Here is a 72,089-nt window from a genome sequence, read left to right as displayed (position 1 = left end):
GTGCATCTCCACTACTGTGTAAAACCTTGAAAAGGAAGCTGAAGACCCACTTCTTGTGACAAGCGTACAATCTGCCGTAACCCTCGCTCCAGCATACTGCTGCACGACTAGCTGTACCCTGACTTACTGTATCCTCACCCATCCCTTGCAGATTGCTTGTGCACCCTCGCAGGCAGGGTCCGCTCTCCACTTGTACCAGTCAGTGACCCTTTTTGACATGTAAAGTGACACGGAATAAATGGCGCTGTCATTGTAATAATAATTATAGTATTTGTACTCTGGGTCAATTGATGGCACTTCCCTGCTGTCTACTCCTAATTTGATGTGTTTTGGCAGCTTTTGGGCTTGCTTGTAGGTGTATGCATTTTTTTGGTCCCCCATTGACTCCTATGGTATTGGAAATGTTCTTCGAATGTTCGACAAACAAATTTTGCAAATTTCTATTTCTTCGGCGAACTGAACATTGAAATGGTCGCTCATCTCTTGTTTCCATCTATTGGGTGGGCTGCAGTGGAAGAGGTTTCGGTCTCCATTACACTACTTCTACTCTAGTGACATTTATGCCACTTGAATGGTGTTAGGCCCTAATTTAGGGAAATGTGAACACTCCTGGTTAGTAGAGATGAGCGTTGTTCTACTCGAACTGTTCGCCAATCTCAAATTCGAGCTGTTTTGGGCGGTGTTCGAGCCGTTCGGCGAACACGAACGATTTGAGAAAAATTCGGCTGTTCAAGGTTATGTTCGATAACTGTTCGTGCACCAAAATCATAACTGGATTTTTTCTCAGTAATGATGAAAATTAATGTTAATACGCAGTTTGAGTGTACAGCGGGGTGGGGGGAGGGGCAGGGGATGGATATCTGCAGGAATAATGAAGATCTCCATTTTTTTTTCTCTTTCCCGCATTTGCAGTGGGGAGGTGCAGTCTGTCAGCCTATCAGCAGCGCACACACGGAGCGAACTGCTGTTTTTCACACAAGCAAGGGCATGTGTCATTGGCAGTGTATGTCACATGTCCTTGCCCTATAAGACCAAGCCATTTTCCCCGTCGCCACCATTTTCTCACTGCTGCAGCTGCGTGTTAGACGGCACCGCTGTTGCTGTGTGCGCTATACCTTGTTAATTTCAAGCCAATTTTCGCACAAATCTACAGATAGCTTGGGAGTAGGGAATAGTTGTGATTGCAGTCCTTTTAAGGACTAGGTTACAGCATTTCCTACGACTTTTATCAGGCAGGTCTGTGCTCTTAAATAGATAGATTGTGGGAGTAAAGACTAATTGTAATTGCAGTCCTTTTCAGGACTAGGTTACATCAGTTCCTATCAGTTTTTGCCAGGCAGGTCTGTGCCAGTGCTGTGCAAGTTTTTTTTCACAGCATTTGGCTGAATCAAGCAAAGCTAATCCTTTTTGGCCTATTGCAGAGTGTGTTAGTCAGTGGAGTAGCCTATCTGTGTTGCAAGATATACCACCTGTGTATAGAATACCAATTTTTTTACTGCACCTAGTGAAGTAAAATCTTTTGGGCATAGCATCATTCTATTAGTCCATCTATACTGACCTCCATCAGGTTGCAAATTGAATATAATTTTTTTCTGCATCTAGCTCTGAAAAAATATTTGGGCTTCTAGCAGTGTGTGGGACTTGTTCTATTAGTCCATCTATACTGACCTCCAACAGGTTGCAAACTGAATATAATTTTTTTCTGCATCTAACTCTGAAAAAATATTTGGCCTTCTAGCAGTGTGTGGGACTTTCTCTATTAGTCCATCTATACTGACCTCCATCAGGTTGCAAATTAAAAATAATTTTTATCTGCATCTACCTCTGAAAAAATATTTGGGCTTCTAGCTGTGTGTGGGACTTGTTCTATTAGTCCATCTATACTGACCTCCATCAGGTTGCAAACTGAATATAATTTTGTTCTGCATCTAGCTCTGAAAAAATATTTGGCCTTCTAGAAGTGTGTGGGACTTTCTCTAATAGTCCATCTATACTGACCTCCATCAGGTTGCAAACTGAATATATTTTATTTCTGCATCTACCTCTGAAAAAATATTGGGCTTCTAGCTGTGTGTGGGACTTGTTCTATTAATCCATCTATACAGACCTCCATCAGGTTGCAAGCTGAATATATTTTTTTTCTGCATCTACCTCTGAAAAAATATTGGGCTTCTAGCTGTGTGTGGGACTTGTTCTATTAATCCATCTATACAGACCTCCATCAGGTTGCAAACTGAATATATATTTTTTCTGCATCTACCTCTGAAAAAATATTGGGCTTCTAGCTGTGTGTGGGACTTGTTCTATTAATCCATCTATACTGACCTCCATCAGGTTGCAAACTGAATATATTTTTTTTCTGCATCTACCTCTGAAAAAATATTGGGCTTCTAGCTGTGTGTGGGACTTGTTCTATTAATCCATCTATACTGACCTCCATCAGGTTGCAAACTGAATAAATTTTTTTCTGCATCTACCTCTGAAAAAATATTGGGCTTCTAGCTGTGTGTGGGACTTGTTCTATTAATCCATCTATACAGACCTCCATCAGGTTGCAAACTGAATATAATTTTTTTCTGCATCTAGCTCTGAAAAAATATTTGGCCTTCTAGCAGTGTGTGGGACTTGTTCTATTAGTCCATCTATACTGACCTCCATCAGGTTGCAAATTAAAAATAATTTTTATCTGCATCTAGATCTGAAAAAATATTTGGCCTTCTAGCAGTGTGTGGGACTTTCTCTATTAGTCCATCTATACTGACCTCCATCAGGTTGCAAATTAAAAATAATTTTTATCTGCATCTACCTCTGAAAAAATATTTGGGCTTCTAGCTGTGTGTGGGACTTGTTCTGTTAGTACATCTATACTGACCTCCATCAGGTTGCAAACTGAATATAATTTTTTTCTGCATCTAGCTCTGAAAAAATATTTGGCCTTCTAGCAGTGTGTGGGACTTTCTCTATTAGTCCATCTATACTGACCTCCATCAGGTTGCAAACTGAATATATTTTTTTTCTGCATCTACCTCTGAAAAAATATTGGGCTTCTAGCTGTGTGTGGGACTTGTTCTATTAATCCATCTATACAGATCTCCATCAGGTTGCAAACTGAATATATTTTTTTTCTGCATCTACCTCTGAAAAAATATTGGGCTTCTAGCTGTGTGTGGGACTTTCTCTATTAGTCCATCTATACTGACCTCCATCAGGTTGCAAATTAAAAATAATTTTTATCTGCATCTAGCTCTGAAAAAATATTTGGCCTTCTAGCAGTGTGTGGGACTTTCTCTATTAGTCCATCTATACTGACCTCCATCAGGTTGCAAATTAAAAATAATTTTTATCTGCATCTACCTCTGAAAAAATATTTGGGCTTCTAGCTGTGTGTGGGACTTGTTCTATTAGTCCATCTATACTGACCTCCATCAGGTTGCAAACTGAATATAATTTTTTTCTGCATCTAGCTCTGAAAAAATATTTGGCCTTCTAGTAGTGTGTGGGACTTTCTCTATTAGTCCATCTATACTGACCTCCATCAGGTTGCAAATTAAAAATAATTTTTATCTGCATCTAGCTCTGAAAAATATTTGGCCTTCTAGCAGTGTGTGGGACTTTCTCTATTAGTCCATCTATACTGACCTCCATCAGGTTGCAAATTAAAAATAATTTTTATCTGCATCTACCTCTGAAAAAATATTTGGGCTTCTAGCTGTGTGTGGGACTTGTTCTATTAGTCCATCTATACTGACCTCCATCAGGTTGCAAACTGAATATAATTTTTATCTGCATCTAGCTCTGAAAAAATATTTGGCCTTCTAGAAGTGTGTGGGACTTTCTCTAATAGTCCATCTATACTGACCTCCATCAGGTTGCAAACTGAATATATTTTATTTCTGCATCTACCTCTGAAAAAATATTGGGCTTCTAGCTGTGTGTGGGACTTGTTCTATTAATCCATCTATACAGACCTCCATCAGGTTGCAAGCTGAATATATTTTTTTTCTGCATCTACCTCTGAAAAAATATTGGGCTTCTAGCTGTGTGTGGGACTTGTTCTATTAATCCATCTATACAGACCTCCATCAGGTTGCAAACTGAATATATATTTTTTCTGCATCTACCTCTGAAAAAATATTGGGCTTCTAGCTGTGTGTGGGACTTGTTCTATTAATCCATCTATACTGACCTCCATCAGGTTGCAAACTGAATATATTTTTTTTCTGCATCTACCTCTGAAAAAATATTGGGCTTCTAGCTGTGTGTGGGACTTGTTCTATTAATCCATCTATACTGACCTCCATCAGGTTGCAAACTGAATAAATTTTTTTCTGCATCTACCTCTGAAAAAATATTGGGCTTCTAGCTGTGTGTGGGACTTGTTCTATTAATCCATCTATACAGACCTCCATCAGGTTGTAAACTGAATATAATTTTTTTCTGCATCTAGCTCTGAAAAAATATTTGGCCTTCTAGCAGTGTGTGGGACTTGTTCTATTAGTCCATCTATACTGACCTCCATCAGGTTGCAAATTAAAAATAATTTTTATCTGCATCTAGATCTGAAAAAATATTTGGCCTTCTAGCAGTGTGTGGGACTTTCTCTATTAGTCCATCTATACTGACCTCCATCAGGTTGCAAATTAAAAATAATTTTTATCTGCATCTACCTCTGAAAAAATATTTGGGCTTCTAGCTGTGTGTGGGACTTGTTCTGTTAGTACATCTATACTGACCTCCATCAGGTTGCAAACTGAATATAATTTTTTTCTGCATCTAGCTCTGAAAAAATATTTGGCCTTCTAGCAGTGTGTGGGACTTTCTCTATTAGTCCATCTATACTGACCTCCATCAGGTTGCAAACTGAATATATTTTTTTTCTGCATCTACCTCTGAAAAAATATTGGGCTTCTAGCTGTGTGTGGGACTTGTTCTATTAATCCATCTATACAGATCTCCATCAGGTTGCAAACTGAATATATTTTTTTTCTGCATCTACCTCTGAAAAAATATTGGGCTTCTAGCTGTGTGTGGGACTTTCTCTATTAGTCCATCTATACTGACCTCCATCAGGTTGCAAATTAAAAATAATTTTTATCTGCATCTAGCTCTGAAAAAATATTTGGCCTTCTAGCAGTGTGTGGGACTTTCTCTATTAGTCCATCTATACTGACCTCCATCAGGTTGCAAATTAAAAATAATTTTTATCTGCATCTACCTCTGAAAAAATATTTGGGCTTCTAGCTGTGTGTGGGACTTGTTCTATTAGTCCATCTATACTGACCTCCATCAGGTTGCAAACTGAATATAATTTTTTTCTGCATCTAGCTCTGAAAAAATATTTGGCCTTCTAGTAGTGTGTGGGACTTTCTCTATTAGTCCATCTATACTGACCTCCATCAGGTTGCAAATTAAAAATAATTTTTATCTGCATCTAGCTCTGAAAAATATTTGGCCTTCTAGCAGTGTGTGGGACTTTCTCTATTAGTCCATCTATACTGACCTCCATCAGGTTGCAAATTAAAAATAATTTTTATCTGCATCTACCTCTGAAAAAATATTTGGGCTTCTAGCTGTGTGTGGGACTTGTTCTATTAGTCCATCTATACTGACCTCCATCAGGTTGCAAACTGAATATAATTTTTATCTGCATCTAGCTCTGAAAAAATATTTGGCCTTCTAGAAGTGTGTGGGACTTTCTCTAATAGTCCATCTATACTGACCTCCATCAGGTTGCAAACTGAATATATTTTATTTCTGCATCTACCTCTGAAAAAATATTGGGCTTCTAGCTGTGTGTGGGACTTGTTCTATTAATCCATCTATACAGACCTCCATCAGGTTGCAAGCTGAATATATTTTTTTTCTGCATCTACCTCTGAAAAAATATTGGGCTTCTAGCTGTGTGTGGGACTTGTTCTATTAATCCATCTATACAGACCTCCATCAGGTTGCAAACTGAATATATATTTTTTCTGCATCTACCTCTGAAAAAATATTGGGCTTCTAGCTGTGTGTGGGACTTGTTCTATTAATCCATCTATACTGACCTCCATCAGGTTGCAAACTGAATATATTTTTTTTCTGCATCTACCTCTGAAAAAATATTGGGCTTCTAGCTGTGTGTGGGACTTGTTCTATTAATACATCTATACTGACCTCCATCAGGTTGCAAACTGAATAAATTTTTTTCTGCATCTACCTCTGAAAAAATATTGGGCTTCTAGCTGTGTGTGGGACTTGTTCTATTAATCCATCTATACAGACCTCCATCAGGTTGCAAACTGAATATAATTTTTTTCTGCATCTAGCTCTGAAAAAATATTTGGCCTTCTAGCAGTGTGTGGGACTTGTTCTATTAGTCCATCTATACTGACCTCCATCAGGTTGCAAATTAAAAATAATTTTTATCTGCATCTAGATCTGAAAAAATATTTGGCCTTCTAGCAGTGTGTGGGACTTTCTCTATTAGTCCATCTATACTGACCTCCATCAGGTTGCAAATTAAAAATAATTTTTATCTGCATCTACCTCTGAAAAAATATTTGGGCTTCTAGCTGTGTGTGGGACTTGTTCTGTTAGTACATCTATACTGACCTCCATCAGGTTGCAAACTGAATATAATTTTTTTCTGCATCTAGCTCTGAAAAAATATTTGGCCTTCTAGCAGTGTGTGGGACTTTCTCTATTAGTCCATCTATACTGACCTCCATCAGGTTGCAAACTGAATATATTTTTTTTCTGCATCTACCTCTGAAAAAATATTGGGCTTCTAGCTGTGTGTGGGACTTGTTCTATTAATCCATCTATACAGATCTCCATCAGGTTGCAAACTGAATATATTTTTTTTCTGCATCTACCTCTGAAAAAATATTGGGCTTCTAGCTGTGTGTGGGACTTGTTCTATTAATCCATCTATACAGACCTCCATCAGGTTGCAAACTGAATATAATTTTTTTCTGCATCTAGCTCTGAAAAAATAGTTGGCCTTCTAGCAGTGTGTGGGACTTTCTCTATTAGTCCATCTATACTGACCTCCATCAGGTTGCAAATTAAAAATAATTTTTATCTGCATCTAGCTCTGAAAAAATATTTGGCCTTCTAGCAGTGTGTGGGACTTTCTCTATTAGTCCATCTATACTGACCTCCATCAGGTTGCAAATTAAAAATAATTTTTATCTGCATCTACCTCTGAAAAAATATTTGGGCTTCTAGCTGTGTGTGGGACTTGTTCTATTAGTCCATCTATACTGACCTCCATCAGGTTGCAAACTGAATATAATTTTTTTCTGCATCTAGCTCTGAAAAAATATTTGGCCTTCTAGTAGTGTGTGGGACTTTCTCTATTAGTCCATCTATACTGACCTCCATCAGGTTGCAAATTAAAAATAATTTTTATCTGCATCTAGCTCTGAAAAATATTTGGCCTTCTAGCAGTGTGTGGGACTTTCTCTATTAGTCCATCTATACTGACCTCCATCAGGTTGCAAATTAAAAATAATTTTTATCTGCATCTACCTCTGAAAAAATATTTGGGCTTCTAGCTGTGTGTGGGACTTGTTCTATTAGTCCATCTATACTGACCTCCATCAGGTTGCAAACTGAATATAATTTTTATCTGCATCTAGCTCTGAAAAAATATTTGGCCTTCTAGAAGTGTGTGGGACTTTCTCTAATAGTCCATCTATACTGACCTCCATCAGGTTGCAAACTGAATATATTTTATTTCTGCATCTACCTCTGAAAAAATATTGGGCTTCTAGCTGTGTGTGGGACTTGTTCTATTAATCCATCTATACAGACCTCCATCAGGTTGCAAACTGAATATATTTTTTTTCTGCATCTACCTCTGAAAAAATATTGGGCTTGTAGCTGTGTGTGGGACTTGTTCTATTAATCCATCTATACAGACCTCCATCAGGTTGCAAACTGAATATATTTTTTTTCTGCATCTACCTCTGAAAAAATATTGGGCTTCTAGCTGTGTGTGGGACTTGTTCTATTAATCCATCTATACTGACCTCCATCAGGTTGCAAACTGAATATATTTTTTTTCTGCATCTACCTCTGAAAAAATATTGGGCTTCTAGCTGTGTGTGGGACTTGTTCTATTAATCCATCTATACAGACCTCCATCAGGTTGCAAACTGAATATAATTTTTTTCTGCATCTAGCTCTGAAAAAATATTTGGCCTTCTAGCAGTGTGTGGGACTTTCTCTATTAGTCCATCTATACTGACCTCCATCAGGTTGCAAATTAAAAATAATTTTTATCTGCATCTAGATCTGAAAAAATATTTGGCCTTCTAGCAGTGTGTGGGACTTTCTCTATTAGTCCATCTATACTGACCTCCATTAGGTTGCAAATTAAAAATAATTTTTATCTGCATCTACCTCTGAAAAAATATTTGGGCTTCTAGCTGTGTGTGGGACTTGTTCTGTTAGTACATCTATACTGACCTCCATCAGGTTGCAAACTGAATATAATTTTTTTCTGCATCTAGCTCTGAAAAAATATTTGGCCTTCTAGCAGTGTGTGGGACTTTCTCTATTAGTCCATCTATACTGACCTCCATCAGGTTGCAAACTGAATATATTTTTTTTCTGCATCTACCTCTGAAAAAATATTGGGCTTCTAGCTGTGTGTGGGACTTGTTCTATTAATCCATCTATACAGACCTCCATCAGGTTGCAAACTGAATATAATTTTTTTCTGCATCTAGCTCTGAAAAAATAGTTGGCCTTCTAGCAGTGTGTGGGACTTTCTCTATTAGTCCATCTATACTGACCTCCATCAGGTTGCAAATTAAAAATAATTTTTATCTGCATCTAGCTCTGAAAAAATATTTGGCCTTCTAGCAGTGTGTGGGACTTTCTCTATTAGTCCATCTATACTGACCTCCATCAGGTTGCAAATTAAAAATAATTTTTATCTGCATCTGCCTCTGAAAAAATATTTGGGCTTCTAGCTGTGTGTGGGACTTGTTCTATTAGTCCATCTATACTGACCTCCATCAGGTTGCAAACTGAATATAATTTTTTTCTGAATCTAGCTCTGAAAAAAAATTTGGCCTTCTAGTAGTGTATGGGACTTTCTCTATTAGTCCATCTATACTGACCTCCATCAGGTTGCAAATTAAAAATAATTTTTATCTGCATCTAGCTCTGAAAAATATTTGGCCTTCTAGCAGTGTGTGGGACTTTCTCTATTAGTCCATCTATACTGACCTCCATCAGGTTGCAAATTAAAAATAATTTTTATCTGCATCTACCTCTGAAAAAATATTTGGGCTTCTAGCTGTGTGTGGGACTTGTTCTATTAGTCCATCTATACTGACCTCCATCAGGTTGCAAACTGAATATAATTTTTATCTGCATCTAGCTCTGAAAAAATATTTGGCCTTCTAGCAGTGTGTGGGACTTTCTCTATTAGTCCATCTATACTGACCTCCATCAGGTTGCAAATTAAAAATAATTTTTATCTGCATCTAGCTCTGAAAAAATATTTGGCCTTCTAGCAGTGTGTGGGACTTTCTCTATTAGTCCATCTATACTGACCTCCATCAAATTGCAAATTAAAAATAATTTTTATCTGCATCTAGCTCTGAAAAAATATTTAGCCTTCTAGCAGTGTGTGGGACTTTCTCTATTAGTCCATCTATACTGACCTCCATCAGGTTGCAAATTAAAAATAATTTTTATCTGCATCTACCTCTGAAAAAATATTTGGGCTTCTAGCTGTGTGTGGGACTTGTTCTATTAGTCCATCTATACTGACCTCCATCAGGTTGCAAACTGAATATAATTTTTTTCTGCATCTAGCTCTGAAAAAATATTTGGCCTTCTAGCAGTGTGTGGGACTTTCTCTATTAGTCCATCTATACTGACCTCCATCAGGTTGCAAATTAAAAATAATTTTTTTTCTGCATCTACCTCTGAAAAAATATTGGGCTTCTAGCTGTGTGTGGGACTGGTTCTATTAATCCATCTATACAGACCTCCATCAGGTTGCAAACTGAATATAATTTTTTTCTGCATCTACCTCTGAAAAAATATTTGGGCTTCTAGCTGTGTGTGGGACTTGTTATATTAGTCCATCTATACTGACCTCCATCAGGTTGCAAACTGAATATAATTTTTTTCTGCATCTAGCTCTGAAAAAATATTTGGCCTTCTAGCAGTGTGTGGGACTTGTTCTATTAGTCCACCTATACTGACCTCCATCAGGTTGCAAATTCAAAATAATTTTTTGTCTGGATCTAGCTCTGAAAAAATATTTGGCCTTCTAGCAGTGTGTGGGACTTTCTCTATTAGTCCATCTATACTGACCTCCATCAGGTTGCAAACTGAATATATTTTTTTTCTGCATCTATCTCTGAAAAAATATTTGGGCTTCTAGCTGTGTGTGGGACTTGTTCTATTAATCCATCTATACTGACCTCCATCAGGTTGCAAATCGAATGTAATTTTTTTTTCCATCTAACCCAGCCAATAGTTTTGGCCTAATACCACAGTTTGGCCACTCAGCTCTGCTCGGTTCCCATCCCTTGTTTTTTTGTGCAAACAACTCCAGAGTTGTGAATTAGTTAACCACCAAAATGAGTGGAAAAAGGCCTGCTGCTGGTGGAAAGGGGAATAGTCGTGTTGGGAAGGGGAAAAAAGGTTGTGTCCGTGGGGTAGGTGTTAAAGCAACAGTAACATCTGCAGAAGAAAGACCATCTTCCAGCCAAACTAAAATGTCTACTTCTTTTAGCGGACAATGTGATAAGATCCCTTTCTTACGGCCACGCCAATCGCTGCAAATTCCAGATGAGGCACAAAAACAGCAGGTGCTTCAACGGATATCAAGTGCTCCTTTAAGTGGGCTCTCCTCCACATCAACTTCAACATCACAAATACTCCAGTCCTCAAAGGTGTCACCCCAATCGCACTTGCTTCCTCACAGCTCCCAAATCTCCAGCTGCCCGTCTGAGTATGAGGTAGAACAGATGGTTGAGTCTGCAGAGCTGTTTACTCATACTATAGCCTGGGAATCAGAGGTCGACTCCAGCGCTTCTGTGAATCCAGACGAGGAAATGATCTGCACTGATGCCCAGAATCTTTATGAGTCGGATCCAGGACCAGACGCAGAAGGTTCTGACCATAATGTAGACCCTCATTCCCAAACTGTAACTCCTGTTGGTGGAGACAATGAGGAAGACGATGATGAGACTGAAATACCTGATTGGAGCGACAACTTTAGTTTTTTGTCAGGGCAGGAACAGGTTGGCTCTGAGGACGACGGGTGTGATAACGCACAGGGTGATGATGATGAGGTTGGAGATCCCACTTACTGTCAACCCACAGTCAGCCAAGAGATGAGGTCAGCAGAGGAGGTGGAGGAAGATGCTAGTGATGACGAGGTCAGGTTGCGCCTTCCTGGACAGAGACGTAGTACTGGAAGCACGTCAACAACTGCATCCTCAAACACAACTCTGCCTCTCACCACAAGTCGTGGTGGCTCTTCAGGTCGCATGGGTGCTAAGCCTTGCATAGCCTGGGCATTTTTTCAGATCGATAAAGATGACCCAACTCGTGTTATCTGTAACATTTGTCAGCAAAAGCTAAGTAGAGGCCAAAAAATACATAGTTTGAGTACTTCATGCATGAACCGGCACATGGACATGAAGCATAAGTTGCAGTGGGAAGCTCAGTGTGCTACAATGCGGCCTAGCCGGCCGGGCCAACCACCGTCTGCCATATCTTGTGCATCCGCGGCCTCTTCATCCTCTGTGACTGGGAGGACAGCAGTCACACCTGTTTAGGGGCGCAGACCTGCCACCTCTTTACCCGCAACAGCCAGCGTGATTGGCAGGTCATCACTTTCTTTGGAGGTGGTAACACCAGCTGGTGTTGAGCGCTGTCCGACATCGATAGCACCACCTTTGGATCAAGGAAACCTAACATGTCCGCCTGCATCTTCCTCACAGACCGGCAGTTTGCCGGGGACACCCTTATCAACCCCGTCTAAGCACAATAGCCAGCCCTCGGTCCCTCAGATGTGGACAAGTAAAAGACCATTTCCTCCTAGCCATGAGAAAGCTAAGAGGTTGAATTTCACCATCTGCAAGCTCTTGGCTACAGAAATGCTGCCTTTCCGCCTGGTGGAACACAGAGGATTTTCGAGACCTTATGTCTGTCGCAGTGCCCCAGTACCAGATGCCCAGTCGGCACTACTTCTCAAAGAAAGGTGTGCCTGCGCTCCACCAGCATGTCGCACACAACATCACCGCTTCTTTGAGAAACTCTGTGTGTGACAGGGTGCATTTCACCACAGACACTTGGACGAGTAGGCATGGACAGGGGCGTTACATGTCGCTGACTGGGCACTGGGTAACTATGGTGACAGCAGGACAAGGGGCTGCTGTCCAAGTCTTGCCGTCCCCACGAGTTGTGCGTCAATCCTCTTTATGTCAAAGTTCCTCCACTGCTTCTGCCTCCTCAACCTCCTCTTGGTATTCCACCTGCACCCAAAGCCTGTCTGGTCATGCTACAAGCTTTCTAACTGCGCAGAAGGGATCCTGCACACCTCCTTACTATGCTGGCAGTAGGGCTCAACGTCATCAGGCGGTTTTTACTTTGAAATGTCTGGGAAATGTGAGTCACACAGCTGAGGAGTTGTGGTCAGCTCTGGAGAACCAATTTCATGAATGGTTGTCTCCACTGGACCTGAAACCAGGGAAGGCCGTGTGCGACAATGCTGCAAACCTGGGTGCGGCCCTTCGCCGGGGCAATGTCACACACGTGCCTTGTATGGCTCACGTGTTGAACCTGGTTGTCCAGCAATTTTTAGCCCACTATCTCAGACTAGATGGCCTTCTGCAGAGGGCACGGTCGCTGTGTGCTCACTTCCGCCGTTCGCATCCCGCAGCTCAGCGACTTACATCTCTACAGAAGTCGTTGGGCCTGCCACTTCACCGGCTAAAATGCGATGTGCCTACCCGGTGGAATTCAACTCTGCACATGTTGCAGCGACTGTGGCAGCACCGACAAGCCCTGGTGCAATACGTTCTGATGTATAGCCTGGGCCAACGAGATCCAGAGGTGGGGCAAAACACGCTGGAGGAGTGGTCTCAGATCAGGGACCTATGCACCCTTCTGCACAGTTTTGAAATGGCGACGAAGATGTTTAGTGCTGACGATGCCATTATCAGCATGACTATTCCGGTGATTTACATGCTGGAGCACATGTTAAACAGAATTCGGAGTCAGGTGGTGGCACAAGAGGAGGTGGAGGAAGTAGAGGAGGAGGAGTTGTATGCGGAAGGGATAACATCTGCAAGGTCCAGACGGTCGGCAGCACCAAGGCGGCAGGTATGTGAGGGTGGGGGAGATGGTTTTACCAGGGCGCATGGTAGCAGCCAAACTAGTGAGGAAGGTGCAGGAGCCCAGGAAGAAGTGGAGGACGAACTGATGGAAGACTCATCAGATGAGGGAGACCTTGATCACATTTCTGTTGTGCGAGGTTGGGGGTAGAGGACAGAGGAAGGAAGCATGATTGTTACCTCGCCACCAACACAACAGGGACTTGGTGCTCCTGGATGCGCAACACACATGAGTGCCTTCTTGCTGCACTACCTGCAACATGACCCTCGAATTGTGAGAATTAGAAATAATCCTGACTACTGGGTTGCCACACTGTTAGATCCCCGGTACAAAATAAATTTGCCGAAATTATTCCTGCCATAGAAAGGGATGCATGCATGCAGGAGTATCAGCAGAGACTGTTGCAGAATCTTACATGTGCTTTTCCAAAAAACACCAGTGGTGCACGTAGTGAATCTCACAGTTCCAACTTGCCAACCGTGGGACCGTCAAGTGTTCAGCACTCAAACCGTAACAGAACCACAGTATCTGCTGGTAACATCAATTTTGCGGAATCATTTCACCACTTTTTTAGCCCATCCTTTGCAAGGCCACAGGAGACAAGAAGTCTGACACATAGTCAACGCCTAGAGACGATGGTACAGGAGTATCTCCAAGTAAACATTGAAGCCATGACTGTGTCACTGGACCCTTGCTCTTTTTGGGCTTCCAATCTGGATAAATGGCCGGAGCTAGCCACTTACGCCTTGGAGATCTTGTCATGCCCCGCAGCCAGCATTCTGTCTGAACGTGTGTTCAGCGCTGCTGGTGGTGTGCTGACAGATAAGCGCACACGGCTCTCCACTGATAATGTAGACAGACTCACGTTCATAAAGATGAACAAATCATGGATCCGAAACGACTTTTCTACCCCTGTGTCATCCTGGGGAGAGTAAAAGCTTGATGATTGGTTAAAATCACCCTACCAACCGTTTTAAGCTTTCAAATTACTAATCCTGTTTATCTGTATCTTGGCTGGAAAATAATTTGGGCTTTGTAGCAGTGTGCAGCACTGATCCTATTAGGCCATCTATACTAAGCTCCACCAGATTTAATATTAATAATAATTTTTAGCTGCATCTAGCCCGGAAAATAATTTTGGGGCTCCGAGATGCGCAAGACACATAAGTGCCTACTTGCTGCACTACCTGCAACATGACCCTCATATTGTCAGAATTCGAAGTAATCATGACTACTGAGTTGCCACACTCTTAGATCCCCCAAACTTTTCGATCAACCTTTTCATTTTAATAAAGACCAAAAAGATGGTCATTTTTGAAATTATAAGCATTAGCAGGTTATTAGAAACTGAAATCAAACAGTTTTCAACTCAAAACTTTATTCTAGGTGATGTTACATTTTCACATAGGACCCCTTGTTCGAAAGGAGCTTCTGAACTCTCTCGTCCATTGAATTTGTCAGGTTTTGGATGGTTTCTGCTTCAATTGTTTTGCATGAGGACAGAATACCCTCCCAGAGGTGTTGCTTAGATGTGAACTGCCTCCCGCCATCATAGACACTCCTTTTGATGATGCTCCAGAGGTTCTGAATGGGGTAGAGGTCAGGGGAGCATGGGGGTCACACCATAAGTTTGTCCCCTTTTATGCCCATATCAGCCAGAGATGCAGATGTTTTATGTGCAGCATCAGATGGTGCATTATCATGCAAAAAAATGATCTTGCTGTGAAATTCACGGTTCTTCTTCTTGAACCATGGCAGGAAGTGCTGTTTGAGAAAATCCACATACATTATGGAGTTCATCTTTAGCGCCTTCAGGGATCCTAAAGGGGCCGACAATCTCTCTCCCCATGATTCCAGCCCAAAACATTACTCCACCTCCTCCTTGTTGGCACTGTAGCCGTGTTTGCGTGGGGTGTCCATCAACCAGCCATCCTCCACTCCATCCATCTGGACCATCGAGCGCTGCACGGCACTCATCCGTGAACAAAACAGTTTTGAAATCAGTCTTCATGTAATGTTTAGCCCACTGGAGCCATTTCTGCTTGTGTGAAGTGGATAGAGGAGTTCGACAGGATGGCGTATGCACAGCTGCAAACCTCTGAAGGACCCTGCATCTTGTTGTTCGGGGGACGTTGGAGGCACCAGCAGCTTCAAAAACTTGTCTGCTGCTATGACAAGGCTTTTTTGCCGCTGCTCTTTTAACCTGATGTAATTGCCTGTAGGAAAGAGTCCTCAATTTGCCCTTATCAGCACGCACACGTGTGTACTGTGAGTCAGCTACATACTTCTTGATTGCCAAGACACTTCATCCTGATCATCGCACAATGTTGATTGTAGTCATGCCTTGACCTAAACACTCCACAATTTGTTGCTTCTCAGCAGCCGACACATCCTTTTTCTTTCCCATTTTGGCAGAAAATGTAGGCTGCTTAATAATGTGAGACAGCCTTCTTAAGTAGTCTTGCCTTTCATTGGACACACCTGCCAAACTAATTAGCACAGGTGTCTGCAATTGCTTACAGTGATATAAAGAGCCCTGACACACATCACCATCAATGAGTTTAACTGACAAACAAACAAATTCTTCCCTTATCACTCCTAAACACTTTTTGCATAATAATTTGGAACACAGTGTACATGTGCTTTTCCACAAAACACCAGTGGTTCACGTAGTGAATTTTACAGTTCTAACTTGCCAACCGTGGTCTGTATGGAGTTGTTCAATAAAGGGCCCAAAATTAAGATAACATAGATGGGAGAGGTCTCTATGAATAGGAATTCCTAAGTATTTGATACCCTGTGAGGGCCAGGCAAAGGGAAAGTTGGACTGGATGGAATCCTATATGGATTTGGGGAGGGAGACATCGAGGGCCTCAGACTTCGCTGCATTGATTTTAAAATTTGACCATGTAACAAAGTGATCTATTTCAGCCATAATAGCATGGATGGATATATGTGATTGAGTGATATATACTAGGACATCATCAGCAAATAGAGAGCACTTGTACTCGGTGCCTCCCACCTCAATCCACCTAATATTGGGGTTATGGCGAATTGATGAGAGCAGGTGCTCCGTCACTAGGATGTATAAGAGAGGGGACAGAGGACATCCCTGCCTTTTCCCATTGGTGATTGTGAAAGGTGATGAAAATGTTCTGATGCACCCCCTGGGCCTTGGGACACCCAGAGCCGGACCCTTTTTGGTGGATGCTGGTGGTTGTAGTCTTCGTGGCGGCGACCCGGTTCCGTGGCTCAGGGTGGTCAAACCAGTGGCGGAACTATTTATGTGGTTTTGATGTTTAAATGTCCGACTACGCCACCCGTGGATTGTGGATCGCTGAGGCTGGTGTTGTGGGTGCAGCAGAGCGTAGCATAACTCCCCACGGGAGGAGTATAGCCTCAGGGCAGTGTATGCGGAGGATGGGGGTGATGGTGCAGGGCAGCAGCAGTAACGACACGGAGTCAGTGATGCAGTCCAGGGCCTTTACTCACAGTTCTTATTATCCAGACCACGTCTGCAGGTAACGGCTGCCCACGTCGTACTGTGCTCACCAGGTGAGGGGCTCAGACAACTCCCAGATAACTTTGGAGCACTTCACAGGACCCCCTTTGTGTGTCCTTTGTCTGGCCTTTCTTACCAACCCTTCTGTCCGGCTGCCTCGGGCCTCCTCTTGGTAAACTTGGCGCCAGTTTCCCTGACCCTATGTGGTGCCTTCCTAGCGGGTGTAGCGAGGGGCTGCGCCACATAAAATGTCAGAGCCTCCGGTTTCTAGCTGAGGGTCGTTTCCTGCCTCCACTAGTTTCGGGGACCGGTCTCCCCCTTTGGCCTGACCCCTCCACGCAGGTGGATTCGGGCGTGCAGTGGCGACTCGCCCGTCCGCACCCCTGGGATCCCTTCATTCCTCGTTCCTGGAGCCTTCTCCACTCCTCTTCCTTCCTTCTCCCTCTTCCAGGCCTGGGCCTCTGTTACTAGGCCCGCCTCCGGAGCAGAGCTCATGCAGAGCCCCTGCTCCCTGCTACTTCTGCTCAGACTTCTTTGCACTGAACTAAGATGGTGCCCACCTTTTATACTCCCTTCTCAATGCACCCAGGAACTGCTTCCTCCCTGCTCCTGCACTACAGGGTTCCCCTTCCTCAGTGTTCCCTCCCCCCACTCCAGCCTGGGACAGGGACTGTCGTGCCCATCTCAGAGGCATATTGGTCGCCCTGCCCCACGGCAATGTGGTGTAATGCATGCAGGTGTCGGGTCCTGATCGACACTCCATCCTTACCTGAGAGTGAGATATCACACCTCTGGGTGAGGTGCAATACCTCTGTAGCAACCGAGCCCTCAGGGTGCTACAGTTCCATTTATCTTCAGCCTAGGTGACGTATTGTGATACAGGGCCGTGATTTTGGCTATAAAAGGGTCCCCTAGACCCCTACCCCAAGCTTTTTAAGAGAATCATATATGGCGTGCCAGGAGACTCTATGGAATGCTTTCTCAGCATCCAACGAGAGTATCTAATTACAAATTTTTAACTGCATCTAGCCCAGGAAATACTTTGTGCCTAGTAGCAGCGTCTGCTAGTCAGCGGAATATCCCGGCTGTTAAGCAAGCTACACCACCTGTAGTTTGGACACTTAATTTTTTCAAAGGAAATGCTTCGGGACCACGGGATACTCAGTGAAGAGCATCAGGAGGCACCCCAAGGCATAGGGGCTGGGACTGGCAGTAGGATGCCTTGCGGTGGACAGCCGAGCTCGATCCTTATAAAAGCTTTTTAACTGCAGCAGCTTTAGTGGACGCTACTGGAACTGGAATTACGCGGCTGCTGGCATGAGACTTGCCCTCCAATAGATCCTTGTAAATGGATTTAAAGTGTATTCATTCAAATTAGAGAGACAATTTAAATTAAAAAGCTTAGAGCTGCCTCCACCACAGGGGGGCTCGCTCGACCCACCAGCGGACAGGCACCAGTATTGGGAGAGGGGGGCTGGCCGTCAGGGTTCACCGCGGCTCTGGCACAAACCCGGCGACACGGAGGTGGCACGGGCAGGAGCGGACTGAACGTGTCGGCTTCTCACTTTTTGGATTTTAGAAGGGCATGACATGCCTATATTTGTGTCTCCCCCTCCTTTTACTCCTCCACCTCTTTTCTTTTCGCATGACTATATGTACTTGTCACTTTTCCATGTGTTAGTTGTGTCTTCTGAGCAGTTTGTCAGCTTTTGGACACCTTTGAAGGTGTTTTCTATGTGTTTCTATGTGTTTTTGTTTGCCTGCCATTGGTTTTAACGGTGTTCGAAGGTGTTCGACGAACAGTTCGACGAACAGTTCGGCGAACACACGGGTGTTCGACGAACCGAACCGAACTCGAACACTACGGGGGTGGCTCAACACTACTGGTTAGGTCTCCATCTCCTGGGTTGTCTGTACTGGAAGAGGTGTCGGTCCTAATTACACTATTTCTACTGTACTGAAATTGATGCCACTTTACTGGTGTCTGCCACTAATTTTTGGAAACGTGGAGAATCCTGATTGGGTCTCCATCTACTGCGATGGCTGTAGTGGAATAGATGTTGGTCTCCATTATAATAGTTATACTCTATTGAAATTAACTCTTTGGTGTACATATCGATCTCACAGGGTTACACATGATAAAATAGAAATTGGTTTTCTTTCTAGCATGGAATATAAAACAGGCTATATTTTATCTTTTAATTCTTTGGTACAGATATTGCTCTCCACACAGGGGTACACAGACATGATAAACTCAAAATTGGTATAGAAAACAGACTACATCTGAGCTTAAAATTCTTTGGGGCAAATATTGTTCTCTTACAGGGGAGAAAAAAAAAGAGTTGGGTCCGAGCAGCTTCCTGACCATCGTCCCCGGACATTAACCCCTGGGTTGGGGGTGGTGATCCTGAAGGGGCTCAGATACCCGAGGGTCATGTGGACTGTATTGTGCTGTCAGGGCAAGAAGAGGAGGAAAAGAAGTGGGAAAAAGTGCAATACATGGACTACTACATGCATGTGTGGCGCCCCTGAGGGTCCGACCGCCACAGGAATGCTGCAGTTCTCCAATGTAGTGTGGTGTTCCTCCTCTGAGGTAAGGCCAGTGTGATGGTTGTGACCTAGCCTTTTGCATTCAACACCACATTTCCACCAGAGGGAGCTAGTATGCACTAGGTGCTGCTCCCCTGGTTACAGGGAGACTGGGGAACACAAAGTGGTAGGAACCAGTTAGTGGGTGTGGGTGGAGGAACAGTTAGTTAGTTACACTTCTAATTTCATATTTAATAGAATGCCACCTTTGATCTTGGTCTCTGGCAGTCGGTCTGTCAAGCAGTCTGTTGGCTGTCACTGTGCTGTCAAAATACTGTGTGTAATGTGACTTCCCTCCGGGAGCGCAGATCCTGTGTGGGCCTGCACCGGCATGGGACACAGCCCTCGTACCCCGATCTTTGTGATGAGAGGTAGGTTGCAGACATGGAATGTCTCAACCCGGCTGAGGACCAGGATCAAGAAGGCACGGGAGCTTTAGAGTGTGGCTCCCTAGCAAATGGGTCCCGGGGAGGAAGCAGACGGAGCGGAGCACGCCACCTGTCCACGCCTACCTGATCTATTCAGAGGGATTCCGACCTTGTACTCTACGTCCAGGACGGGAAAGCCCGGTTAGGCCCTGAGGATCCCGCCGGGTGTCGGATGGAGAGAAATTGCCACCCGACCCCTATACCTGAGAGGAGCTCAGAGGGAGACCCGGCCTATCTACACACGCACAGGCGGGAAAGGGTGAAGTCTGTAGTGCAGGAACACTCTGGTGTAGGGTCGCTACCGAACACTGGACTTCCTCAGAGGTAGTCGGACCCCCTTCCCTGGTGGCCGCAGGACTCTGCGAGGAGCAGGGAGTCACCTTCCTGCTAACATCTCTGAGTGAGTAAAGCCTTGGAAGTTCACCCCTATGGCCTCCGGACTGTTCATTACGCGCCATACCACGCGAAGCGGTGCCCGTACTCCCCGCGCTAACACTACCCCCCTTCATCCTGTCTTGCCTGCCCTGAGGCCTTGCTCCACCTGTGGGGAGCAGTGAGAACTTTAGCCGCGATGACACCAGGCCTCAGCGGACTGTAGCGGCGCTGGTGGCCCTTCACCAGACACCACAGGTGGCGTAGTCGTTATTCAGCCACTCAACCCGGAATAGCCCACACCATCTCTTTCTAATGTGACGGCCCTGAGCACGGGTCGGGCCTGGGCCACGGCTGCATCCCATCTCTTCAACGCAGGGCCCGACACCGAGTCCCCCAACACCCAGGGTAAAACACGAGCTTTCTGAGTAGAGGCGTTACACATGACCCTTAACATGCGCAATCAACATGTGTTTTTCTGGCAATCTCACTGCGATAAAATGTGGACCTCAACAACCATCAGCCGCCTCATCAGCCACATTTGCTGCTTCTTCCTCCTCCTCTGTTACCGTGTCAAGTATTGTCACGCAGGTCTCCCACCACAGAACCTCTGGTTCCCTACCCGCTCCAGTTAGAATCATAGAATCATAGAATCATAGAATGGTAGAGTTGGAAGGGACCTCCTGGGTCATCTGGTCCAACCCCCTGCTCAAAGCAGGATTCACTAGATCATCTCAGACAGATGTCTGTCCAGCCTCTGTTTGAAGACGTCTATTGAAGGGGAACTCACCACCTCTCGTGGCAGCCTGTTCCACTCATTAATCACCCTAACTGTCAAAAAGTTTTTTCTAATATCTAATCTGTGTCTCCTCCCATTTAGTTTCATCCCATTGCTTCTAGTCTTTCCTTGTGCAAATGAGAATAAAGATGATCCTTCTACAATGTGACAGCCCTTGACATATTTGTAGACAGCTATTAAGTCTCCTCTCAGTCTTCTTTTTTGCAAGCTAAACATTCCCAAATCCTGCAACCGTTCCTCATAGGACATGGTTTGCAGACCAGTCACCATTCTGGTCGCTCTTCTCTGAACTTGCTCCAGTTTGTCTATGTCTTTTTTAAAATGTGGTGCCCAAAACTGTACACAGTATTCCAGATGAGGTCTGACCAAAGAGGAGTAAAGACCGATAATGACTTCACGTGATCTAGACTGTATGCTTCTGTTAATACATCCCAGAATTGTATTTGCCTTTTTTGCTGCTGCATCACACTGTTGACTCATGTTCAGTCTATGATCTATTAGTATACCTAAGTCTTTTTCACATGTACTGTTGCTTAGCTCTATTCCTCCCATTCTGTATATGCTTTTTTCATTTTTATTGCCCAGATGTAGTACTTTGCATTTTTCCCTGTTAAAAACCATTCTGTTGGTTGCTGCCCACTGCTCCAGTTTATTTAGGTCTTTTTGAATCCTCTCTCTCTCTTCTCTAGTATTAGCTATCCCTCCTAGCTTTGTGTCATCAGCAAATTTAATCAGCTTACCCTCAATTCCTTCATCTAAATCATTGATAAAGATGTTGAACAATACAGGTCCCAGGACGGAGCCCTGTGGTACCCCACTTGAGACATTCATCCAGCTGGATGTGAAGCCATTTACAACCACCCTTTGAGTCCGATCACTAAGCCAGTTATGAATCCACCTAACAGTTGCCTGGTCCATTGCATACTTGGTCATTTTTTCAATAAGGATGGTGTGAGATACTTTGTCAAATGCTTTGCTGAAGTCAAGATATACTATATCTACAGCATTTCCCTGATCCACCCAGTCAGTGATTCTGTCATAGAAGGAAATTAAGTTAGTCTGACATGACTTGTTAGTTACAAACCCATGCTGACTCTGGTTAATCACTTCATTCTTATCCATGTACTTACATACATGTTGTTTAATAATTTGTTCAAATATCTTTCCTGGTATAGAAGTCAGACTCACCGGCCTATAGTTCCCTGGGTCCACCTTCTTCCCCTTTTTGAAGATAGGAACAACATTTGCTCTTCTCCAGTCTTCTGGGACTTCTCCTGTTCTCCAAGAATTTTCAAAGATTATGGAGAGTGGTTCTAAAATTTCTTCTACGATCTCCTTCAGTACTCTGGGGTGTAATTCATCTGGACCTGGAGACTTGAACTCATTTATGTTAGCTAAATATTCCCTCACAATCTTTCTGTTTACAGATAACTTGGATTCCTCTATTCCTTTAAAAGGACAGTGAAGATCAGTTGATGTTACATTTTCTTTCTGAGAGAAAACAGATGCAAAATAGGAATTAAAAAGTTCGGCCTTCTCAACATCCTCTCTTACCATTTCTCCATTTTCATCCTGTAAAAATCCTATAGCATCTTTGACTTTTCTTTTACTTTTGACATACCCCCAAAATCCTTTTTTATTGCTTTTGACATCTCTTGCAAGCCTTAATTCATTGTCAGCTTTAGCTAACCTGATACGTGCCCTACAGGATCTGCAGACTGCATTATAATCTTCTTTAGATATGCCTCCCTCTTTCCATTTAATAAACATTTCTTTCTTTCTTTTTAGCATGTGTTTAAGTTCTGTGTTCATCCATCCTGGTTTCCTTAAATGCTTCCCATTCTTCCTACTTTTCGGGATTGTTAACGATTGTGCTTTGAGAATCTCATTTTTAAAAATTTCCCATCCTTCCTGGACATTTTTGTCCTTAAGGACATCCAGCCATTGGATCCCTCCTATTCTCTTTCTGAGTCTCTTAAAATCTGCCTTTCTAAAATCTAACCTTGAAGTTTGAGTCTTCACATGTCTTCCTCCTCTAGTTATCCAAAATTCTATAATAGCATGATCGCTGCCTCCTAGGGTCCCAGCCACCTTTACCTCCTCAACCATTTCCTCCCTGTTTATAAGGATTAGATCCAAAGTAGCAGATCCCCTTGTTTTCTCCCCTACCTTTTGGAAGATAAAGTTGTCAGCAAGAGAGGATAAGAATTTGCTTGACCTGTTAGTTTTACTTGAGAGAGATTCCCAACAAATGTCTGGATAGTTGAAATCTCCCATGACCACTACGTCATATTTTTTGGAGAACTTGGTCATTTGATACATAAAGAGTTCATCCATATCTTCAGCTTGCCCAGGTGGCCTGTAGTAAATGCCTACAATGGTGTCCTTTCCGTTGTTCTCTCCTTGTATTCTTACCCAAACAGTTTCCACAGTACTCCCAGTCTCTGAAGCTTCAATCTCTGTGCAGATATACACTTTTCTAACATACAATGCAACACCTCCTCCTCGTTTATCAAGTCTGTTTCTTGCAAATAAGTTGTATCCTTTTAGCCTTTTATTCCAATCATGTGTATCGTCCCACCAAGTTTCAGTGATTCCAATGACATCATATTCCTTTTCCTGCATTAGTAGTTCCAATTCTCCTTGTTTGTTGCCCATGCTTTGTGCATTTGTATAAAAACATGTTAGTTTGTGATCGGTTTCTCTTCCTCCCATATTTTTATTATTTAAATTGTTTTGTCTTTGTTCTTCCTTTCCACTTCCAGTAGCAGAGATCTCAATAGTATTTGTTTGCTGTATGGCTTTTTCTGGCCTTTTGCTTCCCTTCCCACATTGTTCTAGTTTAAAGCTCTTCTGATGAGTGTAGCAAGGCGACTTCCAAATACATGTTTTCCAGTCTTCGTAAGGTGCACCCCATCTCTAGCAAGTAGTCCATCGTATAGGTAATTCATTCCGTGATCCAGAAATCCAAATCCTTGTTGACGGCACCATCGACGTAGCCAGTTGTTCACCTGTAGAATCTTATTCCACCTCATTGTTCCATGGCCATCCACTGGGAGGATGGATGAGAAGACCACCTGCGCTCCCAATTCTTTCACTTTCTTGCCTAAGTCTTCAAAGTCACTGCAGATGGTTTCCAGGTCCTTTCTTGCGGTGTCATTTGTCCCCACATGTATTAGCAGGAATGGGTAGTGATCTGTAGGTCTGAAGAGTCTTGATATCCTGTCAGACACATCTTTAATTTTTGCTAATTTTTGCTAGTTAGGTTGAGTGAGAGCCCGTCAGCTGTAACGGAAGCGGACATTCCTGCTGTTTTTGACCCATCTCAGAAAAAGAGCACACCACAACTTTATCAATCCATTGCAACGTCTCTGCCTGCATCTCACTCACGGTCCAACAGTTTGTCTGGTTCACTGTACTCCACCCTCTCACAGCACAGCAGCCAGGCCTTGGTCCCATAGTTGTGGTCACGTAAAAGATTATTTCCTCCTACACATGACAAAGCTAAGAAGTTGAACTCCACCATCTCCAATCTGTTGGCCACGTAAATGGTGGTGTCAGGCCCTAATTCTTTGAACTGTGAACACTTCTGTATGACTGCTTTTTTACAGAGGAGGAAACTGGAGAACCTGAGGGAAACCCCTGCAAACACGGAGAGAACATACAAACTACTTACAGATGTTTTCCTTGGTGGGATTTGATCCAAGGACTCCAGAGCTGCAAGGCTGCAGTGCTAACCACTGAGCCACCGTGCTGCTCTCTCTATTCTCCAGGCTCTGATATCTAACATGCTGGAGAAACTTCCACCTACTGCCACTCTGTGTCTTCAGCTCCTTTGTGAGAAACTAATGTTTGGGCAGCCACTTAGTCTACCAAATAAAATTCCTGAGAAGGAAATTGTGGATGGCTTCACTTCTGTTACTGGGTGCACTGCTAATACCATGGCGTCGTGCCATAATTCATTGGAAATATTCCAAGCTGGTTGGAGACGAGCTCATTCCCACAGAAAAGTACCAGCAGCAAGGAGATGGTGGCCTCTATCATCATAAAGGAGTTAGCTTGTTGTCTAGGAGATTGACCACAGCTGCTGTCTACATTGTGAACATTGTGTTGAAGCTTTCAAGGTGCCACAGGTTTACGTGACAGAGAGGAGCCAGAAGACTGCAGCATCTGATTCCTCCCACTCCTGCAGTCATTAGAAGCCTTTCACCTTCATATTAATTGGCGCAGGGGTTAATCTGCTCAGTTGTGAGCTCCTGGAAGCTTACAGTGATTTAGGCTCTTGGTAGATTTGTCTTGTGCATCTCACCTACTGTGTAACACTGTACCTCAACACATCAGACTCTCGCCTACCGTGGAAATCTTGAAAAGGAAGCTGAAGACCCACTACTTCTGACAAGCGTACAATCTGCGGTAGCCCTCGCTCCAGCATACCACTGCACGACAAGCTGTACCCTGACCTACTGTATCCTCACCCATCCCTTGTAGATTGTTTATGTGCCCTCACAGGTAGGGTCCTCTCTCCTCTTGTACCAGTCAGTGAGTCACCGACGGTTGACCCCTTTTCACATGTAAAGCAACACGGAATAAATGTTGCTGTAATAATAATAATAATTATAGTACTTGTACTCTGGGTCAATTGAAGGCACTTTCCTTTTGATGTGTTTTGGCAGCTTTTGGGCCCATTTGAAGGTGTTGTATATGCGTTTTTTTGCCCCCTATTGAATCCTATGGCATTTGGTAATGTTTGACAAATGTTCGATGAATAAATCGGCGAATATTGCAGATTCGACGATCGCAATCCGAACCGAATATTGAAACATTCGCTCATCCCTAGCAGAGACGGCCTGTGGAAAATCATGGCAAGACTGAGAAAGAACATCTGAAAATGAAGGGGACTCAACCTTACCACTAAGCTGAAGGTTTATCAAGCGGTGGTGCTTACCACACTTCTCTATGCCAGCGAGACCTGGACTGTCTACAGCCGGCATGATAAACAGCTCACTTTCACCTGAGCTGTCTCCCCAGACTTCTCAACATCAGGTGGTAAGACAATGTTTCCGACACAGCAATCCTGGAACAATCTGGGCTCTGCAGCATTTACACTCTCCTGCTGAAAGCCCAAGCCAGGTGGGCTGGACATGTGGTCACGATGCCAGACAGCCAAACAACTAGTGTATGGAGAACTATGTTAGGGAAAAACATTATGAAAATTGCCATAAAGCGTCTCTCAAAAACCTTGGAGTCAACATCAATGAATGGGAGAAGCTTGCCATGGGCCGTCCAGCTTAGTAAGGCAAGATCATCTCAAGAGCATGTGCAGCTGAAGATAGGAGAATCTTTGAGGTAAAAAGAACGCGAACTGTGCACAAGGCACAAGCGGCATCTACTGTCCTGACCACATCTAGTTACTTATGTCATGTATGTGGGCGAGCCTTCAGGGTCAGGATTGGCCTCACCAGTCACCTCAGCCACTGATCCTCCTCTAAATCCTGAAGTCATGGGCCGATTCATTAAGACTGGTGTTTAAAGGTGTTTAAACATGGCTCACTGGAGTACGATACACTAAAATTTATTAAAAGGTGCATGCCACGGAATTTGGCTCATTTTCTCAGTGGAGTGCAACTTAATATGTTTCACCAAAATTGATATTCCAGTCAGCTTCCCGATTTTGGTGAAGATGAAGATGCTTTAAACTGGAGCAAAAATGCCCAAAATTGCAAACTTTTTGCGCAACTTCGTGTTGAACACTTGCAAAAGTATTTATACTTCATGAACTTTTCTCCATTTTTTTCAAATATTTTAAATGATAAATCTGAAAATTGTGATGTGCATTCAGCCCCTGCAAGTTAATATTTTGTAGGATCACCTTTCACAGCAATTACTGCTGAAAGTCTTTTGGGGTATGTCTCTGCCAGCTTTGCACATCTGAGGCTGAAATTTTTGCCCATTCTTCTTTCCAAACTAACTCTAGCTCAGCAAGATTGTATGCACGGCATCTGTGAACAGCAATTTTCTAGTCTTGCCCCAGATTCTAAATGGGGTTTAGGTCTGGAATGTGACTGGACCATTTAATCACATGAATATGCTTTGATATAAACCATTCCATTGTAGCTCTGGCAGTGTGTTGAGGGTCGTCGTCCTGCTGGAAGATGAGCCTACATCCTAGACTCAAGTATTTTGCAGCCTTTAATAGGTTTTCCTCCAGGTTTACCCTGTATTTAGCTCCATCTTCCCATCAACCCTGACCAGCTTCCCAGTCCCTGCTGAAGCATTTGCATTGAGCCCAAAAAATTCTACTTTGGTCTCATCTGACCAAAGCACTTTCTTCTGCATGCCATATAGAGTGTGACAACTAGCATGTCCTATAAATCCTGATGGAATCTTCTTCAATGGGTAAAATGGTGGACGCTTTTTTTGGCAATTTGCATTAATTAAATCCTAAATTGACCCAATTTGCCAGGACAAGTGAATTCATTAAAATTTGACATGAATTTGTTTAGCTTCAAATCAATTTTCTCATCTCTACTAGTCATCATGGACATGGTGTGTCACATACAGTACATATAGACATACATCAAAAGTCAACTGTAGTAAGATGCACCAAATTCATTAAGAATCATGCACCCTTACTGAAATTAAATACAGCAAGGAATCAGCTCACCTGTATTCCCAATGCAACTTGCATATCAACTCAGGTCATAGTCACGGAGACTCGAAGTGCAGCCAAAGAAAAAAGCATATAGAAAGAAATATCCAGCATCCAAATCCCAATGAATATAAAATTCAATTTATTAGATATAAACCATTAAAAGACCTTATGCAGACCATACAAGAATATAAAAACTAGCAAACGCAATTCAGAGAAACCTCCTTAATCATTGCATGTCAGTAAATGTACTTCAGTCATGGGCTGGAGTACATTTCTGCTATAATTTATGCCACAAACTAGAGTGAACTTGTCAGACTCCTACTGATATGCTCCATACCCCTTTCGGAAATCTGGCATAAAAATACCAATGTCACAAAGTCCCCGATTCATCACTGCTGTTTCTCCAGTTTTCAGGAGTAATTTGCTCATTTTTAGAATTTGTTCATATTGTCTATATGTTTTTCCCCTTCTTTTTAAAGAGTTCTTTTTAAGACCTTTTTATTTTTCTTTGACAACTTTGCGTATCTAAATGCTTTAAACATATTTATGAAATGCGACTTTTACTAAAAATCACATTTTTTGTGCATCTCACTCTAGTCTCTGGAGCATTTTAGACAAAAGTGTAACTTTAAAAGGATTTGCAACTTTTCGTGCTGAAAAGTCAAAAAAAACTGTTAAAAGACAAAAATAATGAGTATTTTTGATCTTGTGTTGAATTCATAAACCATGTTCGTCATTTGGAAGAATTTGGCACAAAAAAGTCAGCGAATATCACAAAACAAAAAAAAAGAGGAGTGACTTCTAGAAATCACAAATGATAAATTGGGCCCATTATTTTTGCACACATACACATCGTGCAAAAATATTAAACTTTTATATGTGAGTTTTCAGACGTGAATGATAAATTCCCCCTTATATTTTCCCAATAACAGATCCGCTATTGTCCATGGGTCGTACCTGTTATTGCAGCTCAGCACTCTTTAAGGAATTGTCCACATTACCAAATATAGTTGATGAACAAGAATGTAACTGTTACTTGTAAAAAGCTGATCTTTTTGTCATCTTATATAACTTCTACAACAGGTGAGGAAACATAGAAAACTAACTTGCATGTAACTGTCATGGGAAATACATATAGTAATTACATGCAAAATTGTCCTATTTTACTTTTTTTTTCATTTTACAAGTAATTTACTTTGCAAGATCTCTGGAACAGCTACTTAAAAAGCTCTGTGCTTATAATCTCACATTTGCATACTTCTCAACTTTTGAAGAAGAGAAATAAGGACACATCATGCAGTGTTATGCACACCACTACAGGTGTTTAGGACAGGCTTGTAACCACACCCTATAACTATGCCCCATAGCCACAAATTTCATCTGATCTATCTCTCCATTCTGGCCACATTAAGAAGATTTAGCAAAGTTATAGACAGCCCCTTTAAATCTGCATTCACACCACTTCAAAACCCTCTCGTTGCGCTTTTCCATTATAGGAACAGAGCAACAGAAATCATTTAAACAATCACAAACAGACATCAAGTGTTCTAAATGAACATAATGAGGTTCATCAGGTTTTTGTCAAGGTGTCCATCATATTTCATACCAGTTCTGCTATTGTGCTGCTGCTCCCTTGACGTCATGACTAGTGATGAGCGAGCACTAAAATGCTCGGGTACTCGTTGCTCGAGTCAAGCAAATTGGAATGCTTGAGTGTTCGACCCGAGCAACGAGCCCAATGTAAGTCTATGGGGAACTGTAGCATTTTTCCGACGCCCCTCCCGGAGGTCTGCAGTGGGCCTAAAAATTGCTGAGATCGATGGGTACAGTGCTTAAATGACATGAGAACAGCACGGGGAAGACCCCTGGAAGTATCTCTGACTCCCAGGTCACTGCTGTCGACAAGGTTGTCAGAGTATTACACCACTTTTACGGGCTCACAGTGAAACATACAAAAACAAAACCAAAATGGATTTTCCTAGGAAAAATGTTAAGAAACATCCTTTTCAGGGTAATGACTTGTATATAAGGCTAAATAAATAACCAAAAACAAAAATGATCCTCCACACCTTGGGCTATGTTTACACATAGCGTTTTTGATGCGTTTTTGCACTTTTTCATTGCTTTCAACGGTGAAAAATACATTCACCAGTAAATGTCATTTTAACATTTTACTACCTTACCTTCCCATGTGGTGTGTGAGACATGATCAGGTGCATCCTGTTTCATTTATGAAGGAGGGACTCTGAAAGTCACAAAGCTTATTTTTATAGAGCCGTCAGGCGGCCCTTACTATTCTTAAAGGGCCAGCAGTCTGCCCTCACTATTGTTAGAGGGCCATCAGCCGGCTATACTTTGCTGTTCTCATTATTAAAGAGTGGTTCTCCTATACTGTTATTGCATATGCAGTGACGGCAAGGGCTTCCAAAAATTTGTACGCACCCCAATACCGCTTTGAAGAGACATAGAGGAGGGCCTCAGTAAAAAAAATGTTCCTATTATAAAGGAGTGGGTCTTCTATAGTGGTAATGCCCAAGCAGTGACTGCAAGGGCTGCCTAAATTTGGGAAATAGCCCAATACCAATTTGAAGACACATAGAGGTGGGCCTCAGTAACGACATGTTCCCATTAGAAAGAAGCGGTTCTGCTATACAGTTATTGCAAATGCAGGGACTTCAACGGCTGCTTAAATTTGGGATATGTAAATTGGTGCTCTGTAATACCACGGGAGACCAGCAAGTGGTGGTAAAAGGGTCAGCAACAGACTGTACTGGAGGATGTCTGATCAACATCCTCTATAGTCTGGTCACTATGGTGACCAGGGGGAGATGGCAGTTGGCGGTAAGAGAGTATCAAGCCTGTCTAGAGGTAAGGCATAGGGTACAAGGGCTTCGAGGATTAAATATCTTGCCAGAAAATCTTCTTAGAGCCCATCGCAGCAAGGTCAAACCTTTTCCCATATCAGAATATCAGTCCCGTTGCCATCTGTCTGGCACCTGTATGTAAAATCAGTATTGCAGCTAATTTCTGAAGAACCTTCAGTAGAGAATTGCATTGCTGAAGAACCTGCAGTGGAGAATTGCATTGTTGAAGCGGAAGAACTTGCAGTGGGGAATTGCAGTGTTGAAGCAGCAGAACCTCCAGTGGATAATTGCATTGTTAAAGCAGAAGAACCTGCAGTGGAGAACTATATTGTTGAGGCTGAAGAATCTACAATGGACAATTGCAATGTTGAGCCTGAAGAACTTAAAATGGAGAATTGTACTGTAGTTGCAGAATAAACTATAATGGAGAATTGCGATGTAACATCAGAAGAGAAGAACCTATAATACATTGCTCAAAAAAATAAAGGGAACACTTAAATAGTGATGAGCGTTATTCTACTCGAACTGTTCGCCAATCTCAAATTCGAGCTGTTTTGGGCAGTGTTCGAGCCGTTCGGCGAACACAAACAATTTGAAAAAAATTAGGCTGTTCGAGGATATGTTCGATAACTGTTCGTGCACCAAAATCATAACTGGATTTTTTCTCTGTAATGCTGAAAATTAATGTTAATACGCAGTTTGAGTGTACAGCGGGGCGGGGGGAGGGGCAGGGGATGGATCTTTGCAGGAATAATGAAGATCTCCATTTTTTTTTCTCTTTCCCGCATTTACAGTGGGGAGGTGCAATCTGTCAGCCTATCAGCAGCGCACACACGGAGCGAAGTGCTTTTTTTCACACAAGCAAGGACATGTGTCATTGGCAGTGTATGTTACATGTCCTTGTCCTATAAGACCCAGCCATTTTCCCCGTCGCCATCATTTTCTCACTTCTGCAGCTGCGTGTTAGACGGCACCGCTGTTGCTGTGTGCGCTATACCTTGTTAATTTCAAGCCAATTTTCACACAAATCTACAGATAGCTTGGGAGTAGGGAAGAGTTGTGATTGCAGTCCTTTTAAGAACTAGATTACAGCATTTCCTACGACTTTTATCAGGCAGGTCTGAGCTCTTAAATAGATAGGTTGGGAGTAAAGACTAATTGTAATTGCAGTCCTTTTCAGGACTAAGTTACATCAGTTCCTATCAGTTTTTGCCAGACAGGCCTGTGCCAGTGCTGTGCAAGTTTTTTTCACAGCATTTGGCTAAATCTAGCAAAGCTAATCCTTTTTGGCCTATTGCAGAGTGTGTTAGTCAGTGGAGTAGCCTATCTGTGTTGCAAGCTACACCACCTATGTATAGTATACCAATTTTTTTACTGCACCTAGTGAAGTAAAACCTTTTGGGCATAGCATCATTCTATTAGTCCATCTATACTGACCTCCATCAGGATGCAAATTGAATATAATTTTTTTCTGCAACTAGCTCTGAAAAAAAATGTGGGCTTCTAGCAGTGTGTGGGACTTGGTCTATTAGTCCATGTATAATGACCTCCATCAGGTTGCAAATTAAAAATAATTTTTTTCTGCATCTAGCCCTGAAAAAATATTTGGGCTTCTAGCAGTGTGTGGGACTTGTTCTATTAGTCCATCTATACTGACCTCCATCAGATTGCAAATGGAATATAATTTTTTTCTGCATCTACCTCTGAAAAAAAATGTGGGCTTCTAGCAGTGTGTGGGACTTGTTCTATTAGTCCATCTATACTGACCTCCATTAGGTTGCAAACTGAATATAATTTTTTTCTGCATCTAGCTCTGAAAAAAAATTTGGGCTTCTAGCAGTGTGTGGGACTTGGTCTATTAGTCCATCTATACTGACCTCCATCAGGTTGCAAATTAAAAATATTTTTTTTCTGCATCTAGCTATGAAAAAATATTTGGGCTTCTAGCAGTGTGTGGGACTTGTTCTATTAGTCCATCTATATTGACCTCCATCAGGTTGCAAACTGAACATAATTTTTTTCTGCATCTAGCTCTGAAAAAAATGTGGGCTTCTAGCAGTGTGTGGGACTTGGTCTATTAGTCCATCTATACTGACCTCCATCAGGTTGCAAATTAAAAATAATTTTTTTCTGCATCTAGCTCTGAAAAGAAAATTGAGCTTCAAGCAGTGTGTGGGACTTGGTTTATTAGTCCATCTATACTGACCTCCATCAGGTTGCAAATTAAAAATATTTTTTTTCTGCCTCTAGCTCGGAAAAAATATTTGGTCTTCTAGCAGTGTGTGGGACTTGTTCTATTAGTCCATCTATACTGAGCTACTTCTGGTTGCAAATTGAATATAATTTTTTTCTGCATCTAGCTATGAAAAAAAAATTGGGCTTCTAGCAGTGTGTGGGACTTGATCTATTAGTCCATATATACTGACCTCCATCAGGTTGCAAATTAAAAATAATTTTTTTCTGCATCTAGCTCTGAAAAAAATTGGGCTTCTAGCAGTGTGTGGGACTTGGTCTATTAGTCCATCTATACTGACCTCCATCAGGTTACAAATTAAAAATATTTTTTTCTGCATCTAGCTCTGAAAAAATATTTGGGCTTCTAGCAGTGTGTGGGACTTGTTCTATTATTTCATCTATACTGACCTCCATCAGGTTGCAAATTGAATATAATTTTTTTCTGCATCTAGCTCTGAAAAAAATTTTGGGGTTCTAGCAGTGTGTGGGACTTGGTCTATTAGTCCATCTATACTGACCTCCATCAGGTTGCAAATTAAAAATAATTTTTTTCTGCATCTAGCTCTGAAAAAATATTTGGGCTTCTAGCAGTGTGTGGGACTTGTTCTATTAGTCCATCTATACTGACCTCCATCAGGTTGCAAATTGAATATAATTTTTTTCTGCATCTAGCTCTGAAAAAAAATTTGGGCTTCTAGCAGTGTGTGGGACGTGTTCTATTAGTCCATCTATACTGACCTCCATCAGGTTGCAAATTGAATATAATTTTTTTCTGCATCTTGCTCTGAAAAAAAATTTGGGCTTCTAGCAGTGTGTGGGACTTGGTCTATTAGTCCATCTATACTGACCTCCATCAGGTTGCAAATTAAAAATAATTTTTTTCTGCATCTAGCTCTGAAAAAATATTTGGGCTTCTAGCAGTGTGTGGGACTTGTTCTATTAGTCCATCTATACTGACCTCCATCAGGTTGCAAATTGAATATAATTTTTTTCTGCATCTAGCTCTGAAAAAAAATTTGGGCTTCTAGCAGTGTGTGGGACTTGGTCTATTAGTCCATCTATACTGACCTCCATCAGGTTGCAAATTAAAAATAATTTTTTTCTGCATCTAGCTCTGAAAAAATATTTGGGCTTCTAGCAGTGTGTGGGACTTGTTCTATTAGTCCATCTATACTGACCTCCATCAGGTTGCAAATTGAATATAATTTTTTTCTGCATCTAGCTCTGAAAAAAAATTTGGGCTTCTAGCAGTGTGTGGGACTTGGTCTATTAGTCCATCAATACTGACCTCCATCAGGTTGCAAATTAAAAATAATTTTTTTCTGCATCTAGCTCTGAATAAATATTTGGGCTTCTAGCAGTGTGTGGGACTTGTTCTATTAGTCCATCTATACTGACCTCCATCAGGTTGCAAATTGAATATAATTTTTTTCTGCATCTAGCTCTGAAAAAAAATTTGGGCTTCTAGCAGTGTGTGGGACTTGGTCTATTAGTCCATCTATACTGACCTCCATCAGGTTGCAAATTAAAAATATTTTTTTTCTGCATCTAGCTCTGAAAAAAAATTTGGGCTTCAAGCAGTGTGTGGGACTTGTTCTATTAGTCCATCTATACTGACCTCCATCAGGTTGCAAATTGAATATAATTTTTTTCTGCATCTAGCTCTGAAAAAAAATTTGGGCTTCTAGCAGTGTGTGGGACTTGGTCTATTAGTCCATCTATACTGACCTCCATCAGGTTGCAAATTAAAAATATTTTTTTTCTGCATCTAGCTCTGAAAAAATATTTGGGCTTCTAGCAGTGTGTGGGACTTGTTCTATTAGTCCATCTATACTGACCTCCATTAGGTTGCAAATTAAATATAATTTTTTTTTGCATCTAGCTCTGAAAAAAATTTTGGGCTTCTAGCAGTGTGTGGGACTTGGTCTATTAGTCCATCTAAACTGACCTCCTACAGGTTGCAAATTAAAAATAATTTTTTTATGCATCTAGCTCTGAAAAGAAAATTGAGCTTCAAGCAGTGTGTGGGACTTGGTTTATTAGTCCATCTATACTGACCTCCATCAGGTTGCAAATTAAAAATATTTTTTTTCTGCATCTAGATCGGAAAAAATATTTGGTCTTCTAGCAGTGTGTGGGACTTGTTCTATTAGTCCATCTATACTGAGCTCCTTCTGGTTGCAAATTGAATATAATTTTTTTCTGCATCTAGCTATGAAAAAAAAAATGCGCTTCTAGCAGTGTGTGGGACTTGATCTATTAGTCCATATATACTGACCTCCATCAGGTTGCAAATTAAAAATAATTTTTTTCTGCATCTAGCTCTGAAAAAAATTGGGCTTCTAGCAGTGTGTGGGACTTGGTCTATTAGTCCATCTATACTGACCTCCATCAGGTTACAAATTAAAAATATTTTTTTTCTGCATCTAGCTCTGAAAAAATATTTGGGCTTCTAGCAGTGTGTGGGACTTGTTCTATTATTTCATCTATACTGACCTCCATCAGGTTGCAAATTGAATATAATTTTTTTCTGCATCTAGCTCTGAAAAAAATTTTGGGCTTCTAGCAGTGTGTGGGACTTGGTCTATTAGTCCATATATACTGACCTCCATCAGGTTGCAAATTAAAAATAATTTTTTTCTGCATCTAGCTCTGAAAAAATATTTGGGCTTCTAGCAGTGTGTGGGACTTGTTCTATTAGTCCATCTATACTGACCTCCATCAGGTTGCAAATTGAATATAATTTTTTTCTGCATCTAGCTCTGAAAAAAAATTTGGGCTTCTAGCAGTGTGTGGGACTTGTTCTATTAGTCCATCTATACTGACCTCCATCAGGTTGCAAATTGAATATAATTTTTTTCTGCATCTAGCTCTGAAAAAAAATTTGGGCTTCTAGCAGTGTGTGGGACTTGGTCTATTAGTCCATCTATACTGACCTCCATCAGGTTGCAAATTGAATATAATTTTTTTCTGCATCTAGCTCTGAAAAAATATTTGGGCTTCTAGCAGTGTGTGGGACTTGTTCTATTAGTCCATCTATACTGACCTCCATCAGGTTGCAAATTGAATATAATTTTTTTCTGCATCTAGCTCTGAAAAAAAATTTGGGCTTCTAGCAGTGTGTGGGACTTGGTCTATTAGTCCATCTATACTGACCTTCATCAGGTTGCAAATTAAAAATATTTTTTTTCTGCATCTAGCTCTGAAAAAAAATTTGGGCTTCAAGCAGTGTGTGGGACTTGTTCTATTAGTCCATCTATACTGACCTCCATCAGGTTGCAAATTGAATATAATTTTTTTCTGCATCTAGCTCTGAAAAAAATTTGGGCTTCTAGCAGTGTGTGGGACTTGGTCTATTAGTCCATCCATACTGACCTCCATCAGGTTGCAAATTAAAAATAATTTATTTCTGCATCTAGCTCTGAAAAAATATTTGGGCTTCTAGCAGTGTGTGGGACTTGTTCTATTAGTCCATCTATACTGACCTCCATCAGGTTGCAAATTGAATATAATCTTTTTCTGAATCTAGCTGTGAAAAAAAATTTGGGCTTCTAGCAGTGTGTGGGACTTGGTCTATTAGTCCATCAATACTGACCTCCATCAGGTTGCAAATTAAAAATAATTTTTTTCTGCATCTAGCTCTGAATAAATATTTGGGCTTCTAGCAGTGTGTGGGACTTGTTCTATTAGTCCATCTATACTGACCTCCATCAGGTTGCAAATTGAATATAATTTTTTTCTGCATCTAGCTCTGAAAAAAAATTTGGGCTTCTAGCAGTGTGTGGGACTTGGTCTATTAGTCCATCTATACTGACCTCCATCAGGTTGCAAATTAAAAATATTTTTTTTCTGCATCTAGCTCTGAAAAAATATTTGGGCTTCTAGCAGTGTGTGGGACTTGTTCTATTAGTCCATCTATACTGACCTCCATCAGGTTGCAAATTGAATATAATTTTTTTCTGCATCTAGCTCTGAAAAAAAATTTGGGCTTCTAGCAGTGTGTGGGACTTGGTCTATTAGTCCATCTATACTGACCTCCATCAGGTTGCAAATTAAAAATATTTTTTTTCTGCATCTAGCTCTGAAAAAAAATTTTGGCTTCAAGCAGTGTGTGGGACTTGTTCTATTAGTCCATCTATACTGACCTCCATCAGGTTGCAAATTGAATATAATTTTTTTCTGCATCTAGCTCTGAAAAAAAATTTGGGCTTCTAGCAGTGTGTGGGACTTGGTCTATTAGTCCATCTATACTGACCTCCATCAGGTTGCAAATTAAAAATAATTTTTTTCTGCATCTAGCTCTGAAAAAATATTTGGGCTTCTAGCAGTGTGTGGGACTTGTTCTATTAGTCCATCTATACTGAACTCCATCAGGTTGCAAATTAAATATAATTTTTTTTTGCATCTAGCTCTGAAAAAAATTTTGGGCTTTTAGCAGTGTGTGGGACTTGGTCTATTAGTCCATCTATACTGACCTCCATCAGGTTGCAAACTAAAAATAATTTTTTTCTGCATCTAGCTCTGAAAAAATATTTGGGCTTCTAGCAGTGTGTGGGACTTGTTCTATTAGTCCATCTATACTGACCTTCATCAGGTTCAAATTGAATATAATTTTTTTCTGCATCTAGCTCTGAAAAAAAATTTGGGCTTCAAGCAGTGTGTGGGACTTGTTCTATTAGTCCATCTATACTGACCTTCATCAGGTTGCAAATTGAATATAATTTTTTTCTGCATCTAGCTCTGAAAAAAAATTTGGGCTTCTAGCTGTGTGTGGGACTTGGTCTATTAGTCCATCTATACTGACCTCCATCAGGTTGCAAATTAAAAATAATTGTTTTCTGCATCTAGCTCTGAAAAAATTTGGGCTTCTAGCAGTGTGTGGGACTTGTTCTATTAGTCCATCTATACTGACCTCCATCAGATTGCAAATTGAATATAATTTTTTTCTGCATCTACCTCTGAAAAAAAATTTGGTCTTCTAGCAGTGTGTGGGACTTGTTCTATAAGACCATCTATACTGACCTCCATCAGGTTGCAAATTGAATATAATTTTTTTCTGCATCTACCTCTGAAAAAAAATTTCGGCTTCTAGCAGTGTGTGGGACTTGGTCTATTAGTCCATCTTTACTGACCTCCATCAGGTTGCAAATTGAATATAATTTTTTTCTGCATCTAGCTCTGAAAAAAAAAATGGGCTTCTAGCAGTGTGTGGGACTTGGTCCATTAGTCCATCCATACTGACCTCCATCAGGTTGCAAATTAAAAATATTTTTTTTCTGCATCTAGCTCTGAAAAAATATGTGGGTTTCTAGCAGTGTGTGGGACTTGTTCTATTAGTCCATCTATACGGACCTCCATCAGGTTGCAAATTGATTATAATTTTTTCTGCATCTAGCTCTGAAAAAAAAATTGGGCTTCTAGCAGTGTGTGGGACTTGTTCTATTAGTCCATCTATACTGTCCTCCATCAGGTTGCAAATTGATTATAATTTTTTCTGCATCTAGCTCTGAAAAAAAAATTGGGCTTCTAGCAGTGTGTGGGACTTGGTCTATTAGTCCATCAATACTGACCTCCATCAGGTTGCAAATTAAAAATAATTTTTTTCTGCATCTAGCTCTGAAAAAATATGTGGGTTTCTAGCAGTGTGTGGGACTTGTTCTATTAGTCCATCTATACGGACCTCCATCAGGTTGCAAATTGAATATAATTTTTTCTGCATCTAGCTCTGAAAAAAAAAATGGGCTTCTAGCAGTATGTGGGACTTGTTCTATTAGTCCATCTATACTGACCTCCATCAGGTTGCAAATTGAATATAATTTTTTTCTGCATCTAGCTCTGAAAAAAAATTTGGGCTAATAGCAGTGTGTGGGACTTGGTCTATTAGTCCATCTATACTGACCTCCATCAGGTTGCAAATTAAAAATAATTTTTTTCTGCATCTAGCTCTGAAAAAATATTTGGGCTTCTAGCAGTGTGTGGGACTTGTTCTATTAGTCCATCTGTACTGACCTCCATCAGGTTGCAAATTGAATATAATTTTTTTCTGCATCTAGCTCTGAAAAAAAATTTGGGCCTCTAGCAGTGTGTGGGACTTGGTCTATTAGTCCATCTATACTGACCTCCATCAGGTTGCAAATTAAAAATATTTTTTTCTGCATCTAGCTCTGAAAAAAAATTTGGGCTTCTAGCAGTGTGTGGGACTTGGTCTATTAGTCCATCTATACTGACCTCCATCAGGTTGCAAATTAAAAATAATTTTTTTCTGCATCTAGCTCTGAAAAAATATTTGGGCTTCTACCAGTGTGGGACTTGTTCTATTAGTGCATCTATACTGACCTCCATCAGGTTGCAAATTAAATATAATTTTTTTTTGCATCTAGCTCTGAAAAAAATTTTGGGCTTCTAGCAGTGTGTGGGACTTGGTCTATTAGTCCATCTATACTGACCTCCATCAGGTTGCAAACTAAAAACAATTTTTTTCTGCATCTAGCTCTGAAAAAATATTTGGGCTTCTAGCAGTGTGTGGGACTTGTTCTATTAGTCCATCTATACTGACCTCCATCAGGTTACAAATTGAATATAATTTTTTTCTGCATCTAGCTCTGAAAAAAAAATTGGACTTCTAGCACTGTGTGTGACTTAGTCTATTAGTCCATCCATACTGACCTCCATCAGGTTGCAAATTAAAAATAATTTTTTTCTGCATCTAGGTCTGAAAAAATATTTGGGCTCCTAGCAGTGTGTGGGACTTGTTCTATTAGTCCATCTATACTGACCTCCATCAGGTTGCAAATTGAATATAATTTTTTTCTGCATCTAGCTCTGAAAAAAAAATTGGGCTTCTAGCAGTGTGTGTGACTTAGTCTATTAGTCCATCCATACTGACCTCCATCAGATAGCAAATTAAAAATAATTTTTTTCTGCATCTAGGTCTGAAAAAATATTTGGGCTCCTAGCAGTGTGTGGGACTTGTTCTATTAGTCCATCTATACTGACCTCAATCAGATTGCAAATTGAATATAATTTTTTTCTGCATCTAGCTCTGAAAAAAAATTTGGGCTTCTAGCAGTGTGTGGGACTTGTTCTATTAGTCCATCTATACTGACCTCCATCAGGTTGCAAATTGAATATAATTTTTTTCTGCATCTAGCTCTGAAAAAAAATGTGGGCTTCTAGCAGTGTGTTGGACTTGGTCTATTAGTCCATCTATACTGACCTCCATCAGGTTGCAAATTAAAAATATTTTTTTCTGCGTCTAGCTCTGAAAAAATATTTGGGCTTCTAGCAGTGTGTGGGACTTGGTCAATTAGTCCATCTATACTGACCTCCATCAGGTTGCAAATTAAAAATAATTGTTTTCTGCATCTAGCTCTGAAAAAAATTGTGGGCTTTTGGCAGTGTGGGGAACTTGTTCTATAAGTCCATCTATACTGACCTCCATCAGGTTGCAAATTGAACATAATTTTTTTTCTGCATCTAGCTTTGAAAAAAAATTTGGGCTTCTAGCAGTGTGTGGGACTTGGTCTATTAGTCCATCTATACTGACCTCCATCAGGTTGCAAATTAAAAATATTTTTTTTCTGCATCTAGCTCTGAAAAAATATTTGGGCTTCTAGCAGTGTGTGGGACTTGTTCTATTAGTCCATCTATACTGACCTCCATCAGGTTGCAAATTGAATGTAATTTTTTTCTGCATCTTGCTCTGAAAAAAAAATGGGCTTCTATCAGTGTGTGGGACTTGATCTATTATTCCATCCATACTGACCTCCATCAGGTTGCAAATTAAAAATAATTTTTTTCTGCATCTAGCTCTGAAAAAATATTTGGGCTTCTAGCAGTGTGTGTGACTTGTTCTATTAGTCCGTGTATACTGACCTCCATCAGGTTGCAAACTGTATATAATTTTTTTCTGCATCTAGCTCTGAAAAAAAATTTGGGCTTCTAGCAGTATGTGGGACTTGGTCTATTAGTCCATCTACACTGGCCTCCATCAGGTTGCAAATTAAAAGTATTTTTTTTCTGCACCTAGCTCTGAAAAAAATTTGGGCTTCAAGCAGTGTGTGGGACTTGGTCTATTAGTCCATCTATACTGACCTTCATCAGGTTGCAAATTAAAAATATTTTTTTTCTGCATCTAGCTCTGAAAAAAAATTTGGGCTTCAAGCAGTGTGTGGGACTTGGTCTATTAGTCCATCTATACTGACCTCCATCAGGTTGCAAATTAAAAATAATTTTTTTCTGCATCTAGCTCTGAAAAAATACTTCGGCTTCTAGCAGTGTGTGGGACTTGTTCTATTAGTCCTTCTATACTGACCTCCTTCTGGTTGCAAATTGAATATAATTTTTTTCTGCATCTAGCTCTGAAAAAAATTTGGGCTTCTAGCAGTGTGTGGGACTTGGTCTATTAGTCCATCTATACTGACCTCCATCAGGTTGCAAATTAAAAATATTTTTTTTCTGCACCTAGCTCTGAAAAAATATCTGGGCTTCTAGCAGTGTGTGGGACTTGTTCTATTAATCCATCTATACTGACCTCCATCAGGTTGCAAATTAAAAATATTTTTTTTCTGCATATAGCTCTGAAAAAAATATTTGGGATTCTAGCAGTGTGTGGGACTTGTTCTATTAGTCCATCTACACTGACCTCCTTCTGGGTGCAAATTGAATATAATTTTTTTCTGCATCTAGGTCTGAAAAAATATTTGGGCTTCTAGCCGTGTGTGGGACTTGTTCTATTAGTCCATCTATACTGACCTCCATCAGGTTGCAAATTGAATATATTTTTTTTCTGCATCTAGCTCTGAAAAAAATTTTGGGCTTCTAGCAGTGTGTGGGACTTGGTCTATTAGTCCATCTATACTGACCTCCATCAGGTTGCAAATTAAAAATAATTTTTTTCTGCATCTAGCTCTGAAAAAATATTTGGGCTTCTAGCAGTGTGTGGGACTTGTTCTATTAGTCCATCTATACTGACCTCCATCAGATTGCAAATTGAATATAATTTTTTTCTGCATCTAGCTCTGAAAAAAAATTTGGGCTTCTAGCAGTGTGTGGGACTTGGTCTATTAGTCCATCCATACTGACCTCCATCAGGTTGCAAATTAAAAATAATTTTTTTCTGCATCTAGCTCTGAAAAAATATTTGGGTTTCTAGCAGTGTGTGGGACTTGTTCTATTATTCCATCTATACTGACCTCCATCAGGTTGCAAATTGAATAAAAAAATTTTCTGCATCAAGCTCTGAAAAAAATTTTGGTCTTCTAGCAGTGTGTGGGACTTGGTCTATTAATCCATCTATACTGACCTCCATCAGGTTGCAAATTAAAAATATTTTTTTTCTGCATCTACCTCTGAAAAAAAATTTGGGCTTCTAGCAGTGTGTGGGACTTGTTCTATTATTCCATCTATACCGACCTCCATCAGGTTGCAAATTGAATATAATTTTTTTCAGCATCTACCTCTGAAAAAAAATTTGGGCTTCTAGCAGTGTGTGGGACTTGGTCTATTAGTCCATCTATACTGACCTCCATCAGGTTGCAAATTAAAAATAATTTTTTTCTGCATCTAGCCCTGAAAAAAAATTTGGGCTTCTAGCAGTGTGTGGGACTTGTTCTATTAGTCCATCTATACTGACCTGCATCAGAATGCAAGCTGAATATTATTTTTTTCTGCATCTAGCTTTGAAAAAAAATTTGGGCTTCTAGCAGTGTGTGGGACTTTGTCTATTAGTCCATCTATACTGACCTCCATCAGGTTGCAAATTAAAAATAATTTTTTTCTGCATCTAGCTCTGAAAATATATTTGGGTTTCTAGCAGTGTGTGGGACTTGTTCTATTAGTCCATCTATACTGACCTCCATCAGGTTACAAATTGAATATAATTTTTTTCTGCATCTAGCTCTGAAAAAAAATTTGGGCTTCTAGCAGTGTCTGGGACTTGGTCTATTAGTCCATCTATACTGACCTCCATCAGGTTGCAAATTAAAAATAATTTTTTTCTGCATCTAGCTCTGAAAAAATATTTGGGCTTCTAGCAGTGTGTGGGACTTGTTCTATTAGTCCATCTATACTGACCTCCATCAGATTGCCAATTGAATATAATTTTTTTATGCATCTAGCTCTGAAAAAAAATTTGGGCTTCAAGCAGTGTGTGGGAGTTGTTCTATTAGTCCATCTACACTGACCTCCATCAGGTTGCAAATTGAATATAATTTTTTTCTGCATCTAGCTCTGAAAAAAAATTTGGGCTTCTAGCAGCGTGTGGGACTTGGTCTATTAGTCCATCTATACTGACCTCCATCAGGTTGCAAATTAAAAATATTTTTTTTCTGCATCTCGCTCTGAAGAAAAATTTGGGCTTCTAGCAGTGTGTGGGACTTGTTCTATTAGTCCATCTATACTGACCTCCATCAGGTTGCAAATTGAATATCATTTTTTTCTGCATCTAGCTCTGAAAAAAAAATTGGGCTTCTAGCAGTGTGTGGGACTTGATCTATTAGTCCATCCATACTGAACTCCATCAGGTTGCAAATAAAAAATAATTTTTTTCTGCATCTAGCTCTGAAAAAATATTTGGGCTTCTAGCAGTGTGTGGGACTTGGTCTATTAGTCCATCTATACTGACCTACATCAGGTTGCTAACTGAATATAATTTTTTTCTGCATCTAGCTCTGAAAAAAAATTTGGGCTTCTAGCAGTGTGTGGGACTTGGTCTATTAGTCCATCTATACTGACCTCCATCAGGTTGCAAATTAAAAATAATTTTTTCTGCATCTAGCTCTGAAAAAAAATTTGGGCTTCTGGCAGTGTGTGGGACTTGTTCTATAAGTCCATCTATACTGACCTCCATCAGATTGCAATTTGAAAATAATTTTTTTCTGCATCTACCTCTGAAAAAAAATTTGGGCTTCTAGCAGTGTGTGGAACTTGTTCTATTATTCCATCTATACCGACCTCCATCAGGTTGCATATTGAATATAATTTTTTTCTGCATCTAGCTCTGATAAATAATTTGAGCTTCTAGCAGTGTGTGGGACTTCGTCTATTAGTCCATCTATACTGACCTCCATCAGGTTGCAAATTAAAAATATTTTTTTTCTGCATCAAGCTCTGAAAAAAAATTTGGGCTTCAAGCAGTGTGTGGGACTTGTTCTATTAGTCCGTGTATACTGACCTCCAGCAGGTTGCAAACTGTATATAATTTTTTTCTGCATCTAGCTCTGAAAAAAAATTTGGGCTTCTAGCAGTGTGTGGGACTTGGTCTATTAGTCCATCTACACTCGCCTCCATCAGGTTGCAAATTAAAAATATTTTTTTTCTGCATCTAGCTCTGAAAAAAATTTGGGCTTCAAGCAGTGTGTGGGACTTGGTCTATTAGTCCATCTATACTGACCTCCATCAGGTTGCAAATTAAAAATATTTTTTTTCTGCATCTAGCTCTGAAAAAAAATTTGGGCTTCAAGCAGTGTGTGGGACTTGGTCTATTAGTCCATCTATACTGACCTCCATCAGGTTGCAAATTAAAAATATTTGTTTTCTGCATATAGCTCTGAAAAAAATATTTGGGATTCTAGCAGTGTGTGGGACTTGTTCTATTAGTCCATCTATACTGACCTCCTTCTGGGTGCAAATTGAATATAATTTTTTTCTGCATCTAACTCTGAAAAAATATTTGGGCTTCTAGGTGTGTGGGACTTGTTCTATTTGTCCATCTATACTGACCTCCATCAGGTTGCAAATTGAATATATTTTTTTTCTGCATCTAGCTCTGAAAAAAATTTTGGGCTTCTAGCAGTGTGTGGGACTTGGTCTATTAGTCCATCTATACTGACCTCCATCAGGTTGCAAATTAAAAATAATTTTTTTCTGCATCTAGCTCTGAAAAAAAATTTGGGCTTCTGGCAGTGTGTGGGACTTGTTCTATAAGTCCATCTATACTGACCTCCATCAGATTGCAAATTGAAAATAATTTTTTTCTGCATCTACCTCTGAAAAAAAATTTGGGCTTCTAGCAGTGTGTGGAACTTGTTCTATTTTTCCATCTATACCGACCTCCATCAGGTTGCATATTGAATATAATTTTTTTCTGCATCTAGCTCTGAAAAATAATTTGGGCTTCTAGCAGTGTGTGGGACTTGGTCTGTTAGTCCGTCTATACTGACCTCCATCAGGTTGCAAATTAAAAATAATTTTTTTCTGCGTCTAGCTCTGAAAAAAAATTTGGGCTTCAAGCAGTGTGTGGGACTTGGTCTATTAGTCCATCTATACTGACCTCCATCAGGTTGCAAATTGAATATAATTTTTTTCTGCATCTAGCTCTGAAAAAAATTTTGGTCTTCTAGCAGTGTGTGGGACTTGGTATATTAGTCCATCTATACTGACCTCCATCAGGTTGCAAATTAAAAATATTTTTTTTCTGCATCTACCTCTGAAAAAAAATTTGGGCTTCTAGCAGTGTGTGGGACTTGTTCTATTATTCCATCTATATCGACCTCCATCAGGTTGCAAATTGAATATAATTTTTTTCAGCATCTACCTCTGAAAAAAAATTTGGGCTTCTAGCAGTGTGTGGGACTTGGTCTATTAGTCCATCTATACTGACCTCCATCAGGTTGCAAATTAAAAATAATTTTTTTCTGCATCTAGCCCTGAAAAAAAATTTGGTCTTCTAGCAGTGTGTGGGACTTGTTCTATTAGTCCATCTATACTGACCTGCATCAGAATGCAAACTGAATATTATTTTTTTCTGCATCTAGCTTTGAAAAAAAATTTGGGCTTCTAGCAGTGTGTGGGAGTTGTTCTATTAGTCCATCTACACTGACCTCTATCAGGTTGCAAATTGAATATAATTTTTTTCTGCATCTAGCTCTGAAAAAAAATTTGGGCTTCTAGCAGTTTGTGGGACTTGGTCTATTAGTCCATCTATACTGACCTCCATCAGTTTGCAAATTAAAAATATTTTTTTTCTGCATCTAGCTCTGAAAAAAAATTTGGGCTTCTAGCAGTGTGTGGGACTTGGTCTATTAGTCCATCTATACTGACCTCCATCAGGTTGCAAATTGAATATCATTTTTTTCTGCTTCTAGCTCTGAAAAAAAATTGGGCTTCTAGCAGTGTGTGGGACTTGGTCTATTAGTCCATCCATACTGAACTCCATCAGGTTGCAAATTAAAAATAATTTTTTTCTGCATCTAGCTCTGAAAAAATATTTGGGCTTCTAGCAGTGTGTGGGACTTGGTCTATTAGTCCATCTATACTGACCTCCATCAGATTGCAAATTGAATATAATTTTTTTATGCATCTAGCTCTGAAAAAAAATTTGGGCTTCAAGCAGTGTGTGGGAGTTGTTCTATTAGTCCATCTACACTGACCTCCATCAGGTTGCAAATTGAATATAATTTTTTTCTGCATCTAGCTCTGAAAAAAAATTTGGGCTTCTAGCAGCGTGTGGGACTTGGTCTATTAGTCCATCTATACTGACCTCCATCAGGTTGCAAATTAAAAATATTTTTTTTCTGCATCTCGCTCTGAAAAAAAATTTGGGCTTCTAGCAGTGTGTGGGACTTGTTCTATTAGTCCATCTATACTGACCTCCATCAGGTTGCAAATTGAATATCATTTTTTTCTGCATCTAGCTCTGAAAAAAAAATTGGGCTTCTAGCAGTGTGTGGGACTTGGTCTATTAGTCCATCCATACTGAACTCCATCAGGTTGCAAATAAAAAATAATTTTTTTCTGCATCTAGCTCTGAAAAAATATTTGGGCTTCTAGCAGTGTGTGGGACTTGGTCTATTAGTCCATCTATACTGACCTACATCAGGTTGCTAACTGAATATAATTTTTTTCTGCATCTAGCTCTGAAAAAAAATTTGGGCTTCTAGCAGTGTGTGGGACTTGGTCTATTAGTCCATCTATACTGACCTCCATCAGGTTGCAAATTAAAAATAATTTTTTCTGCATCTAGCTCTCAAAAAAAATTTGGGCTTCTGGCAGTGTGTGGGACTTGTTCTGTAAGTCCATCTATACTGACCTCCATCAGATTGCAAATTGAAAATAATTTTTTTCTGCATCTACCTCTGAAAAAAAATTTGGGCTTCTAGCAGTGTGTGGAACTTGTTCTATTATTCCATCTATACTGACCTCCATCAGGTTGCAAATTAAAAATATTTTTTTTCTGCATCAGGCTCTGAAAAAAAATTTGGGCTTCAAGCAGTGTGTGGGACTAGTTCTATTAGTCCGTTTATACTGACCTCCAGCAGGTTGCAAACTGTATATAATTTTTTTCTGCATCTAGCTCTGAAAAAAAATTTGGGCTTCTAGCAGTGTGTGGGACTTGGTCTATTAGTCCATCTACACTCGCCTCCATCAGGTTGCAAATTAAAAATATTTTTTTTCTGCATCTAGCTCTGAAAAAAATTTGGGCTTCAAGCAGTGTGTGGGACTTGGTCTATTAGTCCATCTATACTGACCTCCATCAGGTTGCAAATTAAAAATATTTTTTTTCTGCATCTAGCTCTGAAAAAATATCTGGGCTTCTAGCAGTGTGTGTTACTTGTTCTATTAGTCCATCTATACTGACCTCCATCAGGTTGCAAATTGAATATAATTTTTTTCTGCATCTAGCTCTGAAAAAAATTTTGGGCTTCTAGCAGTGTGTGGGACTTGGTTTAATAGTCCATCTATACTGACCTCCATCAGGTTGCAAATTAAAAATAATTTTTTTCTGCATCTAGCTCTGAAAAAAAATTTGGGCTTCAAGCAGTGTGTGGGACTTGGTCTATTAGTCCATCTATACTGACCTCCATCAGGTTGCAAAGTAAAAATATTTTTTTTCTGCATATAGCTCTGAAAAAAAAATTTGGGATTCTAGCAGTGTGTGGGACTTGTTCTATTAGTCCATCTCTACTGACCTCCTTCTGGGTGCAAATTGAATATAATTTTTTTCTGCATCTAACTCTGAAAAAATATTTGGGCTTCTAGGTGTGTGGGACTTGTTCTATTTGTCCATCTATACTGACCTCCATCAGGTTGCAAATTGAATATATTTGTTTTCTGCATCTAGCTCTGAAAAAAATTTTGGGCTTCTAGCAGTGTGTGGGACTTGGTCTATTAGTCCATCTATACTGACCTCCATCAGGTTGCAAATTAAAAATAATTTTTTTCTGCATCTAGCTCTGAAAAAAAATTTGGGCTTCTGGCAGTGTGTGGGACTTGTTCTATAAGTCCATCTATACTGACCTCCATCAGATTGCAAATTGAAAATAATTTTTTTCTGCATCTACCTCTGAAAAAAAATTTGGGCTTCTAGCAGTGTGTGGAACTTGTTCTATTTTTCCATCTATACCGACCTCCATCAGGTTGCATATTGAATATAATTTTTTTCTGCATCTAGCTCTGAAAAATAATTTGGGCTTCTAGCAGTGTGTGGGACTTGGTCTGTTAGTCCATCTATACTGACCTTCATCAGGTTGCAAATTAAAAATAATTTTTTTCTGCATCTAGCTCTGAAAAAAAATTTGGGCTTCAAGCAGTGTGTGGGACTTGGTCTATTAGTCCATCTATACTGACCTCCATCAGGTTGCAAATTGAATATAATTTTTTTCTGCATCTAGCTCTGAAAAAAATTTTGGTCTTCTAGCAGTGTGTGGGACTTGGTATATTAGTCCATCTATACTGACCTCCATCAGGTTGCAAATTAAAAATATTTTTTTTCTGCATCTACCTCTGAAAAAAAATTTGGGCTTCTAGCAGTGTGTGGGACTTGTTCTATTATTCCATCTATATCGACCTCCATCAGGTTGCAAATTGAATATAATTTTTTTCAGCATCTACCTCTGAAAAAAAATTTGGGCTTCTAGCAGTGTGTGGGACTTGGTCTTTTAGTCCATCTATACTGACCTCCATCAGGTTGCAAATTAAAAATAATTTTTTTCTGCATCTAGCCCTGAAAAAAAATTTGGGCTTCTAGCAGTGTGTGGGACTTGGTCTATTAGTCCATCTATACTGACCTCCATCAGGTTGCAAATTGAATATCATTTTTTTCTGCTTCTAGCTCTGAAAAAAAATTGGGCTTCTAGCAGTGTGTGGGACTTGGTCTATTAGTCCATCCATACTGAACTCCATCAGGTTGCAAATTAAAAATAATTTTTTTCTGCATCTAGCTCTGAAAAAATATTTGGGCTTCTAGCAGTGTGTGGGACTTGGTCTATTAGTCCATCTATACTGAACTCCATCAGATTGCAAATTGAATATAATTTTTTTCTGCATCTAGCTCTGAAAAAAAATTTGGGCTTCAAGCAGTGTGTGGGACTTGGTCTATTAGTCCATCTATACTGACCTCCATCAGGTTGCAAATTGAATATAATTTTTTTCTGCATCTAGCTCTGAAAAAAATTTTGGTCTTCTAGCAGTGTGTGGGACTTGGTATATTAGTCCATCTATACTGACCTCCATCAGGTTGCAAATTAAAAATATTTTTTTTCTGCATCTACCTCTGAAAAAAAATTTGGGCTTCTAGCAGTGTGTGGGACTTGTTCTATTATTCCATCTATATCGACCTCCATCAGGTTGCAAATTGAATATAATTTTTTTCAGCATCTACCTCTGAAAAAAAATTTGGGCTTCTAGCAGTGTGTGGGACTTGGTCTTTTAGTCCATCTATACTGACCTCCATCAGGTTGCAAATTAAAAATAATTTTTTTCTGCATCTAGCCCTGAAAAAAAATTTGGGCTTCTAGCAGTGTGTGGGACTTGGTCTATTAGTCCATCTATACTGACCTCCATCAGGTTGCAAATTGAATATCATTTTTTTCTGCTTCTAGCTCTGAAAAAAAATTGGGCTTCTAGCAGTGTGTGGGACTTGGTCTATTAGTCCATCCATACTGAACTCCATCAGGTTGCAAATTAAAAATAATTTTTTTCTGCATCTAGCTCTGAAAAAATATTTGGGCTTCTAGCAGTGTGTGGGACTTGGTCTATTAGTCCATCTATACTGAACTCCATCAGATTGCAAATTGAATATAATTTTTTTATGCATCTAGCTCTGAAAAAAAATTTGGGCTTCAAGCAGTGTGTGGGAGTTGTTCTATTAGTCCATCTACACTGACCTCCATGAGGTTGCAAATTGAATATAATTTTTTTCTGCATCTAGCTCTGAAAAAAAATTTGGGCTTCTAGCAGCGTGTGGGACTTGGTCTATTAGTCCATCTATACTGACCTCCATCAGGTTGCAAATTAAAAATATTTTTTTTCTGCATCTCGCTCTGAAAAAAATTTGGGCTTCAAGCAGTGTGTGGGACTTGGTCTATTAGTCCATCTATACTGACCTCCATCAGGTTGCAAATTAAAAATATTTTTTTTCTGCATCTAGCTCTGAAAAAAAATTTGGGCTTCAAGCAGTGTGTGGGACTTGGTCTATTAGTCCATCTATACTGACCTCCATCAGGTTGCAAATTAAAAATATTTTTTTTCTGCATCTAGCTCTGAAAAAATATTTGGGCTTCTAGCAGTGTGTGGGACTTGTTCTATTAGTCCATCTATACTGACCTCCTTCTGGTTGCAAATTGAATATAATTTTTTTCAGCATCTAGCTCTGAAAAAAAATTTGGGCTTCTAGCAGTGTGTGGGACTTGGTCTATTAGTCCATCTATACTGACCTCCATCAGTTTGCAAATTAAAAATATTTTTTTTCTGCATCTCGCTCTGAAAAAAAATTTGGGCTTCTAGCAGTGTGTGGGACTTGTTCTATTAGTCCATCTATACTGACCTCCATCAGGTTGCAAATTGAATATCATTTTTTTCTGCATCTAGCTCTGAAAAAAAAATTGGGCTTCTAGCAGTGTGTGGGACTTGGTCTATTAGTCCATCCATACTGAACTCCATCAGGTTGCAAATAAAAAATAATTTTTTTCTGCATCTAGCTCTGAAAAAATATTTGGGCTTCTAGCAGTGTGTGGGACTTGGTCTATTAGTCCATCTATACTGACCTACATCAGGTTGCTAACTGAATATAATTTTTTTCTGCATCTAGCTCTGAAAAAAAATTTGGGCTTCTAGCAGTGTGTGGGACTTGGTCAATTAGTCCATCTATACTGACCTCCATCAGGTTGCAAATTAAAAATAATTTTTTCTGCATCTAGCTCTGAAAAAAAATTTGGGCTTCTGGCAGTGTGTGGGACTTGTTCTATAAGTCCATCTATACCGACCTCCATCAGGTTGCATATTGAATATAATTTTTTTCTGCATCTAGCTCTGATAAATAATTTGAGCTTCTAGCAGTGTGTGGGACTTGGTCTATTAGTCCATCTATACTGACCTCCATCAGGTTGCAAATTAAAAATATTTTTTTTCTGCATCAAGCTCTGAAAAAAAATTTGGGCTTCAAGCAGTGTGTGGGACTTGTTCTATTAGTCCGTGTATACTGACCTCCAGCAGGTTGCAAACTGTATATAATTTTTTTCTGCATCTAGCTCTGAAAAAAAATTTGGGCTTCTAGCAGTGTGTGGGACTTGGTCTATTAGTCCATCTACACTCGCCTCCATCAGGTTGCAAATTAAAAATATTTTTTTTCTGCATCTAGCTCTGAAAAAAATTTGGGCTTCAAGCAGTGTGTGGGACTTGGTCTATTAGTCCATCTATACTGACCTCCATCAGGTTGCAAATTAAAAATATTTTTTTTCTGCATCTAGCTCTGAAAAAAAATTTGGGCTTCAAGCAGTGTGTGGGACTTGGTCTATTAGTCCATCTATACTGACCTCCATCAGGTTGCAAATTAAAAATATTTTTTTTCTGCATCTAGCTCTGAAAAAATATTTGGGCTTCTAGCAGTGTGTGGGACTTGTTCTATTAGTCCATCTATACTGACCTCCTTCTGGTTGCAAATTGAATATAATTTTTTTCTGCATCTAGCTCTGAAAAAAAATTTGGGCTTCTAGCAGTGTGTGGGACTTGGTCTATTAGTCCATCTATACTGACCTCCATCAGGTTGCAAATTAAAAATATTTTTTTTCTGCATCTAGCTCTGAAAAAATATCTGGGCTTCTAGCAGTGTGTGTTACTTGTTCTATTAGTCCATCTATACTGACCTCCATCAGGTTGCAAATTTTTTTCTGCATATAGCTCTGAAAAAAATATTTGGGATTCTAGCAGTGTGTGGGACTTGTTCTATTAGTCCATCTATACTGACCTCCTTCTGGGTGCAAATTGAATATAATTTTTTTCTGCATCTAACTCTGAAAAAATATTTGGGCTTCTAGGTGTGTGGGACTTGTTCTATTTGTCCATCTATACTGACCTCCATCAGGTTGCAAATTGAATATATTTTTTTTCTGCATCTAGCTCTGAAAAAAATTTTGGGCTTCTAGCAGTGTGTGGGACTTGGTCTATTAGTCCATCTATACTGACCTCCATCAGGTTGCAAATTAAAAATAATTTTTTCTGCATCTAGCTCTGAAAAAAAATTTGGGCTTCTGGCAGTGTGTGGGACTTGTTCTATAAGTCCATCTATACTGACCTCCATCAGATTGCAAATTGAAAATAATTTTTTTCTGCATCTACCTCTGAAAAAAAATTTGGGCTTCTAGCAGTGTGTGGAACTTGTTCTATTATTCCATCTATACCGACCTCCATCAGGTTGCATATTGAATATAATTTTTTTCTGCATCTAGCTCTGATAAATAATTTGAGCTTCTAGCAGTGTGTGGGACTTGGTCTATTAGTCCATCTATACTGACCTCCATCAGGTTGCAAATTAAAAATATTTTTTTTCTGCATCAAGCTCTGAAAAAAAATTTGGGCTTCAAGCAGTGTGTGGGACTTGTTCTATTAGTCCGTGTATACTGACCTCCAGCAGGTTGCAAACTGTATATAATTTTTTTCTGCATCTAGCTCTGAAAAAAAATTTGGGCTTCTAGCAGTGTGTGGGACTTGGTCTATTAGTCCATCTACACTCGCCTCCATCAGGTTGCAAATTAAAAATATTTTTTTTCTGCATCTAGCTCTGAAAAAAATTTGGGCTTCAAGCAGTGTGTGGGACTTGGTCTATTAGTCCATCTATACTGACCTCCATCAGGTTGCAAATTAAAAATATTTTTTTTCTGCATCTAGCTCTGAAAAAAAATTTGGGCTTCAAGCAGTGTGTGGGACTTGGTCTATTAGTCCATCTATACTGACCTCCATCAGGTTGCAAATTAAAAATATTTTTTTTCTGCATCTAGCTCTGAAAAAATATTTGGGCTTCTAGCAGTGTGTGGGACTTGTTCTATTAGTCCATCTATACTGACCTCCTTCTGGTTGCAAATTGAATATAATTTTTTTCTGCATCTAGCTCTGAAAAAAAATTTGGGCTTCTAGCAGTGTGTGGGACTTGGTCTATTAGTCCATCTATACTGACCTCCATCAGGTTGCAAATTAAAAATATTTTTTTTCTGCATCTAGCTCTGAAAAAATATCTGGGCTTCCAACAGTGTGTGTTACTTGTTCTATTAGTCCATCTATACTGACCTCCATCAGGTTGCAAATTTTTTTCTGCATATAGCTCTGAAAAAAATATTTGGGATTATAGCAGTGTGTGGGACTTGTTCTATTAGTCCATCTATACTGACCTCCTTCTGGGTGCAAATTGAATATAATTTTTTTCTGCATCTAACTCTGAAAAAATATTTGGGCTTCTAGGTGTGTGGGACTTGTTCTATTTGTCCATCTATACTGACCTCCATCAGGTTGCAAATTGAATATATTTTTTTTCTGCATCTAGCTCTGAAAAAAATTTTGGGCTTCTAGCAGTGTGTGGGACTTGGTCTATTAGTCCATCTATACTGACCTCCATCAGGTTGCAAATTAAAAATAATTTTTTTCTGCCTCTAGCTCTGAAAAAAAATTTGGGCTTCTGGCAGTGTGTGGGACTTGTTCTATAAGTGTTAGAACCTTGCTGTTAGGTTTTTTTTTTCCTTTGCTGGTCACATGACCTTGTTGGCCTATTTAATCCTGCTCCGCCCTTCTGGCTTTGCTGGACTTCATTGTATATCTACTTTCTAGCTAGCCTGTGCTCTGTATCTAACTCTGTTAGTTTGCTTGGTCTACGGACCTCTATGTTCTATCTATTTTGTTTGTTCGTCTGTCTGCTACTATTTCTGTTAGGAGGTGTCCCATATTCCTCCCAGTCCTTAGTACTTGTAGGGATTCCCTCCCCACATCTATAGGTCTCCGTACAGACTAGATTAGGACTTTAGCAGGTCTGATCGCTGGATCAGGTTCCCTGTTACATCGTAGGGATTCAGCTGAGTCCTATAGTAGGGACAGATCTCCTCTCTTTCCTTAGCTTTGGTAGCAGAACATAACAGTAAGTCCAGCCAGCAAATTCTCTAAGGAAAGATTTTTCTGTTCCATCATGGTGTCGGTTCAGGATTTGGCTCATCGCCTGCAGGGACTCTCTCTGGAGGTGGCCGAGCTCCGTCAGCACGTGAGTAACTGTCCTGGAGCACATTTCTTGGAGCCTAAGGTATGTTTGCCGGATTTATTTTTTGGTGAACACCGAGAATTTTTTTCATTTAAAAATGCTTGCTTATTGTATTTTCGTTTGAGACCTAAGTCCTCTGGGGATGAATCCCAGCGCGTAGGGTTCATAATGTCACTTTTGCGCAAAGAGCCTCAGGAGTGGGCCTTTTCTTTGCAACCTAGTGATACATGCTTCAGATCAGTGGATAGTTTTTTTTCTGCTTTGGGACTATTATATGATGATCCTGACCGTGTCGCATCAGCTGAGACTGAGTTGAGATGTTTAAAACAAGGATCAGGTAATGTGGAAAAATATTGTACACATTTTCGTCGTTGGTCCACTCAAACAGGGTGGAACGATTCTGCTCTGAAAAGTCTATTTCTTGCTGGGCTCAGTGAAAGGGTTAAAGACCTGCTAATTGCTTATCCTACACCTGAGGATTTGCAACAGGCTATGCAATTAGCTATACGGGTGGATAGAAGACTGCGTGCTAGGGTTAATGAGAGCAAATCCTCTGCTATGTCAGTTTCTGGTTATGATAATGTGTGTACTAACAGTGGTGAACCAATGGAGATTGGATCGGTGGCACCTCGCTCTCAAGAAAAAGACCGTCGTTTTTCGGAAGGCTTGTGTTTCTATTGCGGAAAATCTGGTCATTTGATTAAAGGCTGTGAGCTTCGTATGAAGAAAGAAAAAAAAATGGTCAGTCATGCCCGTATTGCCTGTTTAAATTCCAAGGGTATATTTTTAGCTGCTTCCACGATTGCTCAGGAAAAATTAATGGAATTTCGGGTGTTTGTTGATTGCGGGTCTACACTAAATGTAATTGATGGGGGATTCGTGGAAAAACTCAATTTAAAACCTGAACCTTTATCATCCCCCATTGCTGTGGTTTCTGTGGATGGCTCCCCTTTGAAGAATATTACTCTCAAGGTCAGTGAATTTCCTCTCACTATTAATGGTGTTCACCATGAGAAATTGGATTTGGTAGTGTTGAATAACTTGCCTTCTCCAGTAATATTGGGTTTGCCCTGGTTAAAATTTCACAATCCTGTACTGGATTGGTCTACCAGTGAAATTAAATCCTGGAGCCATAAATGTTATGACAAGTGTTGTAACGGGCGTATTGCAGCTTTGGATAGGGGAGAATTGCCTGTTCCTATTCAGGATTTTTGGAGAGTTTTTTCTGAGAAAGAATCGCAGGTTTTGCCTCCCCATAGAGACTATGATTGTTCTATTGAATTTGTCCCTGGAGCGACTCTTCCTAAGAGTCGTTTATTTAACCTTACTATTCCTGAGAGGAAGGCTTTGGAGGAATACATACAGACAAGCTTGGCCGCCGGTCACATTAGGCCCTCTAAGTCTCCTGTGGCGGTTGGATTTTTTTTTGTAAAAAAAAAGGATGGCGGTTTACGTCCTTGTCTGGATTTTCGTGAGATTAACAAAATTACGGTACGCAATCCTTACCCACTGCCATTGATTCCTGATCTGTTTAACCAGTTATTGGGGGCCAAGTGGTTCTCTAAAATTGACCTTAAGGGGGCATACAATCTGTTGCGCATGAAGGAGGGTGATGAATGGAAGACTGCTTTTAACACTCCTGTGGGTCATTTTGAGAATCTGGTTATGCCTTTTGGTCTTACTAATGCTCCTGCATTTTTTCAGAATCTGATTAATGACATCCTTAGACCTTTGATCGGTAAAAATGTGGTTGTGTATTTGGATGACATTTTGATTTATTCGCCAGATCTGGAGTCTCATTGGCGGAGCGTACGTGAGGTGTTACAGTTATTAATGGACAATTCGCTTTTTGCTAAGCTGGAGAAATGTGAGTTCGCTGTACAGAGAATTAGTTTTTTGGGCTACATTATCTCCAGCAAAGGTTTTGAGATGGATCCGGTTAAGGTTCAGGCTGTGCAGGAATGGCCTAGGCCTATTGGTTTGAAATCGATACAGAGGTTTTTGGGTTTCGCCAATTACTATAGAAAATTCATAAAAAATTTTTCTAGTATTGTCAAACCTCTGACTGATCTCACCAGGAAAGGTGCTGATGCGGTTCAGTGGTCTTCTGAGGCCATTGAAGCTTTTGTGTATCTCAAGGAGAGGTTCACCTCTGCTCCCATCCTTATGCAGCCTGATGTTACTAGGCCGTTTTTGGTTGAGGTTGATGCTTCCTCTGTGGGGGTTGGCGCAGTATTGTCTCAGGATAACGGGGATGGATTACATCCCTGTGCCTTTTTTTCAAAAAAATTTTCGGAGACTGAATTGAATTACGATATTGGTAATCGGGAATTATTGGCTATTAAACTCGCATTTGAACACTGGCGCCACTTCTTGGAAGGTGCGGAATTTCCCGTTCAGGTTCTTACGGATCATAAAAATCTGATATATCTTGATGCAGCCAAGCGCCTGAATGCCCGTCAGGCTAGGTGGGCACTGTTTTTCTCGCGGTTTAATTTCTCCGTTACTTACATCCCTGGTACTAAGAATGTTAAGGCGGATGCCTTGTCTCGCAGTTTTTCTCCCATAGTCGGTGCTGAGAAAGAGGAAAACATTTTAAAAGAAGGTGTTGTGATAGCTGCTTTAGACTCCGTTTTGGAAGATGAGATTCTTAAAGCTCAGGAGAATGCCCCATGTAACACTCCTCATGGGAGGTTGTTTGTGCCTGGGACCTTTAGGAGAGATTTGTTTGTTGAGTGTCACGAATCTCGGTTGGCAGGTCATCCCGGAATCTCTGAGACCAAGAGACTGGTGGGTCGCAGTTTTTTGTGGCCTGGATGGCAGAAGGAAGTCATTAAGTGGGTGCGCCAATGTACTATATGTGCTAGATCTAAGTCCTCACATACTCCTGCTGCGGGGTTGCTTTGTCCTTTGGAGGTCCCCAGTGCTCCTTGGACACATTTGGCTATGGACTTTATAACTGACCTTCCCCCCTCTGAGGGTTTTACTGTCATCTGGGTGGTCGTGGACCGTTTTAGCAAGATGTGTCACTTGGTTCCCTTCGTCAAACTGCCCTGCGCTAAAACTCTCGCTAAGGCCTTTGTCAAGGAAATTGTCAGACTTCATGGCGTTCCTACTGACATTGTTTCTGATAGGGGTCCTCAGTTCGTGGCTCGTTTTTGGCGTGCCTTTTGTGACAGGTTGGGAATTCATTTGTTGTTTTCGTCCGGATATCATCCTGAATCTAATGGCCAGACAGAAAGGAAAAACCAGGATGTTGAGCAGTTCTTGCGTTGTTTTGTGGCAGACAATCAAGAGGGGTGGTCTGAGTTTCTGCCACTTGCCGAATTTGCTCTGAACAATCATACATCTTCTTCTGCTGGTTGTTCGCCTTTTTTTTGTTGTTCTGGGAGACATCCGTCGTTTGGGTCGTTCTCCAAGTTGGGATCTGCCGTGCCTGAGGAGGAGAATTTTTCCGGTGATTTGGAAAGAGTTTGGACGGATGTGCGTGGTAATCTTCAGGAGGCCAACAGAAAATCTAAAGACTACTTTGATAGGAAACGACAGGAGGTTTTGTTCGCTGTTGGTGACATGGTTTGGTTGTCCTCTAGGAATCTGCGGTTGAGGATTCCTTCTAAGAAATTGGGTCCCAAGTTTGTAGGGCCCTTTAAGGTGCTTCAGGTTGTCAACCAATCTGCTGTTAGGTTGGAGGTTCCTACCTCCTGGAGAATTAATCCGGTCTTTCATGTCTCTCTGTTAAAAAAAGCTGTTGTGTCGGATGGTGACGCCTCTGCCTCTGTTCCTCCAGTGGTGGAGGACGGGGAATATGAAATTTCTCGCATCCTTGACTCTAGACGGTATAGAGGTAGTTTGCAGTATCTTGTGGCCTGGAAAGGTTTCGGACCCGAGGATAACTCTTGGGTGAGGTCAGATGATGTTTCCGCGTCCAGACTTATCAGAGCGTTTCACAGGAGATTTCCTGATAAGCCTGGTCCTAGGGGATCCGGAGGATCCTCTTAGAAGGGGGGGTACTGTTAGAACCTTGCTGTTAGGTTTTTTTTTCCTTTGCTGGTCACATGACCTTGTTGGCCTATTTAATCCTGCTCCGCCCTTCTGGCTTTGCTGGACTTCATTGTATATCTACTTTCTAGCTAGCCTGTGCTCTGTATCTAACTCTGTTAGTTTGCTTGGTCTACGGACCTCTATGTTCTATCTATTTTGTTTGTTCGTCTGTCTGCTACTATTTCTGTTAGGAGGTGTCCCATATTCCTCCCAGTCCTTAGTACTTGTAGGGATTCCCTCCCCACATCTATAGGTCTCCGTACAGACTAGATTAGGACTTTAGCAGGTCTGATCGCTGGATCAGGTTCCCTGTTACATCGTAGGGATTCAGCTGAGTCCTATAGTAGGGACAGATCTCCTCTCTTTCCTTAGCTTTGGTAGCAGAACATAACAATAAGTCCATCTATACTGACCTCCATCAGATTGCAAATTGAAAATAATTTTTTTCTGCATCTACCTCTGAAAAAAAATTTGGGCTTCTAGCAGTGTGTGGAACTTGTTCTATTTTTCCATCTATACCGACCTCCATCAGGTTGCATATTGAATATAATTTTTTTCTGCATCTAGCTCTGAAAAATAATTTGGGCTTCTAGCAGTGTGTGGGACTTGGTCTGTTAGTCCATCTATACTGACCTCCATCAGGTTGCAAATTAAAAATAATTTTTTTCTGCATCTAGCTCTGAAAAAAAATTTGGGCTTCAAGCAGTGTGTGGGACTTGGTCTATTAGTCCATCTATACTGACCTCCATCAGGTTGCAAATTGAATATAATTTTTTTCTGCATCTAGCTCTGAAAAATTTTTTGGTCTTCTAGCAGTGTGTGGGACTTGGTATATTAGTCCATCTATACTGACCTCCATCAGGTTGCAAATTAAAAATATTTTTTTTCTGCATCTACCTCTGAAAAAAAATTTGGGCTTCTAGCAGTGTGTGGGACTTGTTCTATTATTCCATCTATATCGACCTCCATCAGGTTGCAAATTGAATATAATTTTTTTCAGCATCTACCTCTGAAAAAAAATTTCGGCTTCTAGCAGTGTGTGGGACTTGGTCTATTAGTCCATCTATACTGACCTCCATTAGGTTGCAAATTAAAAATAATTTTTTTCTGCATCTAGCCCTGAAAAAAAATTTGGGCTTCTAGCAGTGTGTGGGACTTGTTCTATTAGTCCATCTATACTGACCTGCATCAGAATGCAAACTGAATATTATTTTTTTCTGCATCTAGCTTTGAAAAAAAATTTGGGCTTCTAGCAGTGTGTGGGAGTTGTTCTATTAGTCCATCTACACTGACCTCCATCAGGTTGCATATTGAATATAATTTTTTTCTGCATCTAGCTCTGAAAAAAAATTTGGGCTTCTAGCAGTGTGTGGGACTTGGTCTATTAGTCCATCTATACTGACCTCCATCAGTTTGCAAATTAAAAATATTTTTTTTCTGCATCTAGCTCTGAAAAAAAATTTGGGCTTCTAGCAGTGTGTGGGACTTGGTCTATTAGTCCATCTATACTGACCTCCATCAGGTTGCAAATTGAATATCATTTTTTTCTGCTTCTAGCTCTGAAAAAAAATTGGGCTTCTAGCAGTGTGTGGGACTTGGTCTATTAGTCCATCCATACTGAACTCCATCAGGTTGCAAATTAAAAATAATTTTTTTCTGCATCTAGCTCTGAAAAAATATTTGGGCTTCTAGCAGTGTGTGGGACTTGGTCTATTAGTCCATCTATACTGACCTCCATCAGGTTGCTAACTGAATATAATTTTTTTCTGCATCTAGCTCTGAAAAAAAATTTGGGCTTCTAGCAGTGTGTGGGACTTGGTCTATTAGTCCATCTATACTGACCTCCATCAGGTTGCAAATTAAAAATAATTTTTTCTGCATCTAGCTCTGAAAAAAAATTTGGGCTTCTGGCAGTGTGTGGGACTTGTTCTATAAGTCCATCTATACTGACCTCCATCAGATTGCAAATTGAAAATAATTTTTTTCTGCATCTACCTCTGAAAAAAAATTTGGGCTTCTAGCAGTGTGTGGAACTTGTTCTATTATTCCATCTATACCGACCTTCATCAGGTTGCATATTGAATATAATTTTTTTCTGCATCTAGCTCTGAAAAATAATTTGAGCTTCTAGCAGTGTGTGGGACTTGGTCTATTAGTCCATCTATACTGACCTCCATCAGGTTGCAATTAAAAATATTTTTTTTTCTACATCTAGCTCTGAAAAAAATTTGGGCTTCAAGCAGTGTGTGGGACTTGGTCTATTAGTCCATCTATACTGACCTCCATCAGGTTGCAAATTAAAAATATTTTTTTTCTGCTTCTAGCTCTGAAAAAATATTTGGGCTTCTAGCAGTGTGTGGGACTTGTTCTATTAGTCCATCTATACTGACCTCCTTCTGGTTGCAAATTGAATATAATTTTTTTCTGCATCTAGCTCTGAATAAAAATTTGGGCTTCTAGCAGTGTGTGGGACTTGGTCTATTAGTCCATCTATACTGACCTCCATCAGGTTGCAAATTAAAAATATTTTTTTTCTGCATCTAGCTCTGAAAAAATATCTGGGCTTCTAGCAGTATGTGAGACTTGTTCTATTAGTCCATCTATACTGACCTCCATCAGGTTGCAAATTGAATATAATTTTTTTCTGCATCTAGCTCTGAAAAAAATTTTGGGCTTCTAGCAGTGTGTGGGACTTGTTTTATTAGACCATCTATACTGACCTCCATCAGGTTGCAAATTAAAAATAATTTTTTTCTGCATCTAGCTCTGAAAAAAAATTTGGGCTTCAAGCAGTGTGTGGGACTTGGTCTATTAGTCCATCTATACTGACCTCCATCAGGTTGCAAATTAAAAATATTTTTTTTCTGCATATAGCTCTGAAAAAAATATTTCGGATTCTAGCAGTGTGTGGGACTTGTTCTATTAGTCCATCTATACTGACCTCCTTCTGGGTGCAAATTGAATATAATTTTTTTCTGCATCTAGCTCTGAAAAAATATTTGGGCTTCTAGCAGTGTGTGGGACTTGTTCTATTAGTCTATCTATACTGACCTCCATCAGGTTGCAAATTGAATATATTTTTTTTCTGCATCTAGCTCTGAAAAAAATTTTGGGCTTCTAGCAGTGTGTGGGACTTGGTCTATTAGTCCATCTATACTGACCTCCATCAGGTTACAAATTAAAAATATTTTTTTTCTGCATCTAGCTCTGAAAAAATATTTGGGCTTCTAGCAGTGTGTGGGACTTGTTCTATTAGTCCATCTATACTGACCTCCATCAGATTGCAAATTGAATAAAAATTTTTTCTGCATCTAGCTCTGAAAAAAAATTTGGGCTTCTAGCAGTGTGTGGGACTTGGTCTATTAGTCCATCCATACTGACCTCCATCAGGTTGCAAATTAAAAATAATTTTTTTCTGCATCTAGCTCTGAAAAAATATTTGGGCTTCTAGCAGTGTGTGGGACTTGTTCTATTATTCCATCTATACTGACCTTCATCAGGTTGCAAATTGAATATAATTTTTTTCTGCATCTAGCTCTGAAAAAAATTTTGGTCTTCTAGCAGTGTGTGGGACTAGGTCTATTAGTCCATCTATACTGACCTCCATCAGGTTGCAAATTAAAAATATTTTTTTTCTGCATCTACTCTGAAAAAAAATTTGGGCTTCTAGCAGTGTGTGGGACTTGTTCTATTATTCCATCTATACCGACCTCCATCAGGTTGCAAATTGAATATAATTTTTTTCAGCATCTACCTCTGAAAAAAATTTGGGCTTCTAGCAGTGTGTGGGACTTGGTCTATTAGTCCATCTATACTGACCTCCATCAGGTTGCAAATTAAAAATAATTTTTTTCTGCATCTAGCTCTGAAAAAATATTTGGGCAAAAAAATTTGGGCTTCTAGCAGTGTGTGGGACTTGGTCTATTAGTCCATCTATACTGACCTCCATCAGGTTGAAAATTAAAAATAATTTTTTTCTGCATCTAGCCCTGAAAAAAAATTTGGGCTTCTAGCAGTGTGTGGGACTTGTTCTATTAGTCCATCTATACTGACCTGCATCAGAATGCAAACTGAATATTATTTTTTTCTGCATCTAGCTTTGAAAAAAAATTTGGGCTTCTAGCAGTGTGTGGGACTTGGTCTATTAGTCCATCTATACTGACCTCCATCAGGTTGCAAATTAAAAATATTTTTTTTCTGCATCTAGCTCTGAAAAAATATTTGGGCTTCTAGCAGTGTGTGGGACTTGTTCTATTAGTCCATCTATACTGTCCTCTATCAGGTTGCAAATTGAATATAATTTTTTTCTGCATCTAGCTCTGAAAAAAAATTTGGGCTTCTAGCAGTGTGTGGGACTTGGTCTATTAGTCCATCTATACTGACCTCCATCAGGTTGCAAATTAAAAATAATTTTTTGTCTGCATCTAGCTCTGAAAAAATATTTGGGCTTCTAGCAGTGTGTGGGACTTGTTCTATTAGTCCATCTATACTGACCTCCATCAGATTGCAAATTGAATAAAAAATTTTTCTGCTTCTAGCTCTGAAAAAAAATTTGGGCTTCTAGCAGTGGGTGGGACTTGGTCTATTAGTCCATCCATACTGACCTCCATCAGGTTGCAAATTAAAAATAATTTTTTTCTGCATCTAGCTCTGAAAAAATATTTGGGCTTCTAGCAGTGTGTGGGACTTGTTCTATTATTCCATCTATACTGACCTTCATCAGGTTGCAAATTGAATATAATTTTTTTCTGCATCTAGCTCTGAAAAAAATTTTGGTCTTCTAGCAGTGTGTGGGACTTGGTCTATTAGTCCATCTATACTGACCTCCATCAGGTTGCAAATTAAAAATATTTTTTTTCTGCATCTACTCTGAAAAAAAATTTGGGCTTCTAGCAGTGTGTGGGACTTGTTCTATTATTCCATCTATACCTACCTCCATCAGGTTGCAAACTGAATATAATTTTTTTCAGCATCTACCTCTGAAAAAAATTTGGGCTTCTAGCAGTGTGTGGGACTTGGTCTATTAGTCCATCTATACTGACCTCCATCAGGTTGCAAATTAAAAATAATTTTTTTCTGCATCTAGCTCTGAAAAAATATTTGGGCAAAAAAATTTGGGCTTCTAGCAGTGTGTGGGACTTGGTCTATTAGTCCATCTATACTGACCTCCATCAGGTTGAAAATTAAAAATAATTTTTTTCTGCATCTAGCCCTGAAAAAAAATTTGGGCTTCTAGCAGTGTGTGGGACTTGTTCTATTAGTCCATCTATACTGACCTGCATCAGAATGCAAACTGAATATTATTTTTTTCTGCATCTAGCTTTGAAAAAAAATTTGGGCTTCTAGCAGTGTGTGGGACTTGGTCTATTAGTCCATCTATACTGACCTCCATCAGGTTGCAAATTAAAAATATTTTTTTTCTGCATCTAGCTCTGAAAAAATATTTGGGCTTCTAGCAGTGTGTGGGACTTGTTCTATTAGTCCATCTATACTGACCTCCTTCTGGTTGCAAATTGACTATAATTTTTTTCTACATCTAGCTCTGAAAAAAAATTTGGGCTTCTAGCAGTGTGTGGAACTTGGTCTATTAGTCCATCTATACTGACCTCCATCAGGTTGCAAATTAAAAATAATTTTTTTCTGCATCTAGCTCTGAAAAAAAATTTGGGCTACAAGCAGTTTGTGGGACTTGTTCTATTAGTCCATCTATACTGACCTCCATCAGATTGCAAATTGAATATAATTTTTTTCTGCATCTAGCTCTGAAAAAAAATTGGGCTTCTAGCAGTGTGTGGGACTCGGTCTATTAGTCCATCTATACTGACCTCCATTAGGTTGCAAATTAAAAATAATTTTTTTCTGCATCTACCTCTGAAAAAATATTTGGGCTTCTAGCAGTGTGTGGGACTTGTTCTATTAGTCCATCTATACTGACCTCCATCAGGTTGCAAATTAAAATATTTTTTTTCTGCATCTAGCTCTGAAAAAAAATTTGGGCTTCTAGCAGTGTGTGGGACTTGGTCTATTAGTCCATCTATACTGACCTCCATCAGGTTGCAAATTAAAAATAATTTTTTTCTGCATCTACCTCTGAAAAAATATTTGGGCTTCTAGCAGTGTGTGGGACTTGTTCTATTAGTCCATCTATACTGACCTCCATCAGGTTGCAAATTAAAAATAATTTTTTTCTGCATCTAGCTCTGAAAAAAAATTTGGGCTTCTAGCAGTGTGTGGGACTTGTTCTATTAGTCCATCTATACTGACCTCCATCAGGTTGCAAATTGAATATAATTTTTTTCTGCATCTAGCTCTAAAAAAAATTTTGGTCTTCTAGCAGTGTGTGGGACTTGGTCTATTATTCCATCTATTCTGACCTCCATCAGGTTGCAAATTAAAAATAATTTTTTTCTGCATCTAGCTCTGAAAAAACATTTGGGCTTCTAGCAGTGTGTGGGACTTGTTCTATTAGTCCATCTATACTGACCTCAATCAGATTGCAAATTGAATATATTTTTTTTTCTGCATCTAGCTCTGAAAAAAAATTTGGGCTTCTAGCAGTGTGTGGGACTTGTTCTATTAGTCCATCTATACTGACCTCCATCAGGTTGCAAATTGAATATAATGTTTTTCTGCATCTAGCTCTGAAAAAAAATTTGGGCTTCTAGCAGTGTGTTGGACTTGGTCTATTAGTCCATCTATACTGAACTCCATCAGGTTGCAAATTAAAAATATTTTTTTTCTGCATCTAGCTCGGAAAAAATATTTGGGCTTCTAGCAGTGTGTGGGACTTGGTCTATTAGTCCATCTATACTGACCTCCATCAGGTTGCAAATTAAAAATATTTTTTTTCTGCATCTAGCTCTGAAAAAAAATTTGGGCTTCTGGCAGTGTGTGGGACTTGTTCTATAAGTCTATCTATACTGACCTCCATCAGATTGCAAATTGAAAAAAATTTTTTTCTGCATCTACCTCTGAAAAAAAATTTGGGCTTCTAGCAGTGTGTGGGGCTTGTTATATTATTCCATCTATTCCGACCTCCATCAGGTTTCAAATTGAATATATTTTTTTTCTGCATCTAGCTCTGAAAAAAAATTTGGGCTTCTAGCATTGTGTGGGACTTGGTCTATTAGTCCATCTTTACTGACCTCCATCAGGTTGCAAATTAAAAATATTTTTTTTCTGCATCTACCTCAGAAAAAATATTTGGTCTTCTAGCAGTGTGTGGGACTTGTTCTATTAGTCCATCTATACTGACCTCCATCAGGTTGCAAATTAAAAATAATTTTTTTCTGCATCTAGCTCTGAAAAAAAATTTGGGCTTCTAGCAGTGTGTGGGACTTGTTCTATTAGTCCATCTATACTGACCTCCATCAGGTTGCAAATTGAATATAATTTTTTTCTGCATCTAGCTCTGAAAAAAAAATTGGGCTTCTAGCAGTGTGTGGGACTTGGTCTATTAGTCCATCTATACTGACCTCCATCAGGTTGCAAATTAAAAATATTTTTTTTCTGCATCTAGCTCTGAAAAAATATTTGGGCTTCTAGCAGTGTGTGGGACTTGTTCTATTAGTCCATCTATACTGACCTCCATCAGGTTGCAAATTGAATATAATTTTTTTCTGCATTTAGCTCTGAAAAAAATTTTGGGCTTCTAGCAGTGTGTGGGACTTGGTCTATTAGTCCATCTATACTGACCTCCATCAAGTTGCAAATTAAAAATAATTTTTTTCTGCATCTAGCTCTGAAAAAAAATTTGGGCTTCTAGCAGTGTGTGGGACTTGTTCTATTAGTCCATCTATACTGACCTCCATCAGGTTGCAAATTGAATATAATTTTTTTCTGCATCTAGCTCTGAAAATAAAAATTGGGCTTCTAGCAGTGTGTGGGACTTGGTGTATTAGTCCATCCATACTGAACTCCATCAGGTTGCAAATTAAAAATAATTTTTTTCTGCATCTAGCTCTGAAAAAATATTTGGGCTTCTAGCAGCGTGTGGGACTTGTTCTATTAGTTCATCTATACTGACCTCCATCAGGTTGCAAATTGAATATAATTTTTTTCTGCATCTAGCTCTAAAAAAAATTTTGGTCTTCTAGCAGTGTGTGGGACTTGGTCTATTATTCCATCTATACTGACCTCCATCAGGATGCAAATTAAAAATAATTTTTTTCTGCATCTAGCTCTGAAAAAATATTTGGGCTTCTAGCAGTGTGTGGGACTTGTTCTATTAGTCCATCTATACTGACCTCAATCAGATTGCAAATTGAATATATTTTTTTTCTGCATCTAGCTCTGAAAAAAAATTTGGGCTTCTAGCAGTGTGTGGGACTTGTTCTATTAGTCCATCTATACTGACCTCCATCAGGTTGCAAATTGAATATAACATTTTTCTGCATCTAGCTCTGAAAAAAAATTTGGGCTTCTAGCAGTGTGTTGGACTTGGTCTATTAGTCCATCTATACTGAACTCCATCAGGTTGCAAATTAAAAATATTTTTTTTCTGCATCTAGCTCGGAAAAAATATTTGGGCTTCTAGCAGTGTGTGGGACTTGGTCTATTAGTCCATCTCTACTGACCTCCATCAGGTTGCAAATTAAAAATATTTTTTTTCTGCATCTAGCTCTGAAAAAAAATTTGGGCTTCTGGCAGTGTGTGGGACTTGTTCTATAAGTCTATCTATACTGACCTCCATCAGATTGCAAATTGAAAATAATTTTTTTCTGCATCTACCTCTGAAAAAAAATGTGGGCTTTTAGCAGTGTGTGGGACTTGTTATATTATTCCATCTATACCAACCTCCATCAGGTTGCAACTTGAATATAATTTTTTTCTGCATCTAGCTCTGAAAAAAAATTTGGGCTTCTAGCAGTGTGTGGGACTTGGTCTATTAGTCCATCTATACTGACATCCATCAGGTTGCAAATTAAAAATATTTTTTTCTGCATCTAGCTCTGAAAAAATATTTGGGCTTCTAGCAGTGTGTGGGACTTGTCCTATTAGTCCATCTATACTGACCTCCTTCTGGTGGCAAATTGAATATAATTTTTTTCTGCATCTAGCTCTGAAAAAAAATTTGGGCTTCTAGCAGTGTGTGGGACTTGGTCTTTTAGTCCATCTATACTGACCTCCAACAGGTTGCAAATTAAAAATAATTTTTTTCTGCATCTAGCTCTGAAAAGAAATTTGGGCTTCAAGCAGTTTGTGGGACTTGTACTATTAGTCCATCTATACTGACCTCCATCAGGTTGCAAATTGAATATAATTTTTTTCTGCATCTAGCTCTGAAAAAAAATTGGGCTTCTAGCAGTGTGTGGGACTTGGTCTATTAGTCCATCTATACTGACCTCCATCAGGTTGCAAATTAAAAATATTTTTTTTCTGCATCTAGCTCTGAAAAAATATTTGGGCTTCTAGCAGTGTGTGGGACTTGTTCTATTAGTCCATCTATACTGACCTCCATCAGGTTGCAAATTGAATATAATTTTTTTCTGCATTTAGCTCTGAAAAAAATTTTGGGCTTCTAGCAGTGTGTGGGACTTGGTCTATTAGTCCATCTATACTGACCTCCATCAGGTTGCAAATTAAAAATAATTTTTTTCTGCATCTAGCTCTGAAAAAAAATTTGGGCTTCTAGCAGTGTGTGGGACTTGGTGTATTAGTCCATCCATACTGAACTCCATCAGGTTGCAAATTAAAAATAATTTTTTTCTGCATCTAGCTCTGAAAAAATATTTGGGCTTCTAGCAGCGTGTGGGACTTGTTCTATTAGTTCATCTATACTGACCTCCATCAGGTTGCAAACTGAATATAATTTTTTTCTGCATCTAGCTCTGAAAAAAATTTTGGTCTTCTAGCAGTGTGTGGGACTTGGTCTATTAGTCCATCTATACTGACCTCCATCAGGTTGCAAATTAAAAATAATTTTTTTCTGCATCTAGCTCTGAAAAAATATTTGGGCTTCTAGCAGTGTGTGTGACTTGTTCTATTAGTCCATCTATACTGACCTCAATCAGATTGCAAATTGAATATATTTTTTTTCTGCATCTAGCTCTGAAAAAATATTTGGGCTTCTGGCAGTGTGTGGGACTTGTTCTATTAGTCCATTTATACTGACCTCCATCAGGTTGCAAATTGAATATAATGTTTTTCTGCATCTACCTCTGAAAAAAAATTTGGGCTTCTAGCAGTGTGTTGGGCTTGTTATATTATTCCATCTATACCGACCTCCATCAGGTTTCAAATTGAATATATTTTTTTTCTGCATCTAGCTCTGAAAAAAAATTTGGGCTTCTAGCATTGTGTGGGACTTGGTCTATTAGTCCATCTATACTGACCTCCATCAGGTTGCAAATTAAAAATAATTTTTTTCTGCATCTACCTCAGAAAAAATATTTGGGCTTCTAGCAGTGTGTGGGACTTGTTCTATTAGTCCATCTATACTGACCTCCATCAGGTTGCAAATTAAAAATAATTTTTTTCTGCATCTAGCTCTGAAAAAAAATTTGGGCTTCTAGCAGTGTGTGGGACTTGTTCTATTAGTCCATCTATTCTGACCTCCATCAGGTTGCAAATTGAATATAATTTTTTTCTGCATCTAGCTCTGAAAAAAAAATTGGGCTTCTAGCAGTGTGTTGGACTTGGTCTATTAGTCCATCCATACTTAAGTCCATCAGGTTGCAAATTAAAAGTAATTTTTTTCTGCATCTAGCTCTGAAAAAATATTTGGGCATCTAGCCGTGTGTGGGACTTGTTCTATCAGTCCATCTATACTGACCTAAATCAGATTGCAAATTGAATATATTTTTTTTCTGCATCTAGCTCTGAAAAAATATTTGGGCTTCTAGCAGTGTGCGGGACTTGTTCTATTAGTCCATCTATACTGAAATCCATCAGGTTGCAAATTGAATATAATTTTTTTCTGCATCTAGCTCTGAAAAAAAATTTGGGCTTCTAGCAGTGTGTGGGACTTGGTCTATTAGTCCATCTATACTGACCTCCATCAGGTTGCAAATTGAATATAATTTTTTTCTGCATCTAGCTCTGAAAAAAAATTTGGGCTTCTAGCAGTGTGTGGGACTTGGTCTATTAGTCCATCTATACTGACCTCCATCAGGTTGCAAATTAAAAATAATTTTTTTCTGCATCTAGCTCTGAAAAAATATTTGGGCTTCTAGCAGTGTGTGGGACTTGTTCTATTAGTCCATCTATACTGACCTCTATCAGGTTGCAAATTGAATATAATTTTTTTCTGCATCTACCTCTGAAAAAAAATTTGGGCTTCTAGCAGTGTGTGGGACTTGTTATATTATTCCATCTATACCGACCTCCATCAGGTTGCAAATTGAATATAATTTTTTTCTGCATCTAGCTCTGAAAAAAAATTTGGGCTTCTAGCAGTGTGTGGGACTTGGTCTATTAGTCCATCTATACTGACCTCCATCAGGTTGCAAATTAAAAATAATTTTTTTCTGCATCTAGCTCTGAAAAAAAATTTGGGCTTCTAGCAGTGTGTGGGACTTGTTCTATTAGTCCATGAATACTGACCTCAATCAGGTTGCAAACTGAATATAATTTTTTTCTACATCTAGCTCTGAAAAAAAATTTGGGCTTCTAGCAGTGTGTGGGACTTGGTCTATTAGTCCATCTATACTGACCTCCATCAGGTTGCAAATTAAAAATATTTTTTTTCTGCATCTAGCTCTGAAATAATATTTGGGCTTCTAGCAGTGTGCGGGACTTGTTCTATTAGTCCATCTATACTGAAATCCATCAGGTTGCAAATTGAATATAATTTTTTTCTGCATCTAGCTCTGAAAAAAAATTTGGGCTTCTAGCAGTGTGTGGGACTTGGTCTATTAGTCCATCTATACTGACCTCCATCAGGTTGCAAATTAAAAATATTTTTTTTCTGCATCTAGCTCTGAAAAAATATTTGGGCTTCTAGCAGTGTGTGGGACTTGTTCTATTATTCCATCTATACTGACCTCCATCAGGTTGCAAATTGAATATAATTTTTTTCTGCATCTAGCTCTGAAAAAAATTTTGGGCTTCTAGCAGTGTGTGGGACTTGGTCTATTAGTCCATCTATACTGACCTCCATCAGGTTGCAAATTAAAAATAATTTTTTTCTGCATCTAGCTCTGAAAAAATATTTGAGCTTCTAGCAGTGTGTGGGACTTGTTCTATTAGTCCATCTATACTGACCTCCATCAGGTTGCAAATTGAATATAATTTTTTTCTGCATCTAGCTCTGAAAAAAATTTTGGGCTTCTAGCAGTGTGTGGGACTTGATCTATTAGTCCATCTATACTGACCTCCATCAGGTTGTAAATTAAAAATATTTTTTTTCAGCATCTAGCTCTGTAAAAAAATTTGGGCTTCAAGCAGTGTGTGGGACTTTTTCTATTAGTCCATCTATACTGACCTCCATCAGGTTGCAAATTGAATATAATTTTTTTCTGCATCTAGCTCTGAAAAAAAATTTGGGCTTCTAGCAGTGTGTGGGACTTGGTCTATTAGTCCATCTATACTGACCTCCATCAGGTTGCAAATTAAAAATAATTTTTTTCTGCATCTAGCTCTGAAAAAATATTTGGGCTTCTAGCAGTGTGTGGGACTTGTTCTATTAGTCCATCTATAGTGACCTCCGTCAGGTTGCAAATTGAATATAATTTTTTTCTGCATCTAGCTCTGAAAACAAATTTGGGCTTCAAGCAGTATGTGGGACTTGGTCTATTAGTCCATCTATACTGACCTCCATCAGGTTGCAAATTAAAAATATTTTTTTTCTGCATCTAGCTTTGAAAAAATATTTGGGCTTCTAGCAGTGTGTTTGACGTGTTCTATTAGTCCATCTATACTGACCTCCTTCTGGTTGAAAATTGAATACAATTTTTTTCTGCATCTAGCTCTGAAAAAATATTTGGACTTCTAGCAGTGTGTGGGACTTGTTCTATTAGTCCATCTATACTGACCTCCATCAGACTGCAAATTGAATATAATTTTATTATGCATCTAGCTCTGAAAAAAAATTTGGGCTTCAAGCAGTGTGTGGGACTTGTTCTATTAGTCCATCTATACTGACCTCCATCAGGTTGCAAATTGAATATAATTTTTTTCTGCATCTAGCTCTGAAAAAAAATTTGGGCTTCTAGCAGTGTGTGGGACTTGGTCTATTAGTCCATCTATACTGACCTCTATCAGGTTGCAAATTAAAAATATTTTTTTTCTGCATCTAGCTCTGAAAAAATATTTGCGCTTCTAGCAGTGTGTGGGACTTGTTCTATTAGTCCATCTATACTGACCTCCATCAGATTGCAAATTGAATATAATTTTATTATGCAACTAGCTCTGAAAAAAAATTTGGGCTTCAAGCAGTGTGTGGGAGTTGTTCTATTAGTCCATCTATACTGACCTCCATCAGGTTGCAAATTGAATATAATTTTTTTCTGCATCTAGCTCTGAAAAAAAAATTGGGCTTCTAGCAGTGTGTGGGACTTGGTCTATTAGTCCATCTATACTGACCTCCATCAGGTTGCAAATTAAAAATATTTTTTTCTGCATCTACCTCTGAAAAAATATTTGGGCATCTAGCAGTGTGTGGGACTTGTTCTATTAGTCAATCTATACTGACATACATCATATTGCAAATTAAAATATTTTTTTTCTGCATCTAGCTCTGAAAAAAAAATTGGGCTTCTAGCAGTGTGTGGGACTTGTTCTATTGGTCCATCTATACTGACCTCCATCAGGTTGCAAATTGAATATGATTTTTTTCTGCATCTAGCTCTG

This window comes from Phyllobates terribilis, unplaced genomic scaffold (assembly GCF_046119375.1).
Source record: "Phyllobates terribilis strain yellow unplaced genomic scaffold, ASM4611937v1 Scaffold_3__8_contigs__length_932513732, whole genome shotgun sequence".
Classification (NCBI taxonomy): Eukaryota; Metazoa; Chordata; class Amphibia; order Anura; family Dendrobatidae; genus Phyllobates; species Phyllobates terribilis.
The sequence above is the reverse complement of the archived record's forward strand: the minus strand, read 5'-3'. Positions refer to the sequence as shown.